The sequence below is a fragment of the Gossypium arboreum genome, chromosome 1 (assembly GCF_025698485.1).
Source record: "Gossypium arboreum isolate Shixiya-1 chromosome 1, ASM2569848v2, whole genome shotgun sequence".
Classification (NCBI taxonomy): domain Eukaryota; kingdom Viridiplantae; phylum Streptophyta; class Magnoliopsida; order Malvales; family Malvaceae; genus Gossypium; species Gossypium arboreum.
The window spans coordinates 45496597-45568685 of record NC_069070.1 but is presented as its reverse complement, the minus strand read 5'-3'; the positions used below and the strand labels follow the sequence as shown (position 1 = coordinate 45568685).

Sequence of the window (72089 nt, the reverse complement as noted above, 5' to 3'; positions counted from 1 at the left end):
ATTTGCCCCCAACCACCCCACAAATAATCCCAATAAGTACTAAAAATATTGAGCAATGATACGAGGCTACTCATCAACTACTGCAATTATTATTCAACACTACATATTATATTATATAATATGGAGCAATTTGCAGATTGCCCATCCCTATTCCAAATAATTTTATCCAAATAAGGCCGGGCTAGTTGGCTTTTATCATATGCATATGCCCTTTAGGGGATGATGATGATTCCCACTTTGGAATTTAGTTCTGCAAGTTTATTGCAGAATGCAGATTTTTAATTAGGAAATTTCCAGTTCTGCAAAACCCTCATAAAAGAAAAGAGCATTATAGAAGGGCCATGTTGGATGAACTTTAGAGCATGATTATCTGAAGTGAGTTATGGAGGCTTCTGACGTGAACCAAACGGTGGTTAAACTTTAGACCCCATTTATGTCAAGATATCCACGTAACTGGCAGAAATTATGAAGTTATTGGTCAAGGATTTGATGGTATGGTAGTAAACAATTCATGTCAGTCCAAATGCTTAACGATTGATACCTAAAACAGAGAGTAGAAAAGTTCTGTAATAAAGGCTCCATGCTAATCTCAGTATTTGGTTGACATACCTGATAGTATGAAAACATGCCCCCTATTCTCATAGGTACTTCAATTATATTTTGTTAAAGTAGTTACTACCAGGGATTTAAATTGCGGTCGCGGCCGCGTTTTGGGTCGCGTTACATTTATCGCGGTTGCGGACATAACGGATGCTATTGCGGTCACTGCAGGTATCGCGGTCGTGAATTTTTTTTAAATTCGCACAACCTATTGTAAAACATAATAATTATAATTATAATTATAAAAAGTCACTTTTAATGATTTTTAGAGTGTTTTCTAACACTTATGAACTTTTATTAATATGATATGAGAACACAACTTTTATAATTATTAATTATTCTTATATTTATTTATGAATTTTCTAAGAACGTTATATTAACTAATAACAAAGTAAAAAGAAGAAAATATTAAACATTTATCATATTTAATAAGCTTGAAAGCTTTTATAGATAAAATAATTGAAAATTCATACACGAGAGATGTCTTTAATATTTCTTGACATGACTTTGAAGATGGTGAAGATATAAACATTCTAAGTGCAAAAGAAAAAAGAATAGATAAATGTATAGATTCTCATTAATTATTCCTATTTCCTATCACTTATTCTCACTCTCATTCTACTTTCATATATAGTTTAACATGCTTGGATTCTTAATCATCTTTTCATAAAATATACTCCATTCATTTATCTAAAGATATATTTTAAATGTTTTAATATCATCAAAATTAAGAATATTAACAAAAGTTTTCTTTAAAAAAACATACTGTTATAGGCCAATTTTGGCCCAGTCCATTTATAAATAACTCAATTGTTAAACAGCCCAAACCCAATGGTCCATTACATACCCAACTCACAAACCCTAAACCTAGCCCACTAGTACTAAACATTTTCCAGCAAAAAGAGAAAGGAAGAAACCCTAGCCACTTTCCACTTGCCCCATTTTCCTCCCATTTTTTATATCCATTGTCTGCCACCATCACCTACAAAAGAAATAGAAAAAGAAATAATATAAAATCATGTAAAAGATGGCTATAAAAAACCATTCAAAAATCATGTAAAAGGAAAGGAAAAGAATTTTTAACTATCAATACAAAGAGGATTTTTTTTTTTTTTGCATCAATACTAGTAGGTTAAAATACAAGAATAATTCCAAAATACCAAAACAGTGCAATATCATCGAATCAGATCAAACCCTAAGGTGAATCTACTATTTTTTTATTTTTATTTTTGTTCATTTTGAATCTTTTTTCTTTCCTATCTAAATACATAAATAGAAATAAAATAATATTTTAAAACATAAAAAGAGGAAAAATTACCTTTTTGGCCATCAGTACACTGGTGGCCAGCCAGCATGACGGTGGTCCGTGATCGGCCTTGGTCGCCCATGGCCTAAATCTCCTTCCCCCCTTCTCTCTTCCTTCTCTCTCTTTTTTTTCTTTCTCTCCTCACCAAATGATTTTTTTTGCAAATTTTAGCCCTTTTATAGCCCCCCAAAACGGCGTCGTTTTGGCCTAACCCGTTTATTGACCCGGCCCGCTTCAAGGATCCGTGTGTTTTTCATTGGAGGGGCTAATTGCACTTTTAGCCCCTCCGCTTTTTCATACTTCTACAATCAAGTACTTTTTCAGTTTTTTTAATTTGGCCACAAAGTATGTAACGCTTTGTGATTTAGTCCCTTTTGTTGTGTTGTGTTTTGAGGGGAGGAATAATTGTGTTTTTAGCCCTCATTTGTTTTGTGCACGTCCAATCAAGTCCTTTCTTTTTTTTTTATTGCGAATTTGCCCCAAACTTTCTATTTTAATTTCGATTTAATCTTTTTTTATGGTTTAGCTATTTTGTCATTAAATTAGTTAATTTTATCATTTTGCTATTATTTATCTTCTTTGTTTCCTATTATTATTATTGTTACTAATATCAATCTATTACTATTATTAATATTACTATGTAGTAATGTATATTTGACATACGTATATGTATATATATATTTATATATGTTGTTAATTTATTACTTTATTTTAATATCTTTATTATATTTACTTTTTATATTTTAATATTATTATTATTATCATGATTACTATATATTAGTGTATATTTTATATATATATATATATATATATATGTATATGTATATGTTTTTAATATATTTATGTATATACTTATGTAGCATTATTATTAGTCGTTTTTATCCCTAATATTTATGTATTATGTAAATATTTTAATATTATATTATGTATATCTATATATTTTTCAGATATATTATGTATATGTGTTTTCAATATTGTATGTTATATATATTATTGTGTGTGAAAAATAAAATAGAATAAAATAAATAAAAATAAAGAACACATAAATTTTACGTGGAAACCCTTTGGAAAAAAAACCACGGCAAGAGGAGAAGAAAATTCACTATGTCGAAAAATTTTTACTCAAATACAAGAGGAATAGACTATGTCTATTTATAGGCTTGCAAAGCCATATTCTAGTAGGATTGAAACACCTTATCCTAATCAATATAAAATAGATGGAGTTTAATAAGGTTTAAAACCTTATTCTAAAATAAAATAAAAGAAGTCTAGTTCTATATGGATTTTACTTTTATTTTATTTTCCATCGTATTTTATTTAAATAAGAATTTGGGTCACTTAATTCTAACAATCTCCACCTTGACACAAATTCTCAATGAACAAGTTCTTCATCACGAACTTTCAATAAACAAGTTCTTCACCTCTTCCAAAAAACCCCTTAAGGGTTTAACTTCAACAATGAACACCAACCAAGTCTAAGCAATGCTCAAACTTGGTTATAGGAAGTGACTTAGTCATCATATCTGCAGGATTTTCATGAGTGCTAATTTTGCTCACAACAATATCACCACGAGCAATAATATCATGAACAAAATGATACCGAATATCAATGTGTTTTGTTCTCTCATGAAACATTTGATCTTTTGTAAAAAGATGGCACTCTGATTGTCACAAAATCTTGTGCTGATTTGAAGGTCTTCATTGAGTTCACTAAATAGTCCCTTCAACCAAATAGCTTCTTTACAAGCCTCAAGAATCGCCATGTACTCACTTCGATTGGTAGACAAAGCGATGTAGTTTGCAAAGTGGCTTTCCAACTAATTGCACAACCTCCGATTGTAAAGACGTAACTTTGAGAGATCTTCTTCTATCAAGGTCTCCAGCAAAATCAGCATCAACATACCCTATAACTCCATATTTAGTTCTTCCAAACTGTAAGCAAACATTAGTAGTGCCTCGTAAGTATCTTAAAATCCATGAACTACTTTCCGGTGTTCTTTACCGAGATTCGCCATGTATCGCTAAGCTGCCCGACGCATATGATAAATCGGGCGTGAACAAACCATAGCATACATGAGAGATCCTCTGTACTAGAGTATGGAACATGTGACATGTACTCAATCTCATTATCGATTGAGGAGATAAGGCCGATGAAAGTCGAAATGGGTGCTAAAGGAGTACTAACGAGCTTAGCACTCTGCATATTGAACACGCAAAGAACTTTCTCAATGTACCCTTCGACTTAGGTACAATTTACTTGCTTTTCTATCATCGAGAATCTCCATACCAAGTATCTTCTTTGCTGGTCCTAAATTTTCATCTCAAATTCTTCACTTAGTTGGGCTTTAACCTTTCTTATCTCTCTTTTATCTTTTCTTTGCTATCAACATGTCATCAACATAAAGAAGTAGATACACAAAGAACCATCACTTTTTTTCTTAAAGTAGACACAACTGTCAAAACTACTTCTTTTGAAATCATGAGAAGTCATAAAGGAATCAAACCTCTTGTACCCTTGTCTTGGTGATTGTTTCAAACCGTAAAGGGACTTTTTGACAAGCAAACATAGTCCTCTTTTTCGAGACTATAAAACCCTCTGGTTGTTGCATGTAAATATCTTCCTCAAGTTCTCCATGCAAAATGCGTTTTACATCTAACTGCTCAAGCTCCAAATCATGCATGGCCACAATACCAAGCAAAGCTCGAATCGAACTATGCTTAACAACCGGAGAGAACACATCTGTGAAGTCCACTCGGAATTTGATCTGTAACCCTTTGCAACAAGCCTTGCTTTATATCCGGGTTCTTCAACTCCAGAGTCCCTTCTTTCTTTTAAACACCCATTTACAACGAATGCCTTTTTACCTTTAGGAAGTTTTACAAGATCCCATGTTCTTTTTTGTGGAGTGATTTCATCTCCTCTTGCATAGCAAACATCCACTTTTCGAGTCTTCACACTAATCGCCTCGAATAATTAAATGGCTCTTGATTAGCATCTATATCTTCACCACATTTAAAGCATAAGCAACTAGATCAACCTCGGCATACTTCTTTGGAGGTTTAATTTCTCTTCTTGTTCTGTTTTTGGCGATAGAGTATTGCGGTGAAGAAGCAACTCTATTCTCAATTTTTGTCTTGGCTTGAGGAGTTGATTACGTATTAATCGATGCTCCACCGCTTTTGGTTTTCTTTATTGGAAGAGTCTTTAAGAGATAAGTTAGGTAGCATAGCGGTTTCATCAAAACAACATCTCTGCTAATCACAACTTTTCTATTTTCGGACACCATAACTTATAGCCTTTTACACCACTTTATAACCAAGAAAACGCATTTAATGGATCTCGGTTCCAATTTTCCATTATCAACATGAGCATACGCAGGACACCCAAAAATCTTTAAATCGAATAATTAGCGGGATTACGGACCATACCTCTTGTGGAGTCTTTTTCTCAATGGCAACGGATGGAGATCGGTTGATCAAAAACATGCGATGAAAGGTCGCTACGCCCAAAATGACTTGGTAAGTTGGCATTTGACAACATACATCGAACCTTCTCCATGATCGTTCGTTCATTCGCTTCGCAACGCCGCTTTGTTTGTGGAGTATGACGAACCGTCAAGTGTCTCATGATCCTTCGACTTGCACAATCTATTAAACTCATCGAGCGAACTCTAAGCCATTATGCATGCGGAGGTATTTTATCTGCTTTTCCGTCTGTTTTCAATCATAATTTTCCAAGACTTAAATGTGGAAAACACATCGCTTTTACGCTTCGGAAGAACGCCCAAACTTTTCGGAAAAATCATCAATAAAGGTTAGCATATAATTAGCTCCACCTCTCGAAGGCACTCGGACGGCCCCACAGATCGAATGGATATACTCCAACGTTTCCTTCGTGTTATGGATTCCTCTAGTGAATCGAACTCTCTTTGCTTCCCAAAAACACAGGTGCTCACGAAATTCGGTTTGCAAATTCCTTGCCCATTAAGAAGTCCTCTTTGCTTAATTACGCCATGCCATTCTCACTCATATGCCCTAGGCGCATATGCCAAAGTTTAGTAATATCATCATCGACAAGGAAGAGGAAGCGACAATTGCATCACCAATGATAGAGAACCACAAAACATATAACTTGGCAATCTTTCTTTGCCCTTTCATCACAACAAGGACCCTTTGAAATCTTTAAAACCCCACTTTCACTGTGTATCTGCATCTTTTGAATCAAGAGTACTCAACGAAATTAAATTTCTTTTCAATTCGGAACATGCCGCACGTCACTAAGTGTTCGACAACTCCATCAAACATCTTAACTTTAATTGTTCCAACACTGCGATTTTACATGAAGCATTATTTCCCATCAAAACAACACCTTCAGAATCTTGTTTCATAAGTTGTAAACCAATCCCGATTGGGACTCATGTGGAAGGTGCAAACTGAATCAAGTATCCACTCCTCGCTTACTTTAGAATCATTGATGAAGCAACTAGAAGTTCACCATCGCTGTAGTCTTCTACAACATCGACTTCACCGAATTTTCCGGTTTGTTTTCCCTTTTGATTCGCAGCCTCCCTTTTAATCTTATTTTGTAGCTTATAGCACTCAGATTTAATGTGCCCTTTCTTCTTGCGAAGTTGCAAGTTTTACCTCTGTTTGAAGATTTCGATCTACCTTAGATTTACCACGAGGATTCCGTTCTGTGTTCTACCACGATCATCATCAACATTCGGTCTTGTCTCCCACGAACAATGAGACCCTCTCCCGAGAGTTGGGTTTAACCACAAGATGCTTCATCTTATCATACGAGGTTAAAGAATCATAAACCTCATCAACTGTGAGAGACTCGGCTATATAAAATCGTGTCTCTAAAGGTTGAATAAGGCGGGGCAACGAACAAAGTAGAATCAACCCTAGATCTTCCTTATCATCTTGAACCTCCATGGCCTCCAAGTTTGAGAGAATTTCTTTAAACACTTTGTTAAGTGTTCGTGTACTGACGCACCTTCCTCCAAACGATGAGCATAAAGACGCCGCTTCATATGCAACTTGCTTGTTAGAGTTTTCGACATACATATTTGTTCTAGCCTCTTCCATAATGCAATGGCGGTTTTCTCTTTCATCACATCCTGCAAAATTTCGTTGGACAAATGCGGATGTAATTGTGTTAATACCTTCGATCCTTACGCTTCTTCTCTTCATCTGTTAATGTCGAAGGCATCTTATCTATCCCTTGCGGGTATCCTCTAGATCCATCGTGCAAGAACGCTTGCATCTTAATTTGCCACAACGCAAATCGTGTTGCGATCCAACAATGAATTTCATACTTCAAAGACGCCATTCTTGTGATCGAGATGAATAACCGGAAGCTCGATACCAATTTGGGAAAAATAAAATAGAATAAAATAAATAAAAATAAAGAACACATAAATTTTACGTGGAAACCCTTTGGAAAAAAACCACAGGCAGAGGAGAAGAAAATTCACTATGTCGAAAAATTTTACTCAAATACAAGAGGAATAGACTATGTCTATTTATAGGCTTGCAAAGCCATATTCTAGTAGGATTGAAACACCTTATCTAATCAATATAAAATAGATGGAGTTTAATAAGGTTTAAAACCTTATTCTAAAATAAAATAAAAGAAGTCTAGTTCTATATGGATTTTACTTTTATTTTATTTTCCATCGTATTTTATTTAAATAAGAATTTGGGTCACTTAATTCTAACATTGTGTATATATTTTAACATTATTAGTTATACATCTTTTACACTATTTTATATATATTTCTAATATCATTGTATATTTCTAGCATCATTATTATTTATATATATATATATGTATGTATTTATATAGCGTATGAATAGTTTTTATATTATTATCATTTCTAATATATATATTATATGTATTTTATATATTATATATATTTTTAATGTTATTAGTTACATATAATTCTTACGTTGTTCCATGTATATATTTTTATATCATCTTATGTACATATATAAATATTATGTTATGTACATATATGTAATATGCTTTTAATACCATATTTTGTACGTATTATTATTATATCTATTTTATCCTATTATATTTATTGTTAATACTAGTACATATACTTTATTATATGAGTATATATATACTTTTATATATAGTATTATTTTCATACATTATCATATTTATTATTATACCTATTATTTTCACTATTATCACTTATTATTTTAATATTATTATATATATTCATATATGTTATGTACATATTTTTTTATATCTATTTTATACATATGTATATATTATATATATCTTAACATTACTAGTTATACTTTCACTATTTTATGTATATACTTCAAACACTATATATAGTATATTTCTAACACTATTACTATTTATAAATATATATATATATATATTTTACGTACATACTCTTAATATCTTTATAATGTATATATTCGTTGTTTTTATTTCACATTGGATACTATTATTATGTTTAATATATCGCATGCATTGTTATTGTTTTAATATTGTTGTCATATTTATTATTTGTTTCAATGTATTTCCAACTCGTTTATTTTTGTCTCCCGCCTATTTTATATCATTCTGTTGATTTTTATTCATGTTTTTACTAATTTCAATAAATAAGACAATGTTTCGCATTTTGGAACATCGAAGAATTGTGCCCTAACTTACGGGGTTTCGGTTCTCTTGTTGGTTCTAAATAGCTAAATATCCTTTTGAGTTTTGAAATGCACGGATTTCCAATTTAAATTAAAAGACGACCTTGTGCTCGAGAATTCATGGTATTGTGTCCTAACTTACGGGATGTGATACTCAGATATCTTGAGATAAGGAAATCTTTAAACAAATCGATTTAAGCTAATTCAAGAATTTTAAAATCAGTATTAATAGAAAAGATTGTATTTCAAGTCCCTTCCCGATTTTTTAATTTTCGACATTAAGACACTAACTAATCAATTCGGTACCAATTTTTTGGGTGTGTCGAGGGTGCTAATCCTTCCTCGCACGTAACCGACTCCCGAACTCATTCTCTCAAGTTTCGTAGACCAAAGACCCTGTTTTAGTACAACTAAAATTGATTTATTAAAACAAAGGTGATCCGATCACACCTGATAAAAGATTGGTGGCAAATCCCGTTTTAATTTTCACTTTCAAACAAAGTCGATCCCCGTTTTCAAAAGAATGGTTTCGACAGCTTGGCGACTCCACTGGGGACCTCGAGAGTCGAGCCTTAAATTGATTATTTTTGTCTTTTGTCAAAATCGAAAATCGATTTTAAATTTATGCATTGCATGTTGTCTGTTATTTTCGCGACTCTCTTCATAATATGCTTGCTTTAAGTGGTTTAATTCTTTGAGGTATCTTTGCATATTGCATCGCATTATTGGTCAATTTCACCCTCTTAAGTGGAAGTGAAAAACTACTCATTCGTGAGGTCTTCACCTCCGTATAGGATAGTGGATCGCTTTCGGGATACATCCGTACCTGCGTCTTCGTGAGGTTTTCACCTCCGTATAGTTGTAGGGAAATGTATTCCCCTGAATAGAACTCGGTCTGTATGAACCGATAATGGGTGAGGATCGATTAATCTGCTGGTTCGGGTACCTTTACTTTAGAACCAAACTACATGTAATGAGCCCTAGGAGCCTACCCTAGGTAGAACCACACCAAACCCTAGTGGTTACCTGATTAGGTGCTTATTTACTCACTATTTGCTTTGAATTCTATTCTTTGTATATAATACTAACTTTTTGTATTTTGATCATTTTCACATGACATTTCATCATAAAAGGGTGTTGATTTACGTTCGGTTACTAATTAGAAGAGTTTAGCATGGAAAAAGGATTTCTTGATAGAATAGAGGATAATGAGGCCGTCCGAGTGTGGTCTGAGAGAACGCAACAGGAGAAAGGAGATAGTTTGACCAAGGGATATGAATCGGAGTTGTGGGATTTCACTCACATCAGTGTGACTCAGAACGACCTGCAAGAGTTAAGGGATATATGGAATAGTTGGAATGGTGAAGTCAAACAACTCTTTTACTGTAACTACGGCGACCTACCCTATTTGCTCGATGTAAAGGTGGACAAGTACTTGTTCCGGGCCCTCGCGCAATTTTGGAACCCCGCTTACAGCTGCTTTACTTTCGGAGGAGTTGATTTAGTACCTACGGTGGAGGAATACATGGCGTTACTTAATTGCACGAAGATTCAGGCCGATAGGGCCTATTCAAGACCTGTTAATGTCCCTCCCTTTTTGAAGAAATTGATGAATATCACGGGGATGAGCGAGCAATGGGTTGCAGCCCGTATCAAGCAAAAATGGGATAGTAAATGTATTCCCTGGAGGAATTTGAGGGATTTTATTCTTGCACACCCAGATTCAAAGAAAAGGGTTGATGTTTTTACCTTAAGTTTCTACGGTTTGATTGTCTTTCCAAAAGCACTTGGACACATAGATGAAGCTCTCTCAGATTTATTCGATCGACTTGATAAAGGTACCACACCCGTCCCGGCAATCCTAGTAGAAACTTTCGATCCTTGAATACATGCCGGAGAGCGGGCGAGGGAAGATTTATTGGTTGCGCACAGCTTCTTTTGGCTTGGTTCCACAGTCATTTTTGGAAGGTGGAAAAGGTCTCCTATCGGGTATTCTCTAAGGATTATTCCCCATTAAGAGAATTAGTGGCCACATCGAGGCGGGACAACATCTCCGAAGAGAGGTGGATAACTATTCTCCAAAATTTACGGGCCGAAGACGTTGAATGGAGGGCTCCGTGGTTGATTCCTGACGAGATCTTATATAGGTGCGGTGATTTTGACTAGGTCCCTCTGGCTGGAATATGGAGAGCCATTGGATACGCTCCACTGATGGTGTTAAGGCAGTATCGATCAAGGAAGTTTATACCAGTGACACAAGGGTTGGCACAATGTGAGTTCCCTTATAAAGACAACAATTATAAAAAGAGGGTTCGCAAGATATCAGATGCATGGAACCAAACTTGAAGAATGAAAGGATTCTCTGCAGGCCCGATGACGACCCCCGAGTATGAATGATGGTGGGGTAGGAGAGTCAACAACAACATCCCTAGGCAGGATCAAGGGAACACACAACCGATAGAGGAGCATTTACGGGTCATCCCATCCGAGTTAGAGATCATTAAGCAAGATTTTGAGAAAAGAAACTCGGAGTTAGGGAAGAAGATAGATCAGCTAGAAGAAGATAAAATGAAGTTGGGGTTAGACGTCGATATCCACAAGCTAGAGGCCGAGAAGTTAAGGAAAGGAAAGAACAAGGTCGAGGAAGATTTAGATAGTCTGAAAACCGATTACAAGAAGCTTCGTATAATGATAAAAACTGCCGGATTAGGTAAAACGTCAGAGCAATGGCGTCAAGAGATTAAAGAGGAAAAGACTAGAGCCGACCATTGGGAGAAAAGATTTCAAGATGCCCGAGTACGAGAGGACACTCTGAAGAAGAGTCTGTTAGAAACCCAAAATGAAAAGGAGAAGTTACGAGCTCGGGTGGCTGAATTGGAAAGATTACCTCAGCAACATCGTAGCCATAATTCGATCATTAAGCTAAAGGTTAGTCTGAGCAGGATTGAAGAGTTGAAAGGGAAAATAGAAGAACTTGAGACCGCACTGCGAGATAGCAAAATTCGAGTGAAACTTCTTGAGATAAACAACGACCATTACAGAGAACAACTTCACCACTCTCAAAACCAGATTAGAGATAGAGACTATGTCATGGGCGAAGCTATAGCTCAGGTTCGGAAGATAGCTGATCACTTGCAAACCTTGGCAGTTCAGGCTGATATATTGAGCTTAAAGTATGAGTCGGAATCAGACCGAGGCCGAAGCTTAGCTTGGCTTCTTAGGAAAGTTAAGACTTTGGGTATTAGGGCGAAGTCGTATATGTAATCATCCGTTCTATGTAAAGAAATTTTTTTTCTAGTGAAGTTCTTCTAATAAAATTGAAATGGGAATCAATGCCTCTTTTTGCATTCATTCATTGCATGTACATATCCCATAATCATTCGCTAAGGTTAGAATCATATAATTCTAAGTTGCAACACTTCAAATCTGGAACCACGCCATTCATATAAAACGTGTCGACAAGCTAGAGCAATAGAGGCTGAGTTCAATGAAAGAATCGAAAGGATGGAAAGAGTTCAAAAGGAATTATAAGAACAACTGGCTAAGTCACAGCAAGAAACGAGAGATTTGATAGTAAGATCTCGAGAGGAATCACTTGAACAAAAGGATCAAATGGCTAGAATGATGAAGATGATGTCAGTTTTGGTCAAAGGAAAATGACCCATGCAGAACCCCGACAGTATGAAACCTCAATTAAGAATTAATCATGACCAAAATCCACTCTATCCCCCAGGATTCACTCCACCACATGCCCACGTAGCACAAAGAGGGTATACTCAAGGGGAATCCACAGGCTTGGAACAACGACCTATGCCATTTGCTCATCTAGGGCAAGGAACATTTATGTCAAATCCCGGAGCAACCCCTGCCAATCTTGTAGTTCTAGATTTAGATGATCCAGTCGAAATAGCCAAGTTGAAAATGGATGATCACGAGACTCAAGAGAAGTATAGAAGTTTGGAAGAAAGACTCAAGGCAATAGAAGGCACTGAAGCCTTCTCGGTACTAGGTGCTAAAGAACTCAGTTTGGTACCTGACCTAATCCTGCCTCTGAAGTTCAAGGTGCCTGATTTCGAAAAGTACGATGGGACAAAATGTCCAAAAGCACATCTTGTCATGTTTTGCCGAAAAATGACCGGTTACGTAAACGAAGATAAGCTACTTGTACATTGTTTTCAAGATAGTCTAGTAGGATCGGCTCTTCGGTGGTACAACCAGCTCAGTAAGGAAAGGATCTGATCTTGGAAAGACTTGGCGTCGGCATTCTTTGAGCAGTACAAGCATGTATCGATATGGTGCTGATCGGATGACTTTACAAATGATGGAAAAAAGCCGTCGAAACTTTTAGGCGATGCTGCGCTGAGAGATGGAGGGACGTCTCAGCCCAAGTGGAACCCCCACTAACGAAAACGGAGATAACCATCATTTTTATCAACACCTTAAAGACGCCGTTTTATGACAAATTAGTGGAAAGCGCCACGAAGGACTTCGCGGATATTGTAATATTCGGTGAGCTTATAGAGAAAGCCGTCAAGAGCAGTAGAATGGAAGGTTCAGAAGGTTCAAAAAGGACAGTACCCATAAAGAAAAAAGAACCAGAAGCCCACATGGTGGGAATGGAATGCCGTTATGCCCCTAATCCATATCCAAACCAACCCCGACCTCGAAGTTATCCACCTCCAAATTTCTATTATCCCTCTCAAACCCCTTATTACCAAGCACCACCTCATTCCTACCCCGTATACGCCACAAACAACCAAAGACCCGTCACCATATTCCCACAAAACATGGTACCCGCTCAAAGCCAGCCCAGAAACGAACCAAGACCAGTAAGGCCTAATCTCAAGAAACCGCAATTTACTCCTATCCCTGTGTCGTATGGGGAATTGTACCCAAAACTTTTGGAGAAACAGCTTATTTCTCCCCATTACATGGCACCCCTTAAACCTCCATACCCAAAGTGGTATGATCCAAACGATAGTTGTGCATACCACGCGGGGAACCAGGGGAATTCCACGGAGAATTGCCTAGCCTTTAAGAGGAGAGTTCAAGGACTCATTGACGCGGGTATCCTACGATTCTATAGTGTTAGTAACGCAACTGAGAACCCGTTCCCTAACCATGCTGAAGGGAATGTGAGCACTGTGGGGAAAAAGGACGAATGGAAAGTCAGAAGATGTGTTTCAAAAATAAGGACGCCTCTGCAGAAAATCTGGGAGGTACTGGTTAAGAAAGGATTGCTTTGTCACCCCAATAGAATTCTCGGAGAAGAAGGTCAAAGTTTTTGCAAGTTTCATGGAATTGTAGGACACGACATTTAGTCGTGTGAGGAATTTAAAAGGTTGCTTCAAGACTGAATGGATAATAAAGAGATTAAGGTCCTTAACAAGAGGGAAGAGACCAACGAAAGAGAAGTATGCACCTTTGACAACTAGTCATCAGGTCTCCCTTATAGCACGGATCGACTTAGTAATTTATTACGACGTGACGAAAGAGCCGGTGAAACCAAAAATGATAATCGAAGTACCGTCTCCTTTCTCGTATAAGGACGACAAAGCCGTACCATGGAAATATGACATCAATATCGTCACACCGGAAGATGAAAAGCTCAAAGCCATAACTGGAGATGTTGGAGAGGTAGGTCATTTTACCCGAAGTGGAAGATGTTATTTGAAAGAGGTCGAACCAGTGAAGAAGAACTGTGACTGGAAGCAAAAAGGGAAAGCAGTGATGTATGAGGCCGAAGTCGAGCAAGAAATTCCACCCGTGCAAGAAACTAAAAAGCCTGTGGATGAGGAGGAAGCACAGGAGTTCTTAAAATTTATCAAACACAGTGAATACAATGCGGTGGAACAATTGAATAAGTAACCAGCATGAATCTCGATTTTATCTCTACTGCTAAATTTGGAGCCACACCGGAATGCTTTGTTGAAGGTGTTGAATCAAGCTTACGTGGCAAACAATATATCTGTGGAGAAGTTGGGCAGATGGGTGAGCAACTTGAATGCGGATAATTTTATTTCTTTTAGTGATGACGAAATACCACCCAATGGTAGAGGCTCCGTGAAAGCACTACATGTTACGACTCGTTGTAAGGGCTACATAATACCGAATGTGCTTATCGATAATGGCTCGACACTCAATGTCATGCCTTTGGCCATGCTTTCCAGAATTCTGATAGATCTGTCCTATTTAAGGCCCTGTCATTCCACGGTAAAGGCATTTGATGGGACAAGGCGTGAAGTTATGGAAAAGATTGATATCCCTTTAGAAGTGGGCCCTTACATTTACAATGTCGAGTTCCAAGTCATGGACAACACACCCTCGTATAACTGCCTTCTGGGAAGGCCCTTGATCCATTCTGCTGGAGCAGTTCCATCCCCTCTCTATCAAAAAGTAAAGTTCATCATAGATGGTTGTTTGGTCACTGTCGAGGGAGAAGAAGACATTATCGCATCTATCTCTGCTGATGCGCCATATCTTGAAGTAAGCAAAGACACAGTGGAATGTTCCTTCCGATCCCTTGAATTTGTCAATACCACTTTTGTCGCTGAGGGAAATAGAATTTCGGTGCCAAAACTGTCGAAAAATACCAGAATGGGTGTCAAGTTGACTGTAGGAAGAGGAGCTTGAGGGAGAAGAGGTTTAGGGAGATATCTGCAAGGAATAGTCAGGGCTCTAAAGCCAGTGCACCACAAGGCTCGATACGGTTTAGGGTTCCAGTTGGACATGCGTCAAAGAAGAAGACAGTGGAAGAAAGATCAGGAAAGAAGGATCGCGAGAACATTAGGCCGAGAACCAGAATGGGAGCCTATGGAATTCTCTCCTTTGTCAAGAATATTTACGTCTGCGGGAATGATATACCTGAGGCAGGACAATGCACAAGGTACAATGTTAATGATCGAAAAGGGTTTTCAGAACATCATTATAAATGTCATTGACAAAGGAGCTAACGCAAGTAAAGACGTCTCAAGGATGCGCCCTTGTCCCCTGGGTTTCAGGTTGAACAATTGGACTACCGAGGACCTTCTTGTAGTTTATAAGTCTTCAGAATAATGCTCAAACGTTAACATTCTATTATGTCCTTAGATATAATAGAGTTCTTTTGTAAGAGCCTGCATTCGCTCTTTATCAATGAAGATGCATTTTGTCATAATCTTTCACATTATCACTAATTTCATAATCATTTTCTCTTTTCATAGCCAATCCTCACATTTGCCTCATGCCATGCCATAACATTTCGTTTGTTGGTTCCAATACTTGGATGCCCCTCTATAGTCTCCTTTTTCATTCAACTTTCAGGTGTTCAGATGTCAACAGCATGAACAAACCCGTTACGAGTCTTGAAATCGATTTTGAGAAGGTTGTTTGTTTAGGAGAATTCGAAGCCGAAGAAAATGTTGAAGACTATGTCTCGTCTCCTGACTTGCTAAGAATGGTGGAACAAGAGGATAATCAGATTTTGCCTCATCAAGAATCTGTTGAAACAATAAATTTGGGAACTGAAGAAATGAAGCAAGAAGTGAAGATTGGGACCTCTATTTCAGAGGGCACCAGGCATAATTTGATTGCTTTGCTCCGCGAGTATAAAGATGTATTCGCATGGTCATATCAAGAAATGCCAGGATTGGATAAAGATGTAGTGGTTCATAAGCTCCCGTTAAAACCAGAATGCAAACCCATTCAGCAAAAGCTAAGACGGATGAGACCTGAGATGCTGTTAAAGATAAAAGAAGAGGTCAAAAAGCAATTCGATACGGGTTTCTTACAAGCTTCTAAATATCCAGAATGGGTGGCTAACATAGTCCCGGTGCCAAAGAAAGACAGCAAAGTACGAATATGCGTGGATTATCTTGACCTGAATCGAGCAAGTCCTAAAGATAATTTTCCCTTACCGCACATTGATACGTTGGTAGATAACACAACAAAACATTCATTGTTTTCTTTCATGGATGGATTCTCAGGTTATAATCAGATCAAAATGGCCCTTGAGGATATGGAGAAAACTACCTTCATAACAATGTGGGGAACATTCTGCTACAAAGTGATGCCATTTGGGCTAAAAAATGCTGGGGCAACATATCAGAGGGCTATGGTGACGTTATTCCATGACATGATGCATAAAGAAATAGAGGTCTATGTCGATGATATGATCGTTAAGTCCCGAGGGGAAGAAGAACATGTGGTGAACCTTAAGAAGTTGTTCGGAAGTCTGAAAAAGTTTTAGCTAAAACTTAATCCAACCAAATGTACGTTTGGGGCCACCTCGGGAAAGTTACTCGGCTTCATTGTCAGTGAAAGAGGTATCGAGGTTGATCCGGATAAAATAAAAGCCATTCAAGAGTTACCACCTCCACGTACGCAAAAAGAAGTCAGAGGATTTTTAGGGAGGTTAAACTATATCGCCCGATTCATCGCTCAACTTACCAACAAATGCGACCCAATCTTTCGGCTTCTTTGAAAACATAACCCGGGAGAATGGAATGAGGAATGCTAGGTGGCCTTTGATAAGATAAAACAATATTTGTCTAGTCCTCCAGTGCTAGTACCGCCAACTCCAGGAAGACCATTGATATTGTATTTGACTGTGTTCGAAAATTCAATGGGTTGCGTACTGGGGCAACACGACGAGTCAAGAAAGAAAGAAAATACGATCTACTACCTCAGTAAAAAGTTCACTGAATATGAGGCAAAGTATTCATCCATTGAAAAATACTGTTGCGCTCTGGTTTGGGTAGCTCGGAGACTCAGGCAATACATGTTGTATTATACAACATGGCTAATTTCAAAGTTGGATCCAATAAAGTACATGATGGAATCACCGGCACTCTCAGGAAGAATAGCACGATGGCAGATCCTCCTATCAGAATACGACATTGCCTATTTAAGTCAGAAGTCGATAAAAGGGAGCGCAATAGCTGATTTCTTAGCTGCTTGAACGACAAAGGAATATGAGCCCTTGAGATTTGATTTCCCAGATGAAGACTTGATGTGCATTGCAGAAAAAGAATACGAGTCATCAAAAAAGAAGTCATGGAAGATGAGCTTTGATGGTGCATCGAACGTATTGGGGCATGGGATTGGAGCAGTCTTAGTATCGCCAGAAGGGAACCATTACCCACTCACTGCCAGGATGAACTTTTTCTGTACCAATAACATAGCAGAATATGAGGCTTGTATCATGGGACTTCGTGCAGCAATTGGATGAAATGTCAAAACTTTAGAGGTATACGGAGACTCAGCCTTGGTGATATACCAAATCTGTGGAGATTGGGAAGTGAGAGATTCAAATCGGTCAAATCTGATGATCTAGTGGCGGTGATTAAAGAATTGAAGAAATAACTTTTAATTACCTCCACGAGAAGAAAACCAATTGGTGATGCCACGCCACTTTGGCTTCAACGTTTAAAGCAAGCAGAGAAAGCGAAATAATGCCTCTTCAAATGAGCATATATGAAGTCCCTGCACATTGTTTCAGCATTGAAAAAGAGCCGGATGGACGGCCATGGTTCCATGATGTCTTAGAATATATTAAGAATCAAAATTATCCCGAACAAGCAAATCAGAACGACAAAAGAACAATTAGAAGAATGGCAGCGGGATTCGTTCTTGATGGGGATATCCTGTACAAAAAAGGAAAAGATCAGGTGCTCTTGAGATGCGTAGATGCTGTTGAAGCCAGAAAAATACTTGAAGATGTCCACGAGGGAAGATTATGAGACTCGGTTACTATTGGCTGACGATGGAAAGCGACTGCATTAGTTTTGCAAGAAAATGTCACAAATGTCAAATTTATGGCGATAAGATTCATGTAGCCCCTTCGCCCCTTCATGTCATGACTTCTCCGTGGCCCTTTTCTATGTGGGGCATGGATGTCATAGGGCCAATTTCCCCAAAAGATTCTAATGGACACCGGTTCATTTTTGTGGTTATCGATTACTTCACAAAATAGATAGAAGCTGCTTCGTTTGCCAATGTGACAAAGACTGCAGTTTGCAGATTTTTGAAAAAAGAAATCATTTGTCGATATGGTTTGCCTGAGAGAATCATTTCAAATAACGCCTTGAATCTGAACAACAAGATGATGAAGGAAGTGTGTGAGCAGTTTCAAATAAAGCATCATAACTCGTCACCCTATCGCCCGAAAATGAACGGAACTATTGAAGCAGCTAACAAGAATATTAAGAAGATTAGTGGGAAAATGACTGAGACATATAAAGATTGACATGAGAAGCTACCATTTGCTTTGTATGCATATCGCACATCTGTATGGACATCTACGGGGGCAACTCCTTTCTCTCTGGTCTATGGAATAGAAACTGTGCTACCTATCGAAGTTGAGATCCCCTCTTTACAAGTCTTAATGGATTCGAAACTAGAGGAGGCAGAATGGGTTCGAGATCGATATGACCAGTTAAACCTCATCGAAGAAAAATGTTTAAAGGCAATTTGTCACGGACAGATGTACCAGAAGAGAATGATCGCGGCCCATAACAAGAAAATACGGCCAAAAGAATTCCATGAAGGAGAACTCGTGCTGAGAAAGATTCTTCCAATACAGAAGGACTTACGAGGAAAATGGGCACCAAATTGGGAAGGACCATATGTCGTAAAGAAGGCATTCTCGGGCAGAGCTTTGATTCTTATTGAGATGGATGGGAAGGAGTTACCTAATCCAGTGAATTCAGATGCTGTGAAGAAATATTATGCCTAAAAAAAAGAAAAAAGAAAAAAGAAAAAAGAAAAAAGGGGATCAAGGTGAAAACCCAAAAAGGGCATCTTGATTAACACAAAAGATTAGGATGAAAACCCGAAAGGGCATTCTAATGAAGCAAACCAGGGCTTAAAGAGCAAGGCAGTTGAACGGTGGGTTAAACAGCGAAACTATAGCATTTGAAGCATTTTTCAGTAGCTCAAAATCTTTTACGCAAGAAGCCATGCTAGAAAAGATTCTTGATAAGAAACATGGAAGAGTTCGTGTGTTGAATATCTAGAGCATATGTATCCATTGAATGCGATCCATTTTCTCTTTATGACACTTTCTCATTATCATTGGTTAATTTTCTTTGTTTGCCACGTTTGAAATAAATAAATGTGAGGTATCCCTTTGTCCCCACCTGACCATTTTCATGCATCTAATTATGTCATTTATTTTCATGATAAATAGTGAAATGACATACTCTAAACAAAAGAAATGTTAAGCATTACCTGGATAAGAACTTGATAAGTACAAGAGCCTCAACGCAAGGACAAAGTTCAACCAAGGGCAAAAGAGTGACATCTGAGAAATGTAGATTACTCATGAACCTTGAGGATGGGTACAGGGCCTAAATAGAAAGTCAAGAGTCAAAGCAATGAACACATGTCATAAAAAATCATGACGAAAGAGGACATAAGACAAACATGCCAAAGGCGCATAGCATAATCATGTAGGCATAAAGGTATTTAAGACAAACATATGCATATCATGATAACGTTATGCATGACATCTACAGGTACTCCAGTAGAGCGAGAGGATGTGATGATAGCTGTACTGAATCAAAGGAAAAGACATCTGAGTTCCACCAATTGACATCTTTTGGTATTTTGATATTTTTTATTTCTGTTTCAAAAAAAATCAACTCATATTGCGAGAGGTGAGTTGAGCCTCAAGACACGTTGAGGTATTTTCAATCTATTTTTTCAAAAAAATCAACTCATATTGCGAGCGGTGAGTTGAACCTCAGGACACGCTGAGGTAGTTTTAATTTCTGTTCATCAAAAAAATCAACTCATATTGCGAGAGGTGAGTTGAACCTCAGGTTACATGTTGAGGTATTTACAATTTCCGTTTTTCAATTTATGTTTTTCAAAAATCAATTCATATTGCTAAAGGTGAATTGAGCCTCAGGATCACATGCCGAGGTATTTTCAATTAATGTTTTTTAATTTATGCTTTCTAAAAAAATCAACTTATATTGTGAGAGGTGAGTTGAGCCTCGGAACACGCTGAGGTATTGTTAATTTTTGTTTCAAAACTCAACTCATATTGCGAGAAATGAGTTGAGCCTCAAGACACGTTGAGGTATTTTCAATTTCTGTTCAATTTATGTTTTTCAAAAATCAACTCATATTGAGAGAGGTGAGTTGAGCCTCGGGGCACGCTGAGATATTTTCAATTAATGTTTTTTTAAATTTATGCTTTTCAAAAATCAACTCATATTACGAGAGGTGAGTTGAGCCTCAGGTCACATGCCGAGGTATTTTCAAAATCTGCTTTTGCAAATTCATTTTCAAAATCAACTCATATTGCGAAGTGAGTTGAGCCTTTGCTCACGTCTTTGAGCTATTTTTTCAATTTCATTTTTAATGACTATTTCTACGGAATCAATTCTATTGCGAGAAATGAGTTGAGATCGAGATCACATCTTTGAGTAAAGAATAAAGATTGGGCCGATTGAAGACATCGATTTTGTTCCTTGAAGTCGCAGAAGAAAAGACCATAAACCTTATCTCACTGAAGCGATAGAAGAGCAGACTGAAGTTGTAGATCTCACCTTTCAGAAGTTACAGTGAAGCAGATCGAAGCCATAAATTTCATACCCTCAAAACTACATCGGAGTAGGTTGAAGCTACAAGGCATATGTCAGAAGATGCAGTGGATTGAACCAAAGCTACAAGATGCGGTGGACTAGTATGAGACTACCTGAACAAGAAGAGCACCAGAGAAATCAATACTTGGCAAGACCGGGCAAAATTGGCCTTTTTTTATGTCTTTGCTCTATTCCCGTTACACGATAATAAGCAAAGAGGGACTGCTGTTATAGGCCAATTTTGGCCCAGTCCATTTACAAATAACCCAATTGTTAAACAGCCCGAACCCAATGGTCCATTACATACCCAACTCACAAACCCTAAACCTAGCCCACTAGTACTAAACATTTTACAGCAAAAAGAGAAAGGAAGAAACCCTAGCCACCTAGCCACTTTCCCACTTGCCCCATTTTCCTCCCATTTTTGATATCCATTGTCTGCCACCATCACCTACAAAAGAAATAGAAAAAGAAATAATAGAAAATCATGTAAAATATGGCTATAAAAAGCCATTCAAAAATCATGTAAAAGGAAAGGAAAAGAATTTTTGGCTATCAATACAAAGAGGATTTTTTTTTTGCATCAATACTAGTAGGTTAAAATACAAGAATAATTCCAAAATACCAAAACAGTGCAATATCATCGAATCAGATCAAACCCTAAGGTGAATCTACTATTTTTATTTTTTTTTATTTTTTTTTCATTTTCGAATCTTTTTTTTCTTTCCTATCTAAATACATAAATAGAAATAAAAATAATATTTTAAAACATAAAAAAAAGAGGAAAATTACCTTTTTACCATCGTATACGGTGGTGGTCATGCCGCGCCAATGACGGTGGTCCCATGATTGGTTTGGTGATCGCCCATGGCCGTAAATCTCCTTCCCCCTCCCTTCTCTCTTCCTTCTCTCTCTTTTTTTTCTTTCTCTCCTCACCAAATATTTTTTTTGCAAATTTTAGCCCTTTATAGCCCCCAAAGCACGTCGTTTTGGGTTGTACTAAACCCCAAAACGACGTCGTTTTGGCCTAACCCGTTTATTGACCCGGCCCACTCCAAGGATCCACGTGTTTTTCATTGGAGGGGCTAATTGTACTTTTAGCCCCTCCGCTTTTTCATGCTTCTACAATCAAGTATTTTTTCAGTTTTTTTAATTTGGCCACAAAGTATGTAACGCTTTGTGATTTGGTCCCTTTTGTTGTGTTGTGTTTTGAGGGGAGGAATAATTGTGTTTTAGCCCTCATTTGTTTTGTCTGCGTCAATCAAGTCCTTTCTTTTTGTTTTTATTGCGAATTACGCCCCAAACTTTCTGTTTTTATTTCGATTTAATCTTTTTTATGGTTTAGCTATTTTGTCATTAAATCGATTAATTTTATCATTTTGCTATTATTTATACTCTTTGTTTCCTATTATTATTATTGTTACTAATATCAATCTATTACTATTATTAATATTACTATGTAGTAATGTATATTTTACATATGTATATGTATATATATATTTATATATGTTGTTAATTTATTACTTTATTTTAATATCTTTATTATATTTATTTTTATATTTTAATATTATTATTATCATGATTACTATATATTAGTGTATATTTTATATATATATATATATATATATATATATATATATTTTTAATATATTTATGTATATACTTATGTAGCATTATTATTAGTCGTTTTTATCCCTAATATTTATGTATTATGTAAATATTTTAATATTATATTATGTATATCTATTGTATGTTATATATATTATTGTGTATATATTTTAACATTATTAGTTATACATCTTTTACACTATTTTATATATATTTCTAATATCATTGTATATTTCTAACATCATTATTATTTATATATATGTATGTATTTATATAGCGTATGAATAGTTTTTATATTATTATCATTTCTAATATATATATTATATGTATTTTATATATTATATATATTTTAATGTTATTAGTTACATATAATTAGTATGCTATCCCATGTATATATTTTTATATCATCTTATGTACATATATAAATATTATGTTATATACATATATGTAATATGCTTTTTAATACCATATTTTGTACGTATTATTATTATATCTATTTTAACACTATTACTATTTATAAATAAATATATATATATATATATATTTTACTTACATACTCTTAATATCTTTATTATGTATATATTCGTTGTTTTATTTCACATTGGATACTATTATTACGTTTAATATATCGCATGCATTGTTATTGTTTTAATATTGTTGTCATATTTATTATTTGTTTCAATGTATTTTCAACTCATTTATTTTTGTCTCCCGCCTATTTTATATCATTCTGTTGAATATTATTTATGTTTTTACTAATTTCAATAAATAAGGCAATGTTTCGCATTTTGAAACATCGAAGAATTGTGCCCTAACTTACGGGGTTTCGGTTCTCTTGTTGGTTCTAAATAGCTAAATATCCTTTTGAGTTTTGAAATGCACGGATTTCCAATTTAAATTAAAAGACGACCTTGTGCTCGGGAATTCATGGTATTGTGTCCTAACTTACGGGATGTGATACTCCGATATCTCGAGATAAGGAAATCTTTAAACAAATCGATTCAAGCTAATTCAAGAATTTTAAAATTAGTATTAATAGAAAAGATCGTATTTCAAGTCCCTTCCCGATTTTTTAATTTTCGACATTAAGACACTAACTAATCAATTCGGTACCAATTTTTTGGGCATGTCAAGGGTGCTAATCCTTCCTTGCACGTAACCGACTCCCAAACTCATTCTCTCAAGTTTCGTAGACCAAAGGCCTTGTTTTAGTACAACTAAAATTGATTTATTAAAACAAAGGTGATCCGATCACACCTGATAAAAGATTGGTGGCGACTCCCGTTTTAATTTTCACTTTCAAACAAAGTCGATCCTCGTTTTCAAAAGAATGGTTTCGACACATACCTTACAAATAATAGTAGTGGTACGATTTAGTTTTCACCAATTAGTGGAATTACGAGAAAGATCAGATCATTCACTTTCACTTTGAGAACGTTCTTGACTTGATTCTCTTGACCTTTGTCCAAAAATATATCAAAAAAAAGTGACATTTTCACCTTGGTTTTCATATAATTGATATGGAAGATATATTTGAGGAGGAGGATACATGAGAGGTGGAGGTGGGTGATACATTGGTGGTGGAGGATATATTTGGGGCTGGTATGGCACACCTTAATTAGGAAATGGTGGATAATAACCATATAGTTGTGGATAACCATATGAAGGTTGAAAATATGAAGGTTGTTCTGGTGGATAAAAACCTTGAGTACTAGTAGATGAATCACTGTATCCAAGGTTACTGGAACTCGATCTCCTACTAGATGAAGAGCCTATAGAAGTATGCTTCTTGCCTTTTCCTTTTGATGGAACGCTAGGTTCACTTCTATCTCTCCTAGGTTCAGGAAACATATTTCCATCAAACTCTGATCTATCACGGAAATGTCCACTAGTAGTACCAACCCTATATTCTCCTCCATACTGACTAGAAGACCTAATTTCACCTCTATCACCACTATATCCATCATCCTCATCAATTGGACTTAAACCACCAACATCGGGTCCATCGCCACTCTGACTTGGCGTTGAATTAGAACTTGAATGAGACAAATTTTGTTGTTGAGATTGATCAACATCCATTTCATTATCAGAGGTATCCACAGGCAACACACCGGCATTTTCACCATCTAATAATGGATTCTCTTTCTCATGAAGCCATTCTGATAGTGGATCAACATCTTCAAAGATATGATCAAGGCTGATAGGATTAAAACTAGCGTTTATATCATCAGTGCTCATTCTTTTTTGATGCCTTATCTGAAGCCTCATATTATAATAGGTAAACACTAGTTTCTCAAGTTTTTTATACTTTAACCTATTTCTTTCCTTGGTGTGAATATAACTAAATGTGCTCCAATTCCGTTCACAATTTGATGCTGAAGTTGTTTGACTAAGCACTTTAATTGCTAATTTTTGTAATTCGGGAACACATGTACCGTATATTATTCACCACTCAGCTGCATAATATTATTTAAATTTCAAAATAACTTCAAAATGTACAATATAATTAAATAATATAAATTAAATTAAATAATTTAATTAACTGTTTACCCGGATTCACTTACTTCTAAGCTCTTTGTGCTTGTGGAGTACCGAATGTCTCATGTTTATCTCTAAATAGTAACAACTGCGTAAATAAAAGATAGAGTAAAAATAAAAAAAAATTCTATTTCAAATTATGTAACTAAGTAATAAATAATAGTACTTGAATCTAACCTGATTAACCATTCTGACTTGAGTATCAAGAGAAGGTTCTAATCTTTCAATTACTGATCGTGTACCTTCTAATGTTTCTATTAGTACATTCTCAGAATGCTCCACCCCAAATTGAAATTGAGGATTGAGAAAATAACCTAAGTATAATTTATAAGAATATCATCAAATAATAATAATCTAAAGCTTAAAATAGTAAAATATAAAAATAGTTCTTAATTATATGAAACATTTTATCTTACCAGCTGAATGCAAGTCGGAATGCATAAAATTCCATCTATTGTCAATAATCTTTTCATACTCGGTGAAATATCGACAATCTTGTTGAATTGCTCGTTTAGCTCTATCAACAGCCTCATAGATAAAACCCATTGTTGGTTTTTCATCACTATCCACAAGTCTCAATACTTTTACTAGGGGCTCGTAAACTTTTATGAGGTCGTTGGTTTTTTTCCAAATTTTTTTGGCTTCATAAGCAGGCCTTGACTTTTGCTGTCCCCATTTTGATTCTTTAAATTCCTATATATTCATAAGAAAAAATTTAAAATAATATAATTTAAATTATTTGGAACTAATAAAATCATTGAAGGTTGTTATATTTAAGTAATTATATTAACTAATTATAAAATACTAACCTTTGAATTAAACATTTCTCTTAGACCTTGCTTTTGTCTTGTTATCTCTTCAAGTTGAATGAAATGAGTTGCAAATCGAGTAAGAGCGGGTCGAAGTATTTGTTTCCCTTGTGTATACTTCTTCATCAAATCAACAGTCCAAATGTGATTGTATATAAAGCAAGTCACTTTCTTTGCCTCATCTAACACTTTTGCTACACTGGGCTTCTTCCCAATATCTTCAAGGCATAAATCTAAATAGTGAGCTGCACATGAGGTCCAATATAGATGTTTTCTTTTCAACATTAATTTTTTTCCAGCAGCTTTCATTGCTGCCTCATTATTAGTCACTATTTGGACAATGTAACTTTCTCCAATTTCTTCTACAACTAAATCTAGCAAACTGTAGTAGAATTCAGCATCTCTACTACGAACACTTGAGGCATCTACCGATTTCCAAAAAATGGTTCATTTACTACAATAAACAAGGAAATTAATGATGTGCATTTGATTCAAACTGTTGGTCCAACCATCACACATTAGAGTTGCACCCAATTCTTTCCAATGAGTCTTTAGTCCATTTACCCAATCACGAACTCGTTGATACTCTGACTCTAAATACACATCTGAAATCTCATAAGGTGTTGGGAGCTTTACACCTTGTCCAACTTCTGTTGACACTTGAATTAAGTTATACAACCATGGAGAGCTTGCTAATTGAAAAGGAAGTCTTTCATATATTAATAATTTAGATACCGCTTCACCTATCTTCTTTCAAAAAGTCTTTAAAATAGAGTCACTGACCTTTGGTTGCTTTGAACTTTTACTTCTGGCCAATTCAGGTATAGCTTCCTCTAAGGTAAACTCAGACTCACTTGGGATGGATTTACTTGTTCTTTCTCTATGATATTCTCTAGCTGATCCATGAGAAGATCGCCTTTCTTCATAAATGTTATTCCAACCACCAGTACTTCGTCTGAATTCTTCCCTTCTATGCCACTCGTGTTGTGATTGGATACTTTCTTGAGTTGCTTGCCTTATAGCAGAAACCTCATCAATGAATTCCTCGTGTTCATCCTCATCTTCTCTTAATTGAGATAAGAATTCATCTTTTCTCCTCTTTTTGTCTATTTTCTTTGTCTTGCTTTCTTTTAATATATTCATCATACTTTCTCTAATGACACCTGTTAATAAAATAAAAATAATTCACACTTTATATTATTATCAATTATATATAATCTTTATAGAAAATTTACAATAACAATTAAAAATAATAATAAAGTATCACATACCAGTAACATTAGGGCATGTTGCAACATTACCAGTTTTATGAGCAATGTGCTCTTTAAATCGCGTTATTCCTCCTTTCACAACTTTACCACAAAGTTTACATACGATATTTCCTTTCGTATTTGGCACTGGAGTTCCAAAGTGCCAACCTATATCATTACTTGGTGCACCCTCCAATCCTTTAGTCGGGAACTCTTCACATGGTGGCATGTTTATTTTATTTATATATAAGAAACATAAAATTATATTTAGAAATATAAGCAACTCATTACTTATATTATCAACAATATAATACAAAAAAAGTAAACATCATTAACATGGAAAATTTAAATTTATTGCATAATTCATACATAATAATAATAAATAATAAATTATGAAAGTTATGAAATTTTAAAATAATAATAAATAATAACTAATTATCATTATAAATTATAATTACAATATTAATTAAAAATAACATATAAAGTAAAATTATAAACCTGATAAGATTGAAGCTTTCATATTAAAAATATAATAATATGATTGTTATCAAAGCAATTTTTATTTTCGTAAAATCTCTCCAAACTCTAATAAATCAACCCAAATATACTTTGCTTCAACAAGTTAAAGAGGATGGGAGTGAGAGGTGGAATTCACTCTTTTCCACTTTAAATACTTTCTAGTTTATAGAAATAGCATGTGAAAACATTTACGTAATATATTTATAAAAAATTGCTATGAAAATTAAGGGCATGAAATGATAAAGTTAAGATGATTTTAATGTTGGGTTTCAAATGTCATTATTTACATTTATATGCATGTATTTTTTTCTAAATTTATCAAATATAAAAATATATAAATACCTCGAAATAATATTTGTTGTTTTATAAAATGAATGGATAATAATTTTCTAATTGAGTTTGGTCTCGGTTATTAGGTTACATCAACTCAATCAACTCCTTAATTTATAGTATAGATGATTTTTATGGTTGCATTAGCGTAGTATATAATTACATAAGAAAATTATTAAAACTCCATATGTGTATGTAAAATTTAATTTCATAAATTATTAATATGTTAAAATTTATATCAATAAAATTAAACAAATAGAATATAAATATTTATATTATACTTATTTGTCGATAAGTTAATGTCAAGAGTCAACTAAACACTAACTTGATTGGAAATTAATTAAAAAACATAACCTTTTACAAAGTAGCAAATATTACAATATAAAAGTATTTTTACATTTTATACAAAATACCAAAAAATCAATTTAAATCCAAAATACATATAGAAAAATACAAACAATAATCATATTTAAAACTTTCAAATCCTCAATTTTATCATTCAAATTAAATCTCATTTTTTATATTAATTTTAATAAATATAGTGAGGTATCATTCTCATTAAATAATATATACTGGTTTTATTTTAAAATGATTATATATATATATATATATATATGTTTAACAGCTATAATGAATTCTAATTTCAAGTCTTACAGCCTATTAATTTTAGTCAAAGTGTCAAATTTACACCCATTAAAGAGTGACTTGTCATGAAAATATTGGAAGCCTAAACGGTACCTTGGTTTTGGCTAGGAGTAAAGACATTAAAAATGAAAAAAATAAAGAAAAAGGGAAATCAAACGCCAGAAATATCAAAAAGAAAAACTGAAGAAGAGTCAAGACTCAAGAGGGAAATCAAACGCCAGTTTCCACTTTCTAGCTTCCAAGATCTCTATTCTCTTGCTCGTTTTCATCTTCGTTGCTGGATTGATTTCATTTTTCTCGATCTTACAACGGTTAGTAAGGAATTGATTCACTTTGTGATCTAAACTCTATCATCCTCTCAAAAAAACTCTGAATCTGCTGCAAAAAGAAGCAAGAATCAACAAGACAAAGTTTTAGGTACTTACTTGAAGATTATCAGTCTCTGAATCTGAATGTGCAAGTGATCAGTTTGCTTTGTTTGCCGTTTGGGTTTCAGTTTAGGGACCGAAATATGAGAAAGGAGTTTTGAATTTTGATTGCTTATTTGCTTGCTGTTTATTTGGTTTCAGTTTTGTTTGCTTTCTTTTTACTTTTTTTTTTATTGAAAACACTGATTTTGCAGGGAAATACCCTTTTGTTTTATTAAGTTTCACTGTTTCTACTGATTTTTATTTAGATGAGGGAGATGGATTTTTTTTTTAATTCACTATAACGGGATATAACGAGAATAGCATCCTGTTATTGCCGTGACCGGCCGTTATCCGATAAGTTTCGGCCGCGACCCACCGTTATCGGTGTGACTCCGCTTCACACCGTTATTTTCAGCCGTTGCGGTTTCGGACGGCGCCGCTACCGCTATATAATGGCCACTATAGCGGTTTCGGTCCGCTATTTAAATCCCTGGTTACTACTTTAGGTATTAACTACCAATTCATTAAATTAAATACAAAAATTTAAAATTAAATTAAATTAAATATTTGTCTCTTTTTTTTTCTCCCTCCCCTTCTTTATTCACTTTTTTTTTGTCTTCATCTTCTTAGCCATGTGTGAAATAAAAAATCCTTAAAAATAACTTATCATGGCCTTAAAATAGAGAAAATTGGGGTTCTCTTTTCTATCATTTCTTTTTTTTTTCTTTATTGTTTTGAATTCTTAATATTGAACATTAGAGTTTGTTTTAAAGGAAAAGAAGATGAGAATTGATTTCAATATTGAAATAGAGGATTCGTTCATTTTAAAAGGAAAAAAAAAAGGAAACTAGGGGTTTGTTTTAATGGGAAATTTTTGAAATAAAATTTATTTTAAAATTTTGTACAAGTTTCTTTATAGAAAAGATAAAGATGGAAGGAGAGATATTGAGAGGTGATGTCACGCCCTAAAATATAGAGAGTCAATTGTAATGAATAAATAAGAAAAGTTAATAAACTTGATGGTTAAGTGTTACTCCCTTATTTTAGAGGTCTTAAATTTAAACTTTCTTCCTTTAATGTCTCCTTTTATTAGGATAAAAGTCACAACTAAAATATATACAATTGGGAGTTAAAATTAAATAAGAAATAGGCTTCAATTTTAATGGTTAAGAGTTAGCTTTATTTTTAAATGATTCTAGGTTTGAGCCACCCTCTTCCCTTGTATTTCCTTTTTATTTTAGCCCAAAATTTTGGGTTATTTATCCTTCTCGCCCCAAATTTTCAAATCTTAACTATTTAACCATTTTTTTCCCAATTGGACTAGGTTTGCCTCTTTTTAAATCCTAGTAAGACTTCTCTTCATCTTTTCTATTTCTTCTCTTTTTCTTTTCTTTTCTTTTTCTTTGCATCATATTTTACATCTTTTTGTTGTTGAATATTTTTCTTTTCTGTATCAAATCAATCCCCGTTAAATCATTTTTCTACCAGTTATTGAATTCATCGTTGATAGCCTCCGTATTTTTTATCAAAGCTTGGTAAGTGCATTCGTTTCAATAAGTAGAACTCTTAATTCCAAAATAGCATCGTTTCACGTTAATCTTTCAATTCAATTGCTCAATCTTTTACGGTTCTTGGCAATTTTTTTGATAATCTTGTCAAATCTTGAAACTAACAGCTAACCTGTGAGTAAGTGTTGTTTGAAGGATCAGATTTAGGTGAATCAGACTAGAATCGGGCATGAGAAATGTTGATCGAACTCTTGGTGAAAAGTGTGTGTTCTTTACAAAGTGAATCAGGACAAACCGTGTGTAAGACTAGGGTTACATGGTCTCCCATACAGGCGTTTGGACCACACGGCCACCACACAACCATGTGCTTCTATTATGTTAGGGTACCTTCGATTTTTACACAACCAAGAACCTCCCACATAGTCGTGTCTCTCCTATAGGGTAATTTTTACGTTTACCACATGGCCTAAATACACAGTCGTGTAACCTTTCACACAGTTTATAGCTCCTCACACGGCCTAACCACATGGCTATGTGACCCCTGTTTTACAGTTTTGCCCAGAATTTTGTAAACTGTTTAGTTTAGTCCATGTATAGTCCCCGAATTATTTTTAGAGATTTTATTCACTCATTTAAGTCCCTAATATTAGGAACATGCTAGAATCTGTGACTGGATTGAATCGCTATTGTAATAATGATGATGTGTGAACGTTACATGTTTACTGTCATTGTAATTTTGATGAACTGTTACTGTTATTCTTACCACTGTATTACTAATTGCATATTCAACATGTCTACTGTTACTATTGAACCTAATACATGTTAAGCATGTCTAATGCTACTATTGAACTGAATACATGATAAAACATGTTTATTATTTTTACATGATACTATTACAAGCATGTCATACATTATTGCATGGGTTGTGATGATTGTAAGGAGGAAGTATTAACAGTTTAATAATTTGGAACACTGGTGGTTCATCCATAAATTACTGACAGCTTTTATCTGTAAATAAGTTGTGCATCCACAACAAGTGGCAATTTATTTACAAATATTTTTATTTGAAAATACTAGCGGTTCATCCACAATTTTTAATACTTATAGTTTATTTGCAAATATTACTAGTTCATCCAAAAACTGGAGTGTATTGGTTGGAAGAGTTCTAGGATACTCTTACCATAGAGTGTAGCAAAGTATGGATAGGATCTTTCATGTTATTTTTGCATTGACATTCACATGCATGCTCAAAATAACTGTTGGTTTATACTTTGCTATACGATTGTGTTTGTTTTGAAAACTATTTGTTGTATACCTGTTTACTATTTTACATTGGTTTACTTGTGATAGGACTCACACTGAGCTTCTTAAGCTCATTTCCCTTTATTTTTCATCTTTATAGATAACTCTCCAACTTCAGACGTGGACTCGGCATCCTGAATGTCTCGGCTCGGAATGTTATTTATTTATTTATTAAAGTATCTTAGATTTATTATACGTTATTCAAAGACTGTGTTGTTTTATTTTTAACTGTGGCATGGAACATAGGTTTTTAGGATTTATATAACATGTATGACATTTAATTTGAATTTAGGATATTGAATAATGGAGTTAGAATTAATCATGCATAAAATAATTCTGATTTTTCTTAATTGAAAATCACTTTTCCGCTACTAGATTATAAATAAAATTTGAGTAATAAATAAATCGAAAATTAACTAAGTTTTCAAAAGTAGTCACTATTATAAGGAAAATGTTAAACTTAATTAGTTTTTGATAACTCGTGAGTTTTTTCTAGAAATAGGGTTAGTTTTCTTCTAAGTTAAACAAACGTTTTAAAATTATTGTTTTATAAATGCTATTAGCTTACTAGGCCATTTCGTTGGCCAATGCAATCTTTCGAATTTAGGCCAATGTTTAGGCAGAGTTGGGGAAGTTACAAATGATATTTTTATTTTTAATTTAATTGAATCTTAATTTTAAATTTTTTACTTAATTAAAAATATCACATGTCATAATCAGTACCATAAAATCAAATATTAAATTGATAAAAAATAGAATCAAATAAAAAATTATTTTAAAATCGTTAATTTGAATTGGATTTAAGTTTGTTTAAATATTTAACTTTGTTATTATCTATACTATTTTTAAGCTCTTAATTGAGTTGGTGTCACCATCAACCGGGTCACCAACTCGGTCAGGAAATTATGAAAATGTCTTTTGTAATTAAAAAAAAAGGTTATATTATTCAAGGGTATTCTAATGTTTTAATTTTAATAAAAATGAATTAAAATATGCATATGATGGGATTTGAATATGCATCAATTGGATTATTCAAACTTTATATTTACCAATCGACCAAAGCTTCATTTTATGTATTATAAACATTTTTGTTTTAATATACACAATTTATGATCTTCATTAGTTATGTTTATATATTAATAATATTATTCATTGAGTTGGTGTCACAAGTCGACTTGACACTAACTCATAATTGATGACAAAATCATAATAAATAAGCGTAGTGCATTTAGTATTGTTTGTCTCATATATTTACGTGTCTAAATTTCATTTTACTTATAATTTAATCTAATTTTTTATTTTAATAAATTTTTATTTTAATATCATACATATTTCATGTGTTATTTTGATTAATTAGTTTCAAACCATATGTTTCATTGTTTATTGTATGTTACTTTTAAAGAGGCGCATGTTTTAAATATGTGTTTCCACATGCATATACGTGTGATAAGATTTCTAGTAATTTATAAAATATGTTCTATTATTATTTACTAGTGTTGGGGATCGACCCGATTAAGCAACAAACAAGTAGAAAATAGCAGAAGAAATTGAGAAATTAAACACACAAATTTAACGTAGAAAAACTTTTCCAAAAAAGATAAAAAAACAACAAGAAAATATAATTTTACTATAATGGCAAAAGAATGAAGAGTACAAATATGGAGATAAAAACTAAAACCCGAAACCTGAAAAAACAAAGAACCCTCAAAATGTAAATACAAAATTCTTCAAAAGTGTTATGAATTCTAATCTCTAATAGGTGTTTTTTCTAAAGTTGTAAAAACCCTATTTATAGGCTAAATGCATAGGTGAAATCATAATAAAATAATCTAGACTAATTAAAGTTTGATTGAAACAAATAAACAGAGTTTAACTAGAAGATTAATTCTCAAATTTGACTGAAATACGAGTCCTACTCAACAAATCTCCACCTTCACTCATATTTCCACAACTCTATTTTTGCCAAAGCCCACTATGGGCCTATCTTGAACTATGCAGGGAATTAACTGAGTCGAATATGTGCATAGAAATTAGAAGACTTCTAGCCTTCAACTTGTACACTACCAATTCAAAACTAACCTAGGTCTAATTTTCACGAACACAATGCCCTAACTTTTCAAAACCTGCATCCAAAAGAGAACCTCTCTTCTAGCCTTCAACTTGTACACTACCAAATCAAAACTAGCCCAGGTCTAATTTTCACGAACATAGTGCCCTAACTTTTCAAAACCTGTACCTAAAAGAGAACCTCTCTTCAAAAATGATCATACTATTTTTTATCCTATGACCAAGTTGTTTCCGCTCCAACAAGTTGGCTTCGACTCTATAACGGACGAGGGACGTTCGATTTCACCGGTCATTGTAGAACCTTCCAGAATATAAAAATTGTTGGTTCTTTTACCTTTTAACAAAATGAGAGCCCCACGAGACACATTAATGTCGCTCGACTCGATGTTTATTCTACAACCTTTCAAGTCTGAAATACTCAAGCAGACGAGATTCTTTTGTAAATCAGGTACATATCTGACATCTAAAAGTGTCCTAATTTTAATAGTACCAAAACATTTACCTTATTGGATGAATCATTTCTCATGCACACAACTCCACCTTCAACTAAACTGTATATGGAGAATCATTCTTTATTAGGACACATGTGGAAAGAACATCTCGAATCTAGGATCCACTTGGACGTAAGCTCAGAGCTTTCACTCATTGACACTAACAAGGAAGCATCACCACTTTCATCGGCCAAATTAGCACTAGATATATCTTCTACGTTACTCTTAACAGCCCTTTTATTTCGCAGTTTATAATAATCTATTTTGACGTGACCTAACTTCTTACAATAACAACGCTTTTTGTCTCGCTTTTTTTATACTACCAAAATGGAAGCTTGCCTAACTACCTTGCTATCTGAACCAAACTCGTTGTCAAGTTTATCTTTACTCAACAAATGACCCTTCATATCCTCAAATTAGAGTTTGTCTCTGCCATAAATTAGGGTCTCCCTGAAAGACTTGTATGAAGGGGATAAAGAACACAATAGCAGCATAGCCTGATCTTCATTGTCAATCTGAACCTCAACGTTATTTAAATTATTTAAAAGGGTAATGAATTGACAGATATGATCTCTAAGAAGTTCACATTTGTTCATGCGAAACGTAAATAGATGTTGTTTCAACATTAAATGGTTAGCCAAAGACTTAGTCACATAAAGAGTTTCTAACCTTTTCCACAAGGCGGATGAGGCCTTCTCTATCAATGCCTTCTGCAATACCCTATTCGTGAGACACAACTGGATTGCAAACAATACCTTTTTATCAAGCTCTTCCCATTTTGACTGATTTAGATTCTCAGGATTTTTCCCAGTAACGACCTTTTTCAGGCCAGTTTGAACTAAAATTGTTATCATCCGAACTTGCCACTGATTGAAATTTATGACACCATCGAACTTCTCAATGTCAAACATTGTATACTGTTGTTGTCATCTCTGAATGGGCTGATCTACGAAAATTGAACTAGCATGATACCACTTGTTGGGGATCAACCTGATTGAGCAACGAACAAGTAAAAAATAGCGGAAAAATTTGAGAAATTGAACACACAAATTTAAAGTAGAAAAACCTCTCCAAAGAGGATAAAAAAAGCACGGATAAAATAATTTTACTATAATGGAAAAAGAACGAAGATTACAAAGATGGAAATAAAAACTAAACCTCGAAACCCAAAAAATAAAGAACCTTCAAAATGTAAGTACAAATTTCTCCAAAAGTGTTATGAGTTCTAATATCTAATAGGTGTTTTTTATAAGGTTGTAAAAGAGCCTATTTATAGGCTAAATTCATAGGTTAAATAATAATAAAATAATCTACTCTAATCAGAGTTTGATTGAAACAAATAAATAGAATTTAACTGGAAGATTATTTCTTACAATTAACTGAAATAGGAGTCATACTCAACAAATAATTTTCTTAATCGTATATAAATTAAAATAGATGAAATTACTTATTCAAAATTTTATGAAAAATGACACATTTTGCTTAAAATTTTATTTTTAATAAAATTCGTAATAATAAAAAAATGTTTCATTTGTTATTTTGAATATATAATTTTAATCAGATATATTATTAAAATTGTTAAAAAATTAAACATAAATTTATGATTTCATAATAATGATAAAGAATTCAAATTTAATATTGCAACATGAAATAACTAAAGAGTTAATAATGTAATCAACCAATGTGACTATATCATTATTCTATGAATTGCATTTTTGACCTGTAATTTGTTACAATATTATTATTTATAATGTTAAATATTAGTAAAAATAAAATTAATTGAGTACATATAAAAAAATTACATTAATTTCAGATTTTAATAACAAAATAAAATCAATTGACCCTTTTCATTAATAGATATTATCAGTTGACTAATTTGACCATTAACTACATTGACATAAATGAAGTAAGTCACTAAAATTGTCATGTGGCAATAAGTTAACATGGGAAAATAATAAAATCTTTTCTAAATAATAGAAATGTGTATATAAAGTGAATCTAGGCAACCATCTGTTTAGATTCATTTTAACAAATGCAAAATAAAGAAATATTAAAAGTTGTAATATATAAAAACTTAAAAGATTTATACTTTTGATCTGCAAATAAAAAGTTTGAAAAAAGAAAGAAAAACTTCAATATAAATAGCATAATCAATTCCATTTATGCTTAATATGTCAATTGCCCACTATAATTTAGGTTAAAGTTCAATTTGCCACTATACTTTATCTTCTTATATTTATCATTATAATATAATAACATATTTAAAATAGGGTTAATGTGTCAATTGCCCACTATAATTTAGGTTAAAGTTTAATTTACCACTATACTTTATCTTCTTTTATATTTTTCATTATAATTTTCAGTTGAAGATAAATTTACCATTATATTGTAACTTTATCTTGAATTTTACTATTTTACTTTTGTTTGTCACTAAATTTCGATTTTAATTTTAAAATATTTTGAAGAAAATATAATAAAATAATATTATAATTTAAATTTAATACTTATAAATAAATAATTAAATTATTTATAAAAATAAAGTTAATATATTTTTTATTTTTATTTTTCAAGTTTTTCTTTTATTAAATAATTTTTGTTAATTTATTATATTTTAATATTTTATAAATTAATATTCTATAGTTAATTTTTATTTTCAAATAATCAAAATCAATATTAATAAGTAAATTTATTTAAAATCAAGATTAATGGAAAAGTTCAGTAAAATTCAATAAAATTTAATAGTATGGCGGCAGTTTTGCATTTTAACTTTTTAATTTTTTGTTCTTAAAAACGTTTAGTTATTTATGTGTGTATATATGTATTATATTATTTGAGATGTAGATTAAGGGCTAAGTCATACATAATAAAAATATTTGTTAATTGGTTAAATAGGTTAATTTTTAAAATTAAAGGAAATAGGTTGTTTTTAGAGAGAATGTGTGAAAGTTCGTCTAAAAACAATCTATCTTTTAAATTTTTAAAAAAATTAAATTATATGGCCAATTAACAAACTTTTTCACATATTTAACATACAGTAAGAGCTAAAAATATAATATATGTAATTTTGTGTTCAATTTTAAATGAAAAGTATTAGTAATTGAAGTTTTATTTGTGGCGGTAATATGAAAAGGCAAATTGATAGTAAATAATGTCATTCCAACCTAAAATTAAGACTTATTTTGTTTAAATTATTAAATAATGGAATAGTAATTTTATAAAAGGGATTTTAAAACAAATATGTAATTAATATTTATAGTAACATGTCATGTAATGAAAAAGATTGGTGCATATAAGTAAATACGTCAGCAGCAGCATTCATACAACAATCTTATATTCATCACTTCTTATTTCAATTTATTTCAGTTTTATCATATTTTTATTATTTTAAATCTACTAATTTCTCAAATTTATTTATTTTAATACGTGAATAGACCTGGGTCGGATTACCTGTATAGACTTGAAGATACGTCTGAAATTTAGGAGGATTTGAACAAATATATTAAACCCGAAAAATGGGTTTGAGAAAAAATATAAATTTATGGTACTTTATATTATGTTATTTTTATATATTATATAATTTAGAACATATTAAAAAATAAACTTATACTAAATATATAATATTACTCTAATATGAACATTAAAATAATGTTAAGATTACTATATAAAACTTTCAATAAATAAAAATATATAAAAATATTAAATATTACAATAATATAATTTAAAATTTTTAAAATTTTTTAAAAATAATATAGACAGGCCTAAAATGAGCTTGGATTAGTCTTTTGTAAATCTGAGGCGAGTTTGGGCAAAATTTTAAGCCTATATTTGAGGTCGGACCGAACTTGAGCATGCATAAAATATGTTAATATTATGCTTAGGATCGACTCGAGCCTAGCCCGACCTAACTCAACCCAGACTATGAGCACCTCTATCTATGAATTATCCTAATATTCCAAATTAATTTGTTTTATTTTTTAAATATTGGATCATCACGTGAAATTTTTGGAATAATTCTTTTTTAATTAATATAGTTTAAATTAATTTATTTCACTTTTTTTTAAAAATGTAGTAATTATAGGATAATTTGATACAAATTAATTTATTTTAAAAACGTTGATAAAAATTGTTTTAATTGTATATTTATAATAATCATTTTTACAAACAATTGATAAATTTTATTTATAATACTTATTATGAACGTAAATTAAAATTGCATATAATAATTATTATAAATATACGTTCATAACAATTTGTATCAAATTGTTCATAATTATTATTATAATTAATTTGCGTTGATAACAACTCGTATCTATGTTCATAAATTATATTAAGATAAATTAAAAATTTAATTTTAATAATATGATGATTTTGAATTAATTTTAATTTTAATTTAAAAGAACGTTAATTTAATCTTCAAAATAAGTTAATTTTAAATAATTAAAAATAAAATATTATCTTATAATTTAATATTATTCAAAATAATAATAGTGAATATTTTATTAATTTATGTCTTAAATTAATTTTATTTTATTTTAAAAAACTTAATGGATAATTAAAATTAACAAAAAAAGGGATTCCACCACTTGTCACAATATAGGCTTGTTTATATTTTTATATTATATATATGATTTATTACATGCGCCTGTTAATTTTATTTATTTATATGATATTTAAATATTTTATTATTTTTAAAAATTTCTGAATTGTTTATTTTATAATAAATCCCCAGGAGGAGTCCAGGTTTAATTTATGGGGTTTTAGTTTATGTTTTAATATCAGAAAACAATTTTGGGCTCTCAAGGCTTAAACTTAAACTCAGTTACGCGAGAATGGACCGATTCAGATAAACTAGCTTTCAAGACCCCTTGTTTACTGTTGAGGAATATAGATTCCAGTTTATATGAAATCAATATAATTCATAGGGTAAATTATAAGAATAGTAACTCAATTATTCAACTCCTTTTATTGTGATAGCTTTTTAAAATTAAATATTTTATTCATTCTTTCGTGAGGTGTATAACAAAAGTCTAACGTGAGACCTCAATGTTAAAAGTTTTTGTATTTATTTTTAAAATTTTAAAAATATATTTTATAATTTTATAACTAGGATTAAATTAGAATTTTTATAATTTTTAAATATATTTTAGAATGTGTAAATATTAAAAGGTTAAATTTGTTACTAAGCCAATAAAACAAGGGCCACGGTAGATTTTCATTACTAAACTAGCATTAAGAGTGACTAAAATATTTAATTTCAAAAATTAAGTGACTAAAAATTAATAAATTTATGATCAAAATAGAACAAACAGAATAGTTGGATGACTATTCTTGTATTTTGCCCTAATTCATAATTGTTCAATTACAATTTAGCCCAAAATATAGACTTTCAAATTTGTTTTAAGTATGCTTATATTTGTAAATTACGAACCTAAATCTAGTTATATCCACACATTAAATTTTTATCCTTTAAAATAAAATTTATTTATTTTAATATTTTTATTAATTTTTTAGCAAAAACAAATTAGTATATTTTAATATCTACATATATGTCATAAATTACATAATATGTGAAATAAATAATAATATTATAAATCTGAAAATAGATTGACTCGAGTTTGAGTATGGACAACCTAATTTATTATTTTTATGAGGTTTTTGACATTAACGAGTAACCCAAGCCAAGTCTAATCTGCAAACCCTTACTGAACTTGCCAATGCCATGCAAACAAACAGTGAATTTGAAGACAAAATTAGCAGTCTTATTCTGCAAACAAGAGAAATATCATTAAAAAAAAAAAACACACACTCTAAAACAGGTATATGAGATGAACTATTAGCTTGAGATGTTAGCAGATGATGTCCCTTTGAAGTAACATTTCTTGTTATTGTTCAACCATGTCTTGAAGATTATCCTGCTAACACCAATTCTTTCACAAAATCTGTTGATTTCCTCTGGTCGATCTTTGTTCCTCATGCTCCATCCAAGCCCCTCACCAAATTCTCTCATCGCTTCTCTTTGTCCCATACTGAACTTGGATTTCCTCTGCTTCATGTTTACACCACAACAACTCTGTTGCTGCCGAGCCATCCTCTTTGCCTCTCTTAGGCTCCTGAACGACTTACCATTAGGAGATTGTTCCAGGTCTCTGCAAAGGACTTTCCGATGGTAGTTTCTATGGCAACCACAGGCTTTACAATGGGTTTTAGAGTTGTTAAAAGGAATGAACTGAGTGCAACCATCGATTGCATAGCCTCCAAGGCAGCGTGCATGGTTTCTCTGGCAATCTCTGTATATCTCTTTCTCCATCTCTCTTTCGATTGAGACAAAAGTAAAATGACAAACAGTATATCATATTGAGGAGGTTACAATAGCAATAGAGATTCCTCTCTGTATGTTTGCAAAGTGGCACATTAAGGTCTAATAGGTTAAACCAAGTTGGCAAGCATTAAACTACTTTGATGGTCGGAGGGCATATTTAAATTTTATTTTGTCTAATTATGATGTCAATCCTTGTACTTTTCAACCTTTTGAAAATTAAAATCTAATAAGTAACACCATTAGTAGACTATGTTAAATGTGAGTCTCTGTTTTACCAATCAAATTTAATTTTTAAAGCTTTAATGCATAATTTTGCTCCAAAATATATTGATTTTTTCACTTTGATCCTTAACGTTTTATCTCAAATTAGGACCTAACATTATCAATCATTCCTATCATTCCTAGTTCAATCCTTTTGGCGTTAAAAAACGGATGAAGCTTCAAACCAATTGATTTCCGCCATGTGTTGGATGATGACGTAGTCAACATTCAGAAATTTTAAAAATCAAATAAAAACAAAAATTAAAATTAAAAATACTAAAATTATAAAATTGTAAAACCATAATATATAATTATAAAATTTATAAGAATTACAAAATTTATCAAAAAGTATTAAAATTTATATATAAAAAAAACTAAAAATTTTAAGAGTATGAATGAAATCTTACATAGAAACATTCTTTTAAATGTTCAATCGTAGACTTTTATATTGAAATATTGTTCTTTAATTTTCTTTTCAATTTTGCTATGATTTTGGGGTGATATCAGTGCAAGTAAATTTAGGATTTGTTTGTACACAATCCAATAACTGCAAGAATACATAATTATTATCCCAATAATCGTATTTTCTTATAATTATAAAGATTTATAATTTTTAGATGTATTTGATTGGCATGTTAAATTATATTTTAAAAATTTTAAAATATTTAAAAGTCATTTTAATTAATTATCCTTATAATTTTTCGTATTCTCAACTTTAAAGAATTGAAGCAAATATAAAATATTTTAATTACACTCAATTCAAGATGATGTATTAATTATAATATTTATCGGGATATGTCACAGTATAATTAAGAAATCAAAAATATTTTCAATTTTTTTTAGAAAATTAAAATATATGAAATTCTTAGAAATTAAAACCATTTACTTTTATTTTAAAAATACATAAAATAAAAAATAAAGACAAAAATAAGAAAAAAAAGATAATAAAAAAATCAGAAAATATAGAAAACACAAAATAAATGTAAAAAAGATTCCTTTATTTTTATTTTTATTATTTTTAGTTTCGTAGTAAAAATGGACATAAAATTATACTTGACAAATTAAAATTTTAATTCTATTAAACACCTTTGATAAAATTTTCCTGCGACTTCATTTTGTTTACAATCTTAACTCCATTATATAATGTCTTTATTTTAATAATTATTGAATAATCTCCACACCACCTTCATTTTGTTGGATGCCACTCCACAATACTCTTAAAATATATATTTTATATTTGATTAAGTGATTTAACTAATTATTTAAAAATAAAATATTTAAATACCAAATTATTAAAATCAAATTCCGCAACGTGTCATCATATTCCTAATGATACTGGGGTGACATTTTTAAGTACATGCTGAAACTATGAAAACCACTGATTTATTCTTAATGCACAAAGATGACATTGTAATTGGCTAAACATGAAAGAAGTGGGCTAGGCTTCCTTCCTTGTCATATAGTTTTTATTATATTTTTATACGTTCCTTTTTGTAACTTTTTTTTTTTTTTGTTAATTTTCTAATTTTCTTTGACACCAAAAGAATCGATCCGAAATAATTGATAAAATTAAATCTTGATTTGAGACAAGAAATAAAAAAATGGATTAACAACTTTAAGTATTAAAATATAACATATTCCATATCAATGTTATAAAATGAATTTTAGACAAATTTCTACATAAAATAAAAATAAAAATAAAATGAATTGATTTGTGGGATTTTAAATGTTATAAAATTTGTGGCATAAAAGCATAGGAATTTCACCATTATAAGAAAAGAAAAATGATGAATAAGCCAAACATGACGCGACGCTAGAAACAAGGTTGAACGTGGTAATAACAAATGGCGAGGAGGCAATGGTGGCCAAAGTACTACCACTAATTTCATTAGCCGGCGATGCGGCTTCTTCTATCTCGTAACGGCAACCCATATAACTCCTAACCTCAATGGATGACGGTTGGTTTTCAATTCCGTTGAACCAATAACTTATTACACTAACAAAGCGTAGTTACAACCATCCTCCTAAGGCTATTATAGAGGGAAAGGGATTCGATACCATAGAGGAAAAGAAAAAGAAAAATCAATGGCTATGTGGAAGAGGGCCACCGGTGCTATCAAAGACAAGAACAGCCTTGTGGTCGCCAAATTTATCACAAGAGGTGCCTTTGGGGATCATGATCTTGAAGCTGCCATCATCAAGGCCACAAGTCATGACGAACATGACATTGATAAAAGGAATACTCGGATGCTTTTTTCCTGGATTCGAGCTTCACCGAATACCCTATGCCCTCTCGTTCGTGCCCTGTCTAGAAGGATGGAGAAGACGCGGAGTTGGGTGGTTGCCATCAAAGGCTTGATGCTCGTGCATGGTCTTATTCATTGTAAGGTCCCCGACGCTCGAAAGATGGGTCGTTTACCTTTTGATTTCTCCAGTTTCAGCGACAGACATTCCAGGTTAAGCAAAACATGGGGTTTCAATATTTTTATTCGTCAATACTTTGTATTTCTAGACGAAAGAGCTGCCGTTTGGTTACAGGACGAAAACAAAACTGCGGCGGATGTTCCCTTGATTGTTCGGCAGCTTTTGAAACTTCGGAAACGGCAATCTTTGCTTGATATGTTGCTTAAAATTAGGCCTCGAGCGGATAATATGAAGGTTCCTTTAATTCTAGAAGCCATGGATTGTGTCATCATCGAGATTTTCGATGTTTATAGCAGGATATGCAGTGAGATCGCCAAGGTTTTAATGCAAGTACATTCAGTTGGTAAACTTGAAGCAGCAATGGCCCTCGAGATTCTTCGGAAGGCAACGTCACAAGGCGCACAACTTTCTCAATATTTCGAGTTTTGCAAGAAATATGGTGTTTTAAAAGCTAACGAATTCCAGACGGTTACTGAGATTCCGGAGGAAGATGTCCAAGAACTGGAGAGAATAATCAATGGGGTTTCAGACAAGACATACAAGAACGACGACTTTAAGGAAAATGACCAAATGGCAACAGTTGTAAGAGAAGAAAACAATGCCATCGTCGAGCATAGCGAATTAATAAAAGGTGGCTTGAAGACAACAATAACAGACAAATGGGAGGTTTTTAATGATAATATAAACCTCAATGGAGAACATATCGATAGTTTCTTTAATGAAAACAACAGTAGTGCCGATCAAGAAGCTACAGTTTCCAATCTACCTCTAATACCCATTGATCATGTGGCTGTTCATTTCCCTTTTGAAATCCCAGATTTAATTAGCTTCTAGAATTAGATGGGACCATCAACTTTGATGAAAACAATTTTTCACATATCTATATTATACAAATATAATTAGTATAATATTCTTTTCTTGAATTCAATAAAAATGCATTAAGAAAATGAAATGATATTATCAGTTCAAAACAAGCGGCAGCATTTAACTGCTGGGTCTAAAATAAACACTTGCCGAGTGGATGAAATGAGATTACCCAACAAATGAAAACTCTCAATCCACAATTTAAGTCAGTGAACTGAATAAAATAAAAGTTCTTTAAGCAGAAGCATGAATGAAAAATACTAAAAAGGTTGGCTAGAACCATGATGTTCAAGTGTTTAAAACATAATCATGACTGTGAAAATTCATGAAACTACACAGGCAACAAACATCTCCACAGGAGGCCGAGAAATATATACATGCGATGCAGACCCGCTGTCAATACCATCCTTTTAGCTCTCTACCTGATAGTGACAAACTTGTTGGTACCATGTCTTGCCCAATGAGTCCTCAAATCAATTGGGTTATTGAAGTTATAGTTTTCGGCTGCGAGTTTCTCCAGGACCTTTTTGAATGCCCCTTGACTCATTTTCCGCCCAGCTATCCTCGCACCACGCCTCTTGGTGCTCATTGGCAAAGGATACATGGATACATTTGTGGTGCAACAAGCAGATTGCCAACCGCCACAGCCCCATCGATAGCATTGCTGAGGGGTTCCAGTGCATGAGCAAACCGGGATCGGAATGCCCGAAATATCCATGTCGTACCCATTGATTTTAATATCCATACTCTTCTTTGCTGGCTTCACACGTTGAACAGAAGAATTGGTATTATCCTTTGGCTTCCTAGGCTTTTTGGTCTTTGGCGTCTTCGGGGCAGACTCACTCTGCCTTTTCTTCAACTCCACACTTTCCTTGGTAGCTGGTGACTCTTCAACTCTGCCAACCACCCTCTCATCTCTTGTTGAAGAATTGGGTGATGGCTGCAAAATTGGCAGCGAATGAGCAGCTGAAGTTTCAGGCAGAATGCCGTAGTTAGGAGAAATACCCGGTAACATGTTAAAAAACTTTTCTCTCTGGCTAATCCATCTATCCCTAACATAATTCATGGGGATAGGAGCCTCCGAAACAATGCAGTCGCGTGGGTGAAAGGCAGCATTGGGAGTAACCATGAGATTCGGATCGCGCATTGGAATAAAAGACTTTGTGTCCCGCTCAGCCATGCTTGACATAAGCTGCAGACCAAGATGTCCTTTAAAGGATGGCTCATAGTAACCCCAATTACGCATGTTCAACGCATCGTCATCCATGAAGCTATACATAGCCACCAACAACAAGAACAAAATGATTAAACTTTTAACATGATTCACATTATTCCATAAATGCCATTCAAATCCTGCTTAACATTCCCATTAAAGAACCCACAAAGACCATGAAAAAAACATAACAACACTAAAGACAGACATTCAAACAAAAAACAATGTTTCAAATAAGCAATCTAACACATTTACATGAATGAAGCAAGATTCAGCCACATCAAAATACATATGAAAGCAAATAAAAGATCAGACAAGAACCAACATTCAAAATTCAAAGATCCGTTTGATTCCCAAGAAAACAAAAAGGGGCAAATATGTTACATTTTCTAACTCTCAATTGGGAGGAAATTGAAAAAAGCCCCCAATGAGCGGCCTTCACAGTATCGCAGATCCATGATATGGAAACGAAAGATCTAAATCCACAGTAAATATGTATATAGCAGATTTGGAAAAATCTAAGATCCCCAAAGCAGCAGAAATAGAAATTTAAAGATACCAAACAGAAAGATGGAAAATTTGAGATTCAAAATAATTTCCAATTCCCCACATTTCCCCAAAGTCCAATCTTTGCACGCATCGTAACCCATAATCAGATCTACTATTATAGACCAAAAACAAAATCTTGAAAAAGGAAAAAAAAATAAAGTTTGGGTTTTTCTTTTATGGCAGTATCAGGGCTTTCAAAATGGAAACTTTATAACATCCTTTAGATCTCCTTTCATAAATTTCACCTCCAGAGCTCGAACAAACAAACAGACAAACAAATAAATAAATGAGAATACATATGAAAAGTTTTAATAGTACAAAGAATAAGCATGGAAGGACCCATATATTCAAAAACTGTTAGAAAGAGAAAGCAAAGAAAGAGAAAAGAGGGGAAAGGAAAGTGAGAGGAGAGAGAAAACTTACTTAGAGGGGGTGTAAACGACTCTTTAGGGTTTGCCCTTTCTGGAGAGAGAAAGAGAGAGGAGAGAGAAACCTGCGAAGGCAAAAAAATAAACTACGAAAGAGAAAGAGAGAGAAAAGAAAGCCCAAAAAAATCAAGAGAGAGAATGGGAAAGACCTAAAAATGTGCATCTATCAAAGGGGATTTATATATATCAGGAGTTTCACTTTTTTAAAAATAATATAAAAACATCAAAAGAAAATTATAAATAAAATCATTTTAATTAGAGATAAATATAATCTAAAAAAGTTATTGGATGAGTGTAGGCCATATGCCTTTGAACAAACAAACAAAAAGGAAAACTTGTTATATCTCTTTTCTACATTTTGTATGTGGACAAATATGTGATTTTATAACAATGGAAAACAAAGATAGTCAATAGATTTCTATCAATATCTGCCTTCCCTTCTCTTTTCTTTTTATCTATATAATTTATAATCCCCATCAAATGTCATCAATCAAGTTTTAAAATTTATTCATTTTATAAACTAATCAATAGTATTTATATCTTTTGATAAATCTAAAAAAATCTATACAGATTTGAACTAAAAACATAATTTTTAAAATTTTATTTTTACTATTTCAATCAAGAAACATTTAGTATTATATCATTTTTTTATAAAATTTTTCACTAATATTTTGAATGTACCATAATCTACTTGCATTGGAGATTTTGATCAAAGATTAAAAGGGTGAAATTCAATCAAATTTTTAGTTGATTAACATGTGAAATCTTTTTAAATGGTTAAATAATATTAATTTATTTGATAGAATACACATTACTCATTTCCAGCTTAAGTCAACTGCCTACTACATCACGAGAAAGAAAAGGCCAACATCCTAGCTAAAAGGTCATCTAGAAATCTAAGGGTATAATACATGCACGGATGGGTGAAATTTGTAACATCTCTTACCTAGTCCGATCATCGAACCCGAGTAATAAGATGTTACAAGCAAATACAAAAAATTATATGCAATGTATATAAATTCCATTCACATATTATGAAATGTAATAATTTAAAGTTTGCAAGGACTGAATTGTGTAATTCAAGCATGAAATAGGATTCAATTGTAAAATTTTAAAATTTTAAACTTTTAAAGTTGATATTGATATGTAATGAATGGGTATTGATATCATATTAAATACCGATACCAAATCACGATTTTGTTTGTTATGCGAAATAAGGGTATCGACATTATTTTCTAGTATTGATATTTGATGAAAAAATACTAATACCATTCTGGCATTCTATTTGTTTTAAAATTCTTCATATGATCAAGTATCAATACCAAATGCCAAAATATCGATACTTAAGTTCAGAAATGGTAAAGACCAATATTTAAAATGTCCATTTCATGCCCAAAACACCTAAAGCTCAAATGGTAACCATAGATATAATTATAGACCTGAAAAGCATCAACCAAGGCATACCACAAATATCACTTATAACAATCATCCTAAGTGTCTAACCAATATGCCACAATTGGCACCTCAATGAAAAATTCAAATTCAAACATAACATTATATTCAAAATGATCCAATATGCCCTCCAAGGCACCTAAAAAAAATTAACATTCCATACTTGTAATAGCCCGTTTTTGGGTCAAATCAAAATAGTGGTTTCGAGACTACAAATCCGAAGCAGAAATATTTATTTTACTGTTTCTTTAAGGTCTATAGCATAATAGAATAATTTTGTGAAAATTTCGTTAAAAAATTTTATCGATTGAGTACTCAATTTGACTAGAAGGACTAAATTGCAATAGGTGCAAAATTTGAGTTCTATAGGCTAAAGGTAGTAAATTGTTATGAAATTATAAATTAGAGGCCTTAAATGGTAATTAGACCATTATACACTAGGATAGACAAAAATGGAAATAGAGTAGGTAAAATTTCAAAGTTTAAGTGAGGGGTAAATAGGTAACTTGGTAAATAAAGGCAAAATAACTAAATAAATGATGTCATCTTCTTCAATTTAGTCCCCCATAGCCGAAAATTAGAAGAGGAGACATAGCTAGGGTTTGGCCAAGCTTTCAATCTTGATTGTAAGTCCGTTCTTGTCCCGTTTTTAACGATTTTTATATTTTTGAGATCGTTGTAACTTGATTTAGCTATTTCAAGGACTAATTTGAAAGAAAATTAAAGTCTAAAATTTTAACCATGTTGAATATGCTTGTATTTTGATGTTTGATGGTAGAAAATGCATGTTTGATGTTTGTTAAATGACTTTTGTAAAGTGATTTTAGGTAAAAACGTCAAATAGGGACTTATTTGTAAAAGTCTATAAAATGTATAGAAAAGTATGAATAAACGAAAATTGTGGGCTGTTATGAGTATAAAAAACATTCAGCTAGGCTTGGGTTGTGAAGACATTGAAAGAAATTCATTTTACAAGCCTAAGAACTAAATTGTTAAAAGGTTGAAAAGTTAGGATGAAAAATGTAAATTTTGCCATAATGTGTTTTTGGGCTGATTGAATAATGTGATGATTAAATAAGTTCAATATGGTATTATAGATCAAGAAAATGAATTTCGAGTGTAGATTGGGGGAAAAAAAGTATTTGACGAATAGGTCCTTTTGGCCGATTTTGTAACCGAGGTAAGTTCGCATGTTAAATAAGTTTTGCTTTAAATGTGCTTTAAATGATTTAATTTATGCATAAATTGTGTAATCGACCTTACGAACACATTTGACAACGATTTGGCAAGCGAGAAATCCCAATTGAACCTTAGGAATAGATTAGGATACAAGTGACATGTCACTAAGGTTTCATGTTATGTGATCCGGATGTTGGTCCTGTATGTCCTACTAGTGGCTGAGTATACCGGCATATGTTGTGGCTACTTGACAGCTTGTATGAGCAGCACCGAGTTGCTATGTCTTGACTGACAGCTTGTGTGAGCAGGCCCGTTGTTGGCTCGAGAGCGAGCATATATGTGATATAAGATAGAGGTAACAATGGCTATATATGTGGCACCTTGTGTGCAAGGTTTCCCGAGTATCCGAATTTATTATTCCAAGTGGTTCATTGGGTATGACAAAGATGAGAATGTGTATAAAATTATTTTGAGATGGTACAAGTATGTACTTAAAGCTTATGATTATTAATTCGTGATACGACGATTTTAAGGTAAGTTTGTGATGGTAATGATTTTTTATCATGAGATTATTAAAAAATACATTGCCTTATGATAAATTACTTGCATGTCAATGTATGGTAAGGGTTGCTTATTTCTTTCATACGAGCTTACTAAGCTATATAGCTTACTCCATTTTATTTTGCATAGTCACCAAGCTAACTCGGATTGGAGATCATCGGAGATTGTATCACACTATCAAACTATTATTTTGGGTACTGATGATTTTAAACATTTTGAGAATATGGCATGTACAGGGACTTGGTCATTTTGTTATATGTGTCATTATGAATTTGACCGAATGTAGTGACTTGTAATTTGTCAAAGGCTTGATGTGGTGTTTGGCCATGTAACTTGGCTTATTTTGGTTGAAATGGTTGTAAGCTTATATATATATTTATATAAGCATGCATCTGTAATTACTTCTTGTGTGATGTGCTTTATAAATGCTTGGTAAATGGTTGAATGTGGCTTAATGGTTTTGATTGTTGAATGGTTAAGATTAGCTCATTGGTATGCTAGGAAAACTAAGCAAAATTATGCAAGTTATTGGTAGCCATATTGAAACTTGTAGAATGTGAGTTTGGTATGATTTGGTTTGACAAAATATGATATCGTAAATATGTTGAGTGTGGATAATGAAATGACATGATTTGGCCTTGTTTATGGATGTTTGGTTGCGTAAGTATATCATGGTTTATGCCATTGAACTTGTTTATATGTAGGTGGAAATGAGGGTGACAAATGGCTTGGTAAATAGCCTTTATTTTGTCCACACGGGTAGACACATGAGTGTGTGTCTAGGCCGTGTGTGACACACGGTCTGCCCCATAGGCATATGTTCCAGCCGTGTGTCTCCTACACCTTAATTTTAAGAAACAGAATACTCAAAATTGAGCACACGGGCAGAGACACGGGCGTATGTCTCAGCCGTATGAGGGACACGGCCTCAAGCACGGGTGTGTGTCCCGACCGTGTGAAGTCTGCACCTATTTTATGAAAATTTAATTAACCACATGGCCTAGCACACAGGCATGTGACTTGGCCATGTGACCTCAATTTGTTCATGCTTTACAAAAGAGAGAGTTACACGAGTTAGGGACATGGGCGTGTGTTACCACACGGCCTGCCCACATGGGCGTGTCCCAAACCACAAGGGCATGTGACCCCTTTTCATAGCAAAAATTTTCTAAGTTTTGTAAAACTTTCCTAAGGGCTCGGTTTAATCCCGAACCACTTCCAAAGCATGTTTTGGACCTCATAGACTCGTATTAGGGACTTTATGATCGAATACAAATGGTTTTAATTTGGTCAAAAATTTATGACTCGGAATTGTATGTTTGCTTGTGATGTAAGTCTAGTAATGCCTTGTATCCTATTCCGGTGGATAAGGGGTGTTACAATACCTCATTTATCCATTTATAACACATTATAACAATGATTAAGTATCAACCATTCAAGCATGCACAATACCTTACCAAATTCATTCAAACCTATCACATACACATCATTTATTTACTAAGCATATTTCAAACATTTTATCTTATCACCACATAAGCATTATAACATACATACCTAAATAATCAACAAAGGTTACCAAATACCAAGATCATTACCAAACTTATAGTTATATATATTCACATAACACTTAAAATGCTAAATTCATTCAGAGCATAACATATACAACCACATAACTCTCCTAAGTACATGCCAAATATTATATACCTTTCTTTCAAACCAATTAATTCATATCATGACATCATACTACTTATATAATTGCATACTCAAAATGCCATTTCAAATAACAAATACAAAATTCAACCATTTACTACTACATATGTTTTCAACAAGCATCTTCTTTGTCATAATCACACCAACAAAGATTTCAAGCCATACCACTATATAAGTAAACCAAAATAACTCTTAAGTACATGTCACACATAACCACGCCTTAATATGGTCAAAAGACTACATAATCAATATCGATATAGTGTGAGCTTCTCAACGATCCGCCTGACACATTCCATAAGTTGACACTACAGGGAAAAAGGAAAAAAGAAGAAGTAAGCATTACAATTGCTTAGTAAGTTCACAGGTATTGAAGCCAAATAACTTACCGTCAGTTATAATTATACACTACATGCTACTTAGCTTGGTAAAATTTGCCTATCATGGCAAATCACATATAAAAAAGGTGAGTTCAACATTTATCATACTATATATTAAATCAATCATATAATATTTCAATTCACTTAATTCAACATTTCATTATCATTCATAAAACTAACAATCATTTAATCAATTCACTATCTTAATCATATCATACAATCTATTTACCCGTAGTACATCTCATTTCAAATTAATGCCAAACATTAATTTTCATTTAATAGTATGAATTCTCAATCAAATTCATATTAAATCATATAAACTTTATTCTCATTTCATATGAATTCATCTTTATACAATATATATATCAATTTCTAATTTAATGTCAATTACTACTTCCTTTCATAATACAATTACGAATCATATTTCATTCCATTTTCCAAACTCATGGATTCATTGAACATAATCAACCAATGTTCTCAACTAATTCCATAATTTCATATTCCATTTCACATTTCACTTCCATTTCACATCATTTGCCATTTCAAATATCTGATATTTCATTTTTACCATTAATTTCCCTGTTAACACGACTCAGACTCAAACAAATTCACAGATCCAACCAACACACCAATTTAGCACCTAGTGCCTCATTGTATAAATCTGAAGCAAATAGTTGTGCCCAACACTATCAATAAGGTTGACACCTAGTATCTTATCGGTATAGCCGAAGCAAATTGACATCCAGTGCCTTATCGACTCTTAGTCGAAGTAACCCTGAACTTTTCCATCCTATGGCATGCCAACTATATCCGACTTTACCCAAACAGTTAATAGGGTATTCATTTCATATTTCATTATTAACCAATACCTCCATTCATATTTAATTTCATCGTGACTAAATTTATCCAACATATGCTGTAACACCCCGAACCTGAGACCATCGCCGGTGTCGGACACGAGGGGTTAGCAAGCCAAGTTCACTTGTTTTGCCCATCCATTGGACATTTCCAGTCAGGCTGGAAAAACTGCGTCACTGTCGCCTTAAAAATCATATCTCTAGTTTCAAAACTCGGAAACTGGTTTCGTAAATTTTCCCTGAATTTAGACTCATATATCCATCCATGGATTTATTTCTAGAATTTTGGTCGGGCCAATTGGTACAGTTTATTAGTTAAAGTCACCCATGTTACAGGGATCGACTGCTCTGACCTTCGCGCGGTATAACTTGAATATCTCTCTGTACAGGGCTTTAATGCTGGTGCCGTTTGTTTCTAATGAAACTAGACTCAAAATGGAATCTGTACATATAAGGTATGTCTCCTAATTCTTTCTGGATAATTTATAGTAAATTTTAAAGTTGCAACAGGGAACCCAGAAACCGTTCTGGCCCTGTCTTACAATAGCTTTAATATCTCTTAACATGTAACTCCTATGACCATTTCGTTTCTTCCATATGAAAATAGACTCATCAATGTTCATTTACATAGCTGATTCACTATTTAATACCATTCCTACAAATTTTGGTGATTTTTCACATTCACGTTACTGCAGCTGGCAGCATCTGTTTTTAAGGTAGGTCTTACCTATTTTGTAGTCTCCATGAACCAACTAGTCTTGCCTTACATAGGTCCACATATGATCATTTTAACCATGCCAATGGCTGATCATGTGACCAACATTCCCATTTCAATTCATAGTCACATCATGACACCATATATATATATACAAACCGCAAATAGTTTAAGTTGATACTTCACTATTACGAGCCATTTTCGCATGGCCGTACACATATACATCATAACATATTTAAACCAACAAGGGTAGTCCTATACATGCCATTTCAAGTTCAACCAAGAATTTATACCAAAATGGGGGCTTGATAGTGTGGATGACTTCGACTTCAACGATCCCGAATCCGATTGCTATCGGCGAAATCTAGAAAACGAGAGCCAAAGCGGTGAGTAAGCATTTTTATGCTTAGTAAGTCTCAAGGAATATAATCAACTCTAATTACAGCAATACATTCACATAGTTAAATGCATCATTTCATTAATGCACATTCACATAATCATACTTACTTCACCATCCCAACTCTTATGTTCATACACAAATAACGGCTTCATTAAGGCCGATAACTCGTTCCATCATAGGAGCGGATATTCACACGCTCTTACTCCTAGCCATAAAGCACACACCGCACTTACCTTGTCATTGGGAAATTTCACAAGTGCATTAGCTGAAATTTTCCAGCAAGCTTATAATTTTCAAATCACATACCTTGAGTTTAACCGGATGTCGCTACTCGATCAATCGCCTTGGGACATAGCCGGTTATGGTAACCCGCACCAAGGCCTACGGGACTTAACCCGGATATCACGATTTGCACAAATGCCTTGGTCTTAGCCACGATAGAATGACTCGCATACGAATGCCTTGGTCTTAGCCGGATGTAGCCACTAGCACAATTGCCTTGGTCTTAACCGGTTATAATTTCCAGCATAATTGTCTTGGGGCTTAGCCGGATATCATTCAATTTCTCATGCACACATACATCAATAATCATTGGACATACATATTTATTTTCGTTACTAAGGCTCAAACACAATTATAATCACTAACATAATCGCCTTGGGACTTAGCCCGGTATCATTCAATACTCATACACACATAAATCAATAATCAATACATCCATATTTCATTCCACATAATTCAAGTAAGGTCACTTCTTGAGGACTTACCTCGGATGTTGTCGAGCGGCTTTTACGGCTATTCGATTACTTTTCCTTCCCTTGTCCAATTGTGGCCCTCTTAGCTCTTGAGCTAATTCAAACAAATTCAATTTATCAAAACCTCATTGTGCTAGCTTATGGCCGAATATGACAAGGAATTTAAATGGTCATATGGCCACCCTTTAGCTTGAATACACAATGGTCATGCACATTTTATACTACATCAAGCAATTCAATACAATTTATTCGAGCATCAAGGAAAAGCTAAGGCCTTCAATAGGCTACCCAAGGCGAATATACTTGTCCATGTTGAGGCCAATTATGCACTTAATACCACACAAAACAGCATGCATTTTACTAGTTAATGCTTTGCATATTGTAGCTCAAAACTTACAATATAGCATCAAGCACTCATATGTGTGCTAGGCAGAATGTGCTTACAATTTCACAATTATTCTTCAACATCTTCTTCTTTAAACAAACTTATTCATCACTTCCTTCATAACCAAAACATCATGTGCAAACATATATATACATATATGAGCATGGCGAATTTCAAGGTGTCCATAGCCATCCAAAACACAAATTTTAACTAACATGCAAGAAGCATGAACCATGCTCATGAATGCATCATGGCGAATATGACAATCATGCTCCTTTTCAACTTCAATCATGATAAAACAAAAGAAAGCTCAAAATCTTACTCAAGAGTAGACAATCCATCATTGCATGCATCATCATCAAGCTTCACACTTAGCATGCAATGGCTTTATCACCATAACAACTTTGGCCAAATACCATTTCCATGGCTTAACAAAGATTTGAGCCATGGCTAACATGCACATCAAGTTAGCAACCAAAACATGCATGAAACTCCTAACACAACCTCATACATACCTTAATCTTGATGCAAACTTAGCCAAATCTCCTTCTAGATCTCTTCCAAACCAAGCATGAAGCAAAAATCCTCCTTCTTCCTTAGTTTTGGCTCAAAGAAAGGATGAACAAAATTTTTTCTTTCCTTCTCTACAACTCACGGCAATGGGGGATTACCACACTCACACACATTTTTTTTCATTTTTTATCACCCATACACCTTTGTTTATTATTTCACCCTAATGCACCAACAAAACATGTTTCATGACATGTTTAGCCCATCCTCCTTGTCATGGCCGGCCACCACCTATAAAGAGGGAATTTGACATGCAAGTCCATTATTTTGCATGCATGCTTTAATTAGTCATCACACATTTCCTATCATACTTTCAAAGTTCATTACTAAGTCCTTTCTTATGGAATTCACCCTTATAACACTAAATCAATCATCATAAAATGTCATACATGAGCACACACATATTATAGGCATCAAAATAAATTTTAATTATTTTTATGCCTCGGTTTTGTGGTCCCGAGACCACCTTCCGACTAGGGTCAATTTTGGGTGTCACAACTCTCCCCACTTAAGAAATTTTCGTCCCGAAAATCTTACCGTAAATAGGTTTGGATATCGCTCTTTCATAGAGTTCTCGGTCTCCCAAGTAGCTTCTTCTATCCCGTGCTTGAGCCATAACACTTTTACTAGCGGAACCCGCTTGTTTCACAACTCTTTCACTTCTCGTGATAGGATACGAATCGGTTCTTCCTCATAACTCATATTAGCTTGAATTTCAATTTCGATGGACTAATCACGTGCGATGGATCGGATCTATAGCGTCAAAGCATCGAAGCGTGAAAGACATCGTGAACCTTTTCGAGTTCGGGGCAAAATCAAACGATATGCCACCGGATCGACTCGCTTCGGATATCTCATATGGCCCAACGAACCTCGGGCTCAACTTGCCCTTACGGTAGAATCGAGTATCTTTTTCCAAGGCGATACCTTGAGAAACACTTTATCACCCACGATACTCGATATCCTTACGCTTCAGTCCGCGTCGACTTCTAACGATCGGAGGCTATCTTCGACTTTCACGGATTACTTTCACTTTCTGTTCAAAGATCCCTAATCAAATCCACCGAAAATCTTGCTTTCACCGAGCTCGGTCCAAAACAATGGTGTACGGCATTTACGACCGTACAAGGCCTCGTAGGTGCCATCTTAATACTTGATTGAAAGTCTGTTGTTGTAAGCGAATTCAATCAACGGCAAATACCGTTCCCATAAACCACTAAACTCGAGGACGCAACATCTTAACATATCCTCAAGTATCCGAATTATCCGCTCGGATTGACCATCGGTTTGGGGGTGAAAGGCGGTCTTTGAAATGCAACTTGGTACCCAAAGCTTCTTGTAACTTTTTCCAAAATCGCGAGGTAAATCTCGGATCTCTATCCGACACGATGGAAATAGGCACCCGTGTAATCTCACAATCGAGAAACGTACAATTCACTAATTTGTCAATTGAAAAATCCGTGCGTCGGGGGACAAAGTGGGCCGACTTAGTCAATCGATCTACCACGACCCAAACCGCATCCTTCTTACTTGCGACAATGGCGGTCCGGATACAAAGTCCATTGTGACTCGATCCCATTTCCACTCGGGTATCGTGATTGGTGAAGTAATCTGAAGGCACCGATGTTCCGCTTTCACTTGTTGACATATTAAACATCTCGAAACAAAGTCGGAGATGTCTCGCTTCATACCATGCCACCAAAACCGACGTTTCAAATCATTGTACATCTTCGTACTCCCGGGTGGATTGCCATTCGGCTACAATGGGCTTCATTGAATTATCGAAATGAGTTTCAATTCTTTGGAACACAGACGACTTTTGAACCTCAAACAATCGTCATCATCGATTTGAAACTCGAATCCTTGTTTGGAACACACTCACCCCGTTTTGCGACCAACTCGTCGTCGACTTTACGAGCTTCTCGAATTTGATGTATCAATAGTGGTTTGGCTTTCAATTCAGCTACTAACACACTATCGGATCGAATGCACAAGTGCACGCTCATCGCTCAAAAGCGAATAATGATTTACGACTCAAGGCATCCGCAACCACATTCGCCTTTCCGGGTGATAGTCAATGACCAGCTCGTAATCCTTTAACAGCTCGAGCCAACGTCTTTGTCGCAGATTTAAGTCTCTTTGGATCATCAAATATTTGAGACTTTTGTGATCCGAGTATACATGGCACCTTTCACCAAATAAGTAATGTCACCAAATCTTTAAAGCGAATACGATGGCGGCCAATTCGAGATTATGAGTCGGATAATTTTTCTCATGTGGCTTTAATTGCCTCGACGCGCAGGCCACAACTCGACCTTCTTGCATTAATCGCAACCTAACCCAAGTAGAGAGGCGTCGCTATAGATGACAAGCTCTTTGCGGACTCGGGTTGCACTAGAATTGGGGCTTCATCAAATAAGTTTTCAGTTGATCGAAACTTTTTGGCATTTCTCCATCCATTCGAACTTAACATCCTTTTGGAGTAGCCGTCATCGGCGTGGCTATCGTTGAGAAGCCTTTACAAATCGTCGGTAATAACCTAAGCAAGCCCCAAAAAGCTCAGAACCTCGTAATATTTCTGGAGGCTTCCAATTAAGTATGGCTGAAATTTTATTCGAATTAACTCGAATACCGATGCAGATACCACATGACCCAAGAAGCTAACCTCTCTAACCGAACTCACACTTCTGAACTTAGCATATAATTGCTTATCCGTAAAATTTGCAAAGCACTAACCGCAGTGTTCAAAGATGTTCGGTCTCATTTCTTGAATAGACCAAGATGTCATCAATGAACACGACTACGAATCGATCCAAATATGGTCTAAAGATCCGATTCATTAAATCCATAAATACCGCGAGGGCATTAGTGAGCCCAAACGGCATCACTAGGAACTCATAGTGACCATATCTCGCTTCAAGGCGGTCTTGGGTACGTCCAATCTCGGATTCGCAATTGATAATAGCCCGATCTCAAATCTATTTTCGAGAACACCGAGGCTCCCTTTAGTTGATCGAACAAGTCATCGATACGTGGCAGCGGATATTTGTTCTTTATTATCGCTTTATTAAGGCGACGATAATCGATGCACGTACCGCATGGTTCCATCCTTCTTTTCACGAACAACACCGGCGCACCCAAGGCGAAAAACTCGGCGAGCAAAACCTCTATCCACCAATTCTTGCAATCGAGCTTCCAACTCCTTTAATTCCGTTGGTGCCATACGATACGGAGCTATCGAAATTGGAGTGGTACCGGTACCAATTCGATGCCAAATTCTATTTCCGAACAGGTGGTAAACCCGCAATTCTTGGGAAAACATCCGGTATTCACAAACCACGGGCACAGATTCGGGTTTCTTTTCGATTCCTTGTCATTGAGCACGTCGCAAGGTACGCTTCGCACTCTTTTCTTACATATTTTCGGGCCAACATTGCGATATTACGGTGGCAACCCTTTAAGTCCGTAGACTTAACCCGAATTATCTCGTTATTCGCGCACCTCAAATCGATAGTCTTGCTTTTGCAATTTACGACCGCATCGTGCATGGTCAACCCATTCAAACCAAGAATAACGTCGAATTCATCGAGCGGCAAAAGCATCAAGTCCGCCGGAAACAAGAACCTCGGAACACTAGGGGACTTTTCTTGCACACTTTGTTGACAAGCACGTAATGACCCAAGGGTTTGACACCGAATTACAAACTCGATGAGACTCAATAGGCAAAGTCTTCTTTGGATGCTAAGGTTTCACATATATAAGATTGAGTAGAACCGGGGTCAATCAAAGCAATCACATTAGTATTGAAAAGAGTGAAAGCACCGGTAATGACATCCGGAGAGGCAAGATCCTCGCGTGCGTGTATGGCATAAGTCCTCGCAGGAGCACGAGCCTCGGATCGATGGTAGCATCTCTAGATCCTCTCGACCGCCATGACATTGCCCATATTTCTAGGTGGCCTACCTCGGCGAAGGTAGCACCCGAGTTTCCACTCGACTCACATTCTGCTCAAGCATCCTCGGGCAATCCTTCCTAAAGTGGTCGGCCGATCCACACTTATAGCAGGAGCGATCACGAAACCAACAGCTCCCGAATGCCATTTGCCACAATGTTGACACTCCGCCCTCTCGGCGATCATTTCCACCATCGGCGATCGAAGTGACTCGTGTGGTCACAGGGGGTCGATCGCGTCCTCGTCTAGAAAAGCCCAAAGCGCCTCTAGACCGGTTCACATCATCTCGAAATCTCTTCGGTGCCTATTGAAGAGACTTTCCCGAGGACCTCTTCGAAATTCTCCGGTTCCCACATCAGCTTTTTGTTTCTCCTTTCTAAGCTCTTCGACTTTACAAGCTCGCTCAACAAGTACTACGATCTCGTATTTCGAGAATGCCAACGAACATCCTTATATCATCATTCAGCCCATCCTCGAGCGTTTACACATAATAGCTTCGGACGAAATGCATTCTCGCGTGTATCGGCTAAGCCTCACAAATTTTCATTCATAGTCGATGTACCGACATAGAACCTTGCTTAAGATCAAGAAATTCCCTTCGCTTTTGGTCGATGAATCTCTGACTGATATACTTTTTTTTTTTTGAACTTGGTTTGAAAGAATTCCCAAGTCACTTGCTCTCTAGGTACCACAGAAGTCAGAGTACTCCACCAATAGTAGGTGGAATCACGTAGCAAGGAGATGGTACACTTTAAGCACTCATCGGTGTACAAGATAGCTCATCGAGCACCGGATAGTGTTGTCCAACCAAAATTCAGCTCGTTCGGCATCATCATCATCCGTAGCTTTAAATTCAGTGGCCCCATGTTTTGAATCCTATCGATTGGGGCTTACTTGACCTTATTTGGTCATTCACGGAGGTATTGTAGGTCTTGGGTTGCATTTGTCGGGAATGGAGGTTGTGGGACAGTAGTGTTAGTTCGAATGTATTGATTAAACCATTCGTTCATCACACTATAAAAGGCTTGCCTAGCCTCATCATTCGGATTGCTGGCCATAGGTTGAGAGTCCGCGGCGCTGTCCCTTGTCGCGGAGCAGCGCCACACTCTCCACATCATCAGCTATTGCTCGGTTGGGATCGGGATCCATTGCTATAAACAAACTCAAAGTCAAATTGTCGAAATCACCACACTATCGATTCATCATTTAATGGCATGTATAGCTAGACCCCAAACACCTCACGGTAGTCCTAGAATCGACTAAACCGTGGCTCTGATACTAATAAAATTGTAACACCCGAACCGAGACCATCGCCGTGTCGGACACGAGGGTTAGCAAGCCAAGTTCACTTGTTTTGCCCATCCATTGGACATTTCAGTCAGGCTGGAAAAACTGCGTCACTGTCGCCTTAAAAATCATATCTCTAGTTTCAAAACTCGGAAACTGGTTTCGTAAATTTTCCTGAATTTAGACTCATATATCCATCCATGGATTTATTTCTAGAATTTTGGTCGGGCCAATTGGTACAGTTTATTAGTTAAAGTCACCCATGTTACAGGGATCGACTGCTCTGACCTTCGCGCGGTATAACTTGAATATCTCTCTGTACAGGGCTTTAATGCTGGTGCCGTTTGTTTCTAATGAAACTAGACTCAAAATGGAATCTGTACATATAAGGTATGTCTCCTAATTCTTTCTGGATAATTTATAGTAAATTTTAAAGTTGCGACAGGGAACCCAGAAACCGTTCTGGCCCTGTCTTACAATAGCTTTAATATCTCTTAACATGTAACTCCTATGACCATTTCGTTTCTTCCATATGAAAATAGACTCATCAATGTTCATTTACATAGCTGATTCACTATTTAATACCATTCCTACAAATTTTGGTGATTTTCACATTCACGTTACTGCAGCTGGCAGCATCTGTTTTAAGGTAGGTCTTACCTATTTTGTAGTCTCCATGAACCAACTAGTCTTGCCTTACATAGGTCCACATATGATCATTTTAACCATGCCAATGGCTGATCATGTGACCAACATTCCCATTTCAATTCATAGTCACATCATGACACCATATATATATATACAAACCGCAAATAGTTTAAGTTGATACTTCACTATTACGAGCCATTTTCGCATGGCCGTACACATATACATCATAACATATTTAAACCAACAAGGGTAGTCCTATACATGCCATTTCAAGTTCAACCAAGAATTTATACCAAAATGGGGGCTTGATAGTGTGGATGACTTGACTTCAACGATCCCGAATCCGATTGCTATCGGCGAAATCTAGAAAACCGAGAGCCAAAGCGGTGGAGTAAGCATTTTTATGCTTAGTAAGTCTCAAGGAATATAATCAACTCTAATTACAGCAATACATTCACATAGTTAAATGCATCATTTCATTAATGCACATTCACATAATCATACTTACTTCACCATCCCAACTCTTATGTTCATACACAAATAACGGCTTCATTAAGGCCGATAACTCGTTCCATCATAGGGCGGATATTCACACGCTCTTACTCCTAGCCCGCAAAGCACACACCGCACTTACCTTGTCATTGGGAAATTTCACAAGTGCATTAGCTGAAATTTTCCAGCAAGCTTATAATTTTCAAATCACATACCTTGGAGTTTAACCGGATGTCGCTACTCGATCAATCGCCTTGGGACATAGCCGGTTATGGTAACCCGCACAAGGCCTCACGGGACTTAACCCGGATATCACGATTTGCACAAATGCCTTGGTCTTAGGCGGATAGAATGACTCGCACGAATGCCTTGGTCTTAGCCGGATGTAGCCACTAGCACAATTGCCTTGGTCTTAACCGGTTATAATTTCCAGCATAATTGTCTTGAGGCTTAGCCGGATATCATTCAATTTCTCATGCACACATACATCAATAATCATTGGACATACATATTTATTTTCGTTACTAAGGCTCAAACACAATTATAATCACTAACATAATCGCCTTGGGACTTAGCCGGGTATCATTCGAATACTCATACACACATAAATCAATAATCAATACATCCATATTTCATTCCACATAATTCAAGTAAGGTCACTTCTTGAGGACTTACCTCGGATGTTGTCGAGCGGCTTTTACGGCTATTCGATTACTTTTTCCTTCCCTTGTCCAATTGTGGCCCTCTTAGCTCTTGAGCTAATTCAAACAAATTCAATTTATCAAAACCTCATTGTGCTAGCTTATGGCGAATATGACAAGGAATTTAAATGGTCATATGGCCACCCTTTAGCTTGAATACACAATGGTCATGCACATTTTATACTACATCAAGCAATTCAATACAATTTATTCGAGCATCAAGGAAAAGCTAAGGCCTTCAATAGGCTACCCAAGGCCGAATATACTTGTCCATGTTGAGGCCAATTATGCACTTAATACCACACAAAACAGCATGCATTTTACTAGTTAATGCTTTGCATATTGTAGCTCAAAACTTACAATATAGCATCAAGCACTCATATGTGTGCTAGGCGAATGTGCTTACAATTTCACAATTATTCTTCAACATCTTCTTCTTTAAACAAACTTATTCATCACTTCCTTCATAACCAAAACATCATGTGCAAACATATATATACATATATGAGCATGGCGAATTTCAAGGTGTCCATAGCCATCCAAAACACAAATTTTAACTAACATGCAAGAAGCATGAACCATGCTCATGAATGCATCATGGCGAATATGACAATCATGCTCCTTTTCAACTTCAATCATGATAAAACAAAAGAAAGCTCAAAATCTTACTCAAGAGTAGACAATCCATCATTGCATGCATCATCATCAAGCTTCACACTTAGCATGCAATGGCTTTATCACCATAACAACTTTGGCCAAATACCATTTCCATGGCTTAACAAAGATTTGAGCCATGGCTAACATGCACATCAAGTTAGCAACCAAAACATGCATGAAACTCCTAACACAACCTCATACATACCTTAATCTTGATGCAAACTTAGCCAAATCTCCTTCTAGATCTCTTCCAAACCAAGCATGAAGCAAAAATCCTCCTTCTTCCTTAGTTTTGGCTCAAAGAAAGGATGAACAAAATTTTTTCTTTCCTTCTCTACAACTCATGGCAATGGGGGGATTACCACACTCACACACATTTTTTTTCATTTTTATCACCCATACACCTTTGTTTATTATTTCACCCTAATGCACCAACAAAACATGTTTCATGACATGTTTAGCCCATCCTCCTTGTCATGGCCGGCCACCACCTATAAAAGGGGAATTTGACATGCAAGTCCATTATTTTGCATGCATGCTTTAATTAGTCATCACACATTTCCCTATCATACTTTCAAAGTTCATTACTAAGTCCTTTCTTGTGGAATTCACCCTTATAACACTAAATCAATCATCATAAAATGTCATACATGAGCACACACATATTATAGGCATCAAAATAAATTTTTAATTATTTTTATGCCTCGGTTTTGTGGTCCCGAGACCACCTTCCGACTAGGGTCAATTTTGGGCTGTCACATATGCCAACAATAAATCATCTCAATATATGCTCAATTTCACATTATAACATTATATTATACTTTCACATATATTTAATTTAGTCATTATCTCTATCAACGAGTCTAAATCAAATCAAATCAACTCATTTCATCACATTATCACATAACATATTTTATTTCAGTTCAATTTAAGGTCAATTCCATAATTATTTCAATTTATAATTCATCATATTCAATTTAATCCTCACTCACCTTTTTGTCTTGAATTGTAAACAATTAAAATTTTAGTTAAATATAATTACAATTATAATTCTGATTGCATAACAATTTAATAAAAACATACCATAGGAACTTACCTAGTTAAGATAATAAACAAACAACTCTCTAAGGACTAATTAGCAATTTTTGTCATTTCCTCTATTTTCTTCAATTTGGTCCAATTTTCGATCTATTCAATAATTCAATTCAATTTATCAATTCCAAATATCTTATATCATCCTATTATAAGTATATATCAGTTTAATTTTATTATTTGAATGCCCCTAAACTTTTTCATTTTATTCAATTTAGTCTCTAAAACCAAAACTATTATAACTTTCACAATTGAACTTTGTTTTTCATTCTGATTTCAATTATGCCCTTCTACAGCCCTCTAAAACCTAAAATTATAAAACTTTCATGCTAAATTCGAAATTATTACATTGTAGTCCCTAAGTTTGAAACTAACAAATTTCTTTACAATTTAGTCCCCATTTTTATAAGTTCCTTATGAATTTTGAAGTTGTTCTTAGTATGAAAAAAAACTATCACACTATGGGTCTGTTTGTTTCACGTAAAAGCAATTACAAAAAAACATTTACCATGCTTTCTTATATTTGTTTAGCATAAAACATCTTTGGTCAATGTAAGTGATTTTCCTAGCCAAAGTAAAATGACCCTTTTTCTTTGTAAAATGTATTATCGTTTGTTATCTCGTATGACATTTTCCAAACCCTTACTCTCAAGAATTTTGACAGCCGAGGTCTCTCACTAAAGCTTTAGACCAAGCCTCAAGCATCATTCTCGACACTGATGCTCTCCCTCTTTGACAATGAGAATCAAATGAGTTGTGTCTTTTCCATTTTTCATTCTTTTAACAAATTTGTTCTAAAATTTTTTGGATTTTTTCTTATGAAAACCTAGAAAAGAACTCATAATTTTTCACACTCCAAAACTGAGCTTGCTTGGTTTGTAACATGAAAAGTTATTCCAAATCTGAGTTTTCATTTTTTGTTTCTGAAATCAGGTATGTTTTTCATAAATTTGATTCCTTTTCTTCTTCTTTTTATACTTTTTTTTATTGTCGCATCATGGTATGAAACTTTCAAATGTTTCTTATTATTTCACTGTCGTTTTCTTTTAGTTGTTTGTTTCATCTTGATTTTTCTTTTGGCTTTTGGAATAGGTTTTTGGGAAGCCAAATATTTTATTTTTTCTTCCTAGTATGAAAGCTAATGTAGAGAGCTTTTCCACGGGTTTATTTGCTTTGGGTTTAGTGGGAAAAATCTTTTGAGAGATTTAGGTGCAATGTCTTTCCTTCTTTTTTTTCCTTTCATGTTTTTATTGATCATTCTTGGTCTTTCGATAAAATATAATCTTTACCATATTAGAAAAAAATACCTCTTTTATGACTGCCCTTATTCTGGTTTTGTTTATTGCTTTATATGCCTTCCATCAACTTGTTTATTGCTTTATATGCCTTCCATCATGTTCTTTTTAATCATGGGGCTTAGTAAAATTTTTTGGAAATGACTTTGATTTTGTGTAGAAGGATCTAAATTTAGTAAGAGATAATAATAAAAATAAGGTTTTGGGAAGGTATATTAGCTTAAATACCAAAGCATTTAAATGATACAACTCCTACAATTTCATTAAAGAGCTCTTGTAAAATAACAATAAAAATCATCTTCGCAAAAGAATAAATGTAATAGAAACATAAAAGGGATGTTGTATAACAGTCCATTTTCAGTGAAATCAGAACAGTGGTTTCGAGACCACAAGTCTGAGTTCGTAAGAAAAAATTATTTTATGGTCTACCGTATGATAAGAATATCGTATAAAAATTTTGTTAAGAAAATTTTACCAATTACATGTTTAATTGGTAAAAGGACTAAATTGCATGAAAAGCAAAAGTTGAGTTCTAGTAGCTACATGTATCAAATAGCTATGGAATTCAAAATTGAAGGTCCTTATATGATAAATAGACCATTAAGAGGAGTTATAGATAAGTATAATGATCCATCCATGGAAATTTAAGAAAAGAAAATGACTAAATTGGAAAATGAAATAATAAAAGATGATAAATGATTAAATAATGAAAATATCATCATATTATCATCTTTCCCAAATAAAAATACATAGAAACCCTAGCTAAGAAAAGAGAACTCAAGCAAGCTATTTTGGCTTAATTAGGTATGTTTTCTTGTCCCATTTTTAGTAATTTTCATATTTTGGAGACCGTAATAGTTTAATCTAGCTATTTCGAGAATTAATTTGTAAAGTTATCAAAGTACTAAGGTTTTTCCATGGATGACTATGCATGAATTATGAAATTTTATGGTAGAAAATGAAAGGTTATTGATAGATAAACAACTTTTGTAAAGTGAATTTTGATGAAATTGTGATTTATGGGCTAAATTGAAAAGTTGTAAAATTCATGAAAAAATTCTGAATTTTGTGAAATACATGGGCTGTTATTGTTACATGTAAAAATCAACTAGTTTTGGAATAATGATTAAATTGCATGAATTTCATTTTTCGAGCATAGGGACAAAATCGTAATTAAATAAAAGTATAAGGGCAAAATAATAATTTTGCCTAAGATGTGAATTGGATTGAATTGAATATGAATTGTGTTAAATTAAGTTAAATTTACTCATATAGATTCTGAAAGACAAAATATGGAATTAGATCGAGGAAAAGAGAAAGTGTTATATGAGCAAACAATAAATCAACGAACACTTGTCAATGTAAGTTCGTGTAACTAAATTGAGAACTTATATTTGTTAAATTGAATTGTATGTATGTGATTGTATTATTTTCATGTACATGAAAGTGTTCGCATATCTAACATTAATCGATAAGAATAAAGTCTCGTTTGAATAAATGAAATTTAAGATTGGATATAGGGTTCCCGAATTGGTTGTGGTCCTACATTTGTTACGGAAACACCATAGCTCGAAAGATCGTCCTGTTATTAGCCCTCTCGAGCTTCCTGTTATATGGTTCTTGCGAGCTTTCCATTGATAGCTCTTCATAACGTCCCGATTGGTTGTGATTCTGCATGTGTTATAGACACACCGTAGCTCTTATGAGCATCCCGATATATGGCTTTTCATGAGCATCCCGATTAAAGGTTTTTTGTGAGCTTCTTGAATAATGGCTCTCTGGAGCTTCCTGATATGGCTCACTTGAACTTCCTGATATATGGCTGTTCAAAACTTCCTAATTAATGGCTCTTCGGAGCTACCCGTTATTGGATCATATGAGCTTCTTGATTATGGCTCTTATGAGCTTCCTATTATACAGCTCGAATAAGCTTCCCATTACATGGCTCACATGAGCTTCCTGTTATATGGTTCGAGAGAGGGCTTCCCAATTATGTGCTATAATGAGCACCCCCAAATATGAATTGACGGATTTCAGATTCATACACTTCATGTGTACTACCTTTGTATCCATCGATATTTTAAATGATTTAATGGGTAAAGTTCTGATATGAGATGATATGAATTCAAGAGGAATTACTATGAGAAATACTTGAAATACAAAGATATGATATGTACATGTTCATGGACAATTGAAGTGATAAATACATGTATGTGGAAATTAAATATTGATGAGCTCATTCATGTTTCTTGGTATTTATGTGAATTACATGACTAGCATGCTTGATGAGGATATTTGTTTAGGCAAATAACCAAATTGGCTTGAGCATGTTTATTTGCTTACTTTAAATGTGAATTAAATGGTAAGTTAATTTCCTTTTATATGAACTTACTAAGCATTAAATGCTTACTTTGTTTTATTTTCCTCTGTTCTATAGTAATTCGGAAGCTCGTTGGGTTGGAAGCTTGGCAGAGATATCATCACACCATCCATCGGCTCATCTCGGTATATTTAGTAAATCAACTTTGGTTATAATGGTATGTATAGGTTAACTTGGCCAATGTTGGCATGTAAATGTTTTGTCTTGATTAGCCATTGAAATGGCTTGCGTTGACACAATTTGATATATATATATATATATATGTATGTGTATGTGGCCTCATCAAATAGATATATGTGTGAGTGAATGAATAGAAATGAAATATAAATTGAATATGCATATGATAAATTAGCCAACGAGGTAAGTTTATATACTTGGTTATGTGATAAAATGCTAAGTTTAAGACTTGATATTGGCTTGATTCAAATGTTTTATATTGGATTGGGAATGTGTTTAAGTGTTAATGTAGGTGGAAGACAAGTTTGGGTGAGAAATAAGGCTAGGAAATGACCTTATTTTGTCCACACGGGCGTGTGGCTCGACCGTATGACCCCTGTGCTTACACACGAGCACTTACACATGGCTTAGCACTTGGGCGTGTGACTTGGCCATGTGACCCAAGTTAGAGAATTACACGGGTACAAACTGCCCCATTTTGAATGCCCACACGGCCTGAGACATGGACATGTTTATTGGCCGTGTGAACCACAAAGCCTGACCAAACGGGCGTGTGTACCTTGCACCTAGGAAAAATTTTAAAATTTCGCGAAAAATTCTCTGAGTACTCGGTTTTGTCCTGACTTGTTTCTAATGTAAGTTTTGGGCCTCGAGGGCTCAAATAAGGGACTTTATGAATAATTTCTAACAGGAATGTTAAATAATATGAAATGTCTGTAATTTTTCTGTATATTCTGGTAATGCTCCGTAATCCTGTTCCGGCGACGGATACGAGTTAGGGGTGTTACATGTTGAATACTTAGTAAACGTTTTTAATTATTATAGAACTTCATATTTATTGTTTAACTATCTTCACAAAGCTTGCCTTATCTCATAAATTAGTTTATCTTTTTCATTCATTGGCAATAACTTTATTACTATGACTAAGCTTTGAACTAATAACAAATACATGAGAAAATAGTTTTGTTTATGATTCGAAATGTTTGCCTTCAATCAAGACATCAAGTAAGATATTATAGTGAAAAATATAAGGATTTGATTCACTATTTTGCATTGCATGAAATAGTTCTGATGCCACATCAATTTTATTATTTTAATCAAGCCATTGAATAGGATATTTTGTTTGAAAATGAGTAACCAACAATTATTAATTTTGATTACCATAATTGTAACATCCCGATTTTTGGGCCTAGTCGGAATAGTGGTTTTGGGACCACAAATTTGAGGTCATAAAATTTATTTTAATATTCTTTTGATGTCTATAGCATGATAATATGATTGTGTAAAAATTTTGTTAAGAAATTTTACCGTTTGAATGCTTAATTTGTGAAAAAGGATTAAATCGCATAAAGTATAAAAGTTTTGTTCTACTAACTAAAGGTGTTAAATAGCTATGGAACATTAAAGTTGAGGTCCTTATTGTGTAAATAGACAAGTAAAAATGTGGTGGCTGGACATGGAATTTTTAATTTTAAAATTGGTCAAAGTTAGGTGAGTTGGTGACTTAATAGATAAAAAAAGAAAAAGAAGAAAAGGCTATCATCTTTTCTTCTCTCCACCTATTTTTCTCCAAGAAAACAGCCATGGAAGCTTGAACATTTTTAGCAACTTACAACCCTTATTAGTAAGTCATTTTGATGGTCATTTTTGTTGATTTTTGTGTTTTTGGAACCCTTATAGCTTAATCTAGCTAATGAGGGGACTATTTTGCACTATGGCTGAAAGTCTAGGATTTTTCCATGAGAGCATTAATGTTGTTTGTTGAATTTTTATGGAATAAAATGAATCTTGGTTGTTATATAAACAACTTTTGTTAAGTAATTTTCATGAAAACACCTAAAGAGGACTTTTTTTTTATAAAAGTTGTAAAATAGGGGGTAAATGTGTGAAATAACTGAAATTTTGAGTTGTTATAAGCTCAATAAAGATTCAGCTAGGCTTGGGTAGTGAAGGAATTTGATGAAAATCATTTTACGAGCCTAGGGGCTAAATTATAATTATGTAAAAGTTTAGGGGCAATATTATAATTTTTCCAAAATATGATTTATGGGCTGTTTTGAATAATGTGATACTTAAATAAGTGAAATTTGCTATAACAGATCAAGAAAAACGGATTCTGGGCCTAGACTAGGGAAAGAGCAAGATTTTAGACTAAATCGAACTAGTTGTTCATATTTTGTACCGAGGTAAGTTTTGTATGTAATTGATATAGCATTCTAATATGTATTTAACCTTTAATGTTACATGAATTGTATACTTGTCTTTGTAAATATTATTGATGTTGTTTTATAAAGAATTGAGATGATGGAAGCCGATTGAACCTTTGGAATACTTAGGGTACAAATATCACGACATTTGGGATGATGAGATCCCGTATAAGACCATATCTGGGATATGGCATCAGCATCAGTATGTGTTATCATGTAAGACCATATTTGGGATATGGCGTTGATATGAGATCCCATGTAAGACCATGTCTAGGACATGGCATTGGGATCGAGTTGTGATCCCATGTTAGACCATATCTGGGATATGGCGTTGGCATCTTACTACGTGAATGAGGTTTTCCGAGTATCCCTTAGTATTCCAAGTGGTTCAACGGGTAATCCAAGGATGTGTCAAAGATATGATGAGGTAGGATCATGTTGAAAAGGGTACAAGTATGTACGCCAAGCTCGTAGTTATTGAGATTACGAAATGATACTGCAATGCCCCGAAAATTTTTATAGTAAAATATTATCCGTGATATAGTAAAATAAGGAAATAAAGTGACAAAAAGGGAAATTTTGAGTTATGTCAATATTGAGAAGTATATTATGACATATTGATTCAAGAAAGGATTAAATTGTAAAAGTGAGAAAAGTTTTGTGGCCCAAGAGTAAATACTCAAAATTCGAAGGATTAAAGTGTAAATATGAAAATTTGAAGGACTAATAGTAAAAATATTTTAAGGGTGGAATGATCTAGAAACCAAGGAAAATTGATGAATTAGGACCAAATTGAATAGGTGAAGAATTATGAGGGACTAAATTATAATTTTACCAAATTAAGTGATGACTCAAGATTGAAATTTTAAAAGATCACAAAGGGAAAAATGGTCAATTGGAAGAGAGAGAAATCTAGAGACAATGATGATGTTGGAGATATTTTAGATAAATTAAATAAATAAATATTAGTTTATTAATACTTTAAATTAATTTTTAAATGATATTTTATTATTTTATTATTATTTTATTTAATATATATATATATATGTAAGGAAAGAAAGGGGAGGATGATCACCATTCTCATGCAACTAACGTGAGAAGAAGAAGAAGAAAGAAAGTTTTCCTTTTCTTACAAGTTAGTCCTTCCTCCAAAAATTCATTATTTTCACCTAAAAATTGAAAGAATTTCCATAGCCATCAAAAGAGAAAGATAGCAAGGAGATGATGGGGAGCAAGAATATCAAGTTGGATTCAAGAAATAGAAGCTGGAGGAGAGAGAAAAATCAAGTTAAAGATTGAAGTCAATAAGAAAAGGTAAGTACATCAAGATTTCAATATATTTTTAAGTTTATTATTATTAACAAAGCATGGAAATAATGTTATAGTAGAGTTTTCATACATAAGGTCTTGTGTCCTTGATATGTTAGTGAAGAGAAAATAAGAGAAAGTGATGAGAAATGGTGTAGAAAAAGAAAATAAGGGTGTTATAACATGGTAATTAATATCTTGCACTAAAACAGTTATGGACAACAGCAGTAGTCTAACTTTAAAAAATCACAAA

At 33.9% G+C, this 72089-nt stretch overlaps 4 protein-coding genes across 5 annotated transcripts; 1 reads left to right on the top strand and 3 right to left on the bottom strand.

Moving 5' to 3' along the window:
• Window positions 1–25318: 25318 nt before the first annotated feature.
• LOC108475135 (uncharacterized) lies at window positions 25319–27578 on the bottom strand. Its single transcript, XM_017777130.1, has 7 exons — window positions 27371–27578; window positions 26906–27262; window positions 26609–26791; window positions 26100–26524; window positions 25707–25983; window positions 25468–25604; window positions 25319–25378 (listed from the first exon to the last, which is right to left on the bottom strand). The coding sequence occupies exons 1-7, from the start codon at window positions 27576–27578 to the stop codon at window positions 25319–25321; spliced, it is 1647 nt and encodes a 548-aa protein (XP_017632619.1).
• Window positions 27579–40235: 12657 nt separating this feature from the next.
• On the bottom strand, window positions 40236–41041 carry LOC108476239 (zinc-finger homeodomain protein 10-like). The gene has a single exon (XM_017778388.2). The coding sequence runs from the start codon at window positions 40926–40928 to the stop codon at window positions 40455–40457; it is 474 nt and encodes a 157-aa protein (XP_017633877.1). The 5' UTR covers window positions 40929–41041; the 3' UTR covers window positions 40236–40454.
• A 1930-nt stretch (window positions 41042–42971) lies between these two features.
• Window positions 42972–44559, top strand: LOC108475134 (putative clathrin assembly protein At1g25240). Its single transcript, XM_017777129.2, has one exon. It carries the CDS (start codon window positions 43287–43289, stop codon window positions 44457–44459), a length of 1173 nt encoding a protein of 390 aa, XP_017632618.1. The 5' UTR covers window positions 42972–43286; the 3' UTR covers window positions 44460–44559.
• A 98-nt stretch (window positions 44560–44657) lies between these two features.
• On the bottom strand, window positions 44658–46830 carry LOC108476238 (protein BASIC PENTACYSTEINE2). Of its 2 annotated transcripts, none has more exons than XM_017778387.2 (2): window positions 46675–46830; window positions 44658–45760 (listed from the first exon to the last, which is right to left on the bottom strand). In XM_017778387.2, the coding sequence occupies exon 2, from the start codon at window positions 45754–45756 to the stop codon at window positions 44908–44910; it is 849 nt and encodes a 282-aa protein (XP_017633876.1). In that variant the 5' UTR covers window positions 45757–45760; window positions 46675–46830; the 3' UTR covers window positions 44658–44907. The 2 variants fall into 2 exon arrangements, with proteins under 2 accessions (XP_017633876.1, XP_052884616.1); XM_053028656.1 differs by lacking the exon at window positions 46675–46830 and adding an exon at window positions 46087–46666.
• Between the last annotated feature and the right edge of the window lie 25259 nt (window positions 46831–72089).

Coding starts and splice junctions, on each gene's coding strand:
- LOC108476239 (XM_017778388.2), bottom strand. CDS start 40,928: ATGGAGAAAGAGATATACAGAGATTGCCAGAGAAACCATGCACGCTGC.
- LOC108476238 (XM_017778387.2), bottom strand. CDS start 45,756: ATGGATGACGATGCGTTGAACATGCGTAATTGGGGTTACTATGAGCCA.
- LOC108475134 (XM_017777129.2), top strand. CDS start 43,287: ATGGCTATGTGGAAGAGGGCCACCGGTGCTATCAAAGACAAGAACAGC.
- LOC108475135 (XM_017777130.1), bottom strand. CDS start 27,578: ATGCCACCATGTGAAGAGTTCCCGACTAAAGGATTGGAGGGTGCACCA. Junction 26,792..26,905: donor TATACCTGAATTGGCCAGAA/GTAAAAGTTCAA, acceptor CTTTTCAATTAG/CAAGCTCTCCATGGTTGTAT. Junction 25,605..25,706: donor TTCCGACTTGCATTCAGCTG/GTAAGATAAAAT, acceptor AATTATACTTAG/GTTATTTTCTCAATCCTCAA.